Genomic DNA, 72,089 nt, shown 5'->3' with positions numbered 1-72,089 from the left:
GTTTCGTTTTTATCGGCCGCCAATCCTTCAAGCGACACTTTGACAGATTCATGCCAATGTGCTTGAATGCGCTGGGAGCTGCCCACTGCTGTATGGGACACCTCCCCAGTGATATCTTCTTTCAAAAGTTCGGAGCAACTTACTTTAAGAGCCCTGGGTATGAAGGGAAAGAATGCGCAAAGCACGTTTTGAAAATGTTCAGTACCAAGAAGACAAGGGTAAGTCTCGAAATCGAATCTGGAGACCTCGCTTGAAAGTCTCCCTCGGTCGTCTTCCATCACCATCACACAGAGACGTACAAACACAGAGAAATCTAATCGACAAGCTTCACACCATTAAAAATTCAATAAATATCACATTTCCAGTCAGGTAGTCAATGAATCTAGGCAATTCGGGCGAAGCGCAACCGCTTGGCAACCGGAAACCTCCGGTCGGCAGAAGATACAAAACAACCTAAGGCTGCCGGCGGGCGAGACCGGACGGACACCGAAAGAGAGAAATCGACCAGGAAACTACTGCCGCCCCCCCCCCCCCCTCGTGCATTGCTTGCTTTCCATTTCACTGTCCAAGCGTTGGGAAGGAATCGACTGTTACCTGAACCTAGCGGGAGCTTGCAGTTTCCTGGAAGGGACGCGCTGTCCTCGCCACGGGTGTGGCAGAGAAATCGAAAGCATTCAACCCATTCCGGAGACAAATTTACGAAGATGTTTCAACAATAACAAAAAAGACCAATAAACTACCTTGATGGATCGTCCAAAAGTGTAGCCGTCAGGGTGATGGCTGAATTCTCTCTCTCTCTCTCTCTCTCTCTCTCTCTCTCTCTCTCTCTCTTTCTCTCTCTCTCTTTCTCTCTCTCTCTCCTTTTTTTTCTCTCTCTCTTTTCCCTCTTATTCAGAAGCGTTAACATTGACGAGTTTTCAAAGTGCGTGAGCTAATGTTTGTACCAATGTTACCCCCTTCTCCATTCCTTTAATTAAGTCTCAGAAGCACTAGCATATAAATCATAACTCCCTGCACGTCTGACTGGGAAACGATACAGACACTTCTAGGGAAGCGGGGAGTGCCGCGGCTAGTTGAATTATTTCATACGACTTGCTGCGTTTTTCTCTCTACCTCCTGGGCCGAGAATTTCCTTGCCCGAGCCACAGCCATGTAAACGAGCATGATGGCTTAATAACGACAGTGTCATGTGGATGCAGCGAGCATGCGAAATCGCTGGTGCGCAACACAAACAAAACGAGCAACTAAAACCAAAAAAAAAAGGGCTACACTAACACCCGCCAGCAAGCTAATAAAAATGGAACACTAGAAGCAAATGTCAGTGGCCCGACACTGATGTCAATATACGCGCAGATATATGTGTGTGTATGTGTGTGTGTGTGACTCGAGTATCAGCAACCCGAGCGCCCGGAGCTTTGGGTGAAAAGTCGTCCCGGAGTCACACCGGACGCGCCTGCTTCGTACGTGACGTGCAGAGTTAAATCGCATGGTGTGCTGTACGAGTGTTAAAGAGAGACGGAGCGAGTCGGATAGTGTTGGTTGGCAGGAAGCCCGGTAACGGGTGATAATGAACCTCAACTCCAGGTTCGGACCCGAAACTCCCGTTCGTTCGGTTCAGATGACTTCTTAATAACACGGCTCTAGCATAATCGAGCCAAATCATCAGCTCACCTCCACGCCAGGGGCACATCCGGCAGCGGGTTGTGTTGCTGCGTGGTGTTTTGCCATCATTCGAAGCCTACCTGCATACGAGCAAGCACCAGCAATACCTGCAGATGGTCAATTTTACGGCTGGATTGCTGGAGACTCGGGACCGAATGTCTCACGGCATTCGGCATTGATTGCGTAAATCGTAGTTTACGTTACAAATATCCGTACCGTTGCATTCAGGGTGTCTGCCCGTGCACAAGGTGTGAGCTGGTGCTGCAACTCCAAGGGACAGTTCCGTATGTAAGTTTTTCGAATTATCGGTTCCCTTCTGCTCAATAATGAACACAAACTGTGGCAATTTTTTTTTTAAGCGACGCCTTTTGCGACGGACTTTCCCTTCGAAATGATGATACAGTGGTGCACACTTGTACGCTACAACTCGACTAGAGGTACCGATTTTGGCACGCAGCAAAGCCCTCCGTTTTTCGGTGAATAAATGGCAATTAGTTTGCATATGTTAATGTGACCGGGTTCGAACGAAAATGTTGATTGCGAAAAGCTGCACCATCGTAGCGCCAGACCACTCTGGTGGACTCGGTGCAGCGACCGAGTGTGCAGAATTCAATCAGCAAACACTCACACGTACAGTGTTGGCGCTGAGGGGGGTCGAAACAAATTCCAAACAAACACACATGCTCGGACGGCTACACCGTTCTTCAGCCGGATCAGGTGTGACCACGACGCTGCAGTACGATTCCCACTCACTCTCGGTTTGTCTCGCTCTGTCCTGCACACCGTTGCAGTTTTAGCGCTCACGGGTTTGGTTGCGTACCAGCACAGTAGTGGATGAAGATGTATAGAACCACCCGCAGCGCACGATTGAGGGTGGAGGTGTATCTCTCTGTGTGATCTTTTCACAAAACGAACCTCACAGGCGGTTCTACAGCCATGCAGAGCATCCTGTATGATGGGGGTGGGATTTGGGGTTTGCTAGATGGTGTCGGGTTGATTTCGAGCGATTGGAAAATGAGTTGTAATGCTGATTGCACGAATGCATTACCGGGGCCAGAGAAAAATATCCGTAGGGCGAGGCCTTGCCAATGTGGTGAGTGGAAGCTGCTTAGCTTAACGCAGCTCCAAAGTACCTTAAATGCATGGCAAGGCGCATTGCTAGTGTTAAGGATTTACGTTTTGCGCAATAATGCTTCGTACTGAGACAGAATGACAGAGTTAAACCATCACGAATAATTAAAGTTATTCATTAGCGATGTGCGGCCCACACAAAGGGCATTGAACCTTTGTTAAATAATTATTGATAGAGTAAAATTTCGTTGAGTGATTTTACACTTAACACCGATTAGCATCGTTCTGGTAGGACATGCAGTTTTTTTGAAATATACAAACAATAAAATACAAACAGAATTAATCGTTAGTTAACTACATTGTATTGTATTGTTTTGTGTATGCATGAAGTAGTTGGCGAAACGTATTAGCCTTATCATTTAATACCGGGGATTTCAAGCCATTTAGCAATGTGTGCTGCATATTGTTTCGCTCTCGACACCTGTTCGATATTTGAACTGGTTCAATGTTAATTTTCACCCGTTGAAGTGCTTTTTCTACATAATTTTATACATTTTTGCACTTTTCATGCATGAGCTCGTCTGACTAGTTGGGTTCTCAAAAGTCGATAGTTGCTAAAAGTTCTTGATGGTACATTAAATATTATTTCTTCTTCCAACGCAAACATGCTGGCCTATACAGGCTTTCGAGACTTTATTCAGTACCACGCAACCAGATAGTTAGTCCTTGCAACGAGGGACGGATAGACTTGATCCCAGGACGGGCTAGTTGTTATGTCGTACGAGTTGATGACTGTACCACGGGACCACCCCATGCTAATTACTGCTAGTAGTTTGGGCGCATCAATCTCACCTATCGCACCAGTAACTTTACTGTAAAAGTTAAGCTGTGCTACGTCACGTCTCCATCTCAGCGTTGCTATGCCAAACAGTAAACAGCGAGTTTCATACGAGAGACGAGGAGCTACATTATCACACGGTGTAGAGCTTGGGTTACATGTCGAGTGAAAGCGAACGTGAGATGCCTGGTGAAATCTTTGACAGCTTATTATTTACATTAAAATCTGACGAAATCAGTCGATGAGAAGTAAAATCTCAAATAAAACAAACGATACAAGATTTATAACATGACCCGAAACCCGTAGGTCTGGCTAATAGCTCATTTGTAGTAAAGACAGGCATAAATTGTCAGCTTTTGATTTGCCAAATAAGGAGAAAAAAATGAATGTTAGAAGATAATTATCAATTAATAATATGAGAAGTTTTCGAGGAAAAATTATTTAGTTCCTGCTACATGAGCCAAAACTCATGATATCTTCAATGCAGAGAGTGGTCAAGTTGACATTATTAAAAAAAAAAAACAGTATCAAATCGTAAAGTTAAATTTAATCTCATTGTGTTTTAAAAAATCAGTACATCAGTTAGTTACTGAAATATAATTTAAGAAAGCCATTGTTAAACCATATGAAACGGTAATTTTCGAATTATTTGCCCAATCGCAACGTCAGACTTGAACCGTTTCAATAATTTGACAAGCATTATGCTTCATACATAATGTCACTCTTTAATCACGGTATAAAATAATGACCAGCGTGCAACGACGAGTAAATGTATTTAATTGTTTATTTTAAATTTTTTTTATAGTCTTAATAGTTGGAGAATGGAATTATCATTGTTCTGGTATACGATAATCTATATTCTTCTTCTACTGCTTCTTTGGCAGAAAGTGCTATATATATTGCTATATCGTCCAAAGGTATGATATCGGTTAGTATAAGTGGTGGTGAAAACATAATTTACCTCATTTTTATTATGTTTTACCATGCAGCAAGTTTTTACAATTGCCTAATAGTTTTAAAATTCAAGTCAAAGCAACCTTCTATCGTAAATTATTCCATTACGGCTTTAGAAACTAGACAAAATAACGTTAACCAGCTATTGTAAGTACTACATACATGGTAACATTAATTGAAAATGCTCTAAATTCCTTTTTCGCCACCACAAACAAACACCATACACTGACCGATATAATATATTTTAAAGATAAAGCAACAAACTAAAATTAAGGGTACGGGTATAGCAACTAACTGCAGTGCATGTTCAGTTTAATATTTCAATATTTGATGTGAAACATTGCATGACCATTGCGGATGAGACAGTTTCTCAACGCTCATTTTCTGAGGAACTCTCGAGTAACTTTGAGGAAACGACACTCTAAACATTTTTCGAATAAGCTCAAACCCGTTTCAAATCGGTTCAAATCTTTGATAATGTGGACGACGCAGCGAACGGCTATCTGAAAATGTACAATTGTGCTATTCGCTTATCGGTAATTACATTGGGAGATGTTTCTAATGTTATTATTGGGTAGGTTCAGAGGTGGATTTATCCTTAACTTTTTGGACCGTTACTCCTGAAAATAAAAAAAAGAAACATTGCACTTTTTGCATTTTTTATGAATATCTTTTTACAAACTCCAAATACAAAATTCTAAATTCGTTAAAGATAAATTGTCTTCTGCTCTTTTATATCGCTCTTATTACAATATTTGTAAAGTTTCTATAGTCTTCTTATAATTTATCTTACATATTTTGCAAATTTTTCGGTTGTCCATCATCGTTGTTTCCGGTAGAGCAAATTTTTACAAACGTTCTTCAAATACTAGCCAGTGTTTGGTGTAAGAAAATTTTTAATTTTCTACAATAGTCTTTCAAAACAAATGCTCAATTTGGTCGTTAACCTAAGCTGAAATAATCTAAATGAATCTTTTATAAAGAAATGAATCAAATAATGCAACGATAAACTGTCGTTGTTAAAACTACAGACTTTCCAAACTTCGGCTTCCAATAAAGTACGTCTAAAAGGCATATTTGGAAAGCCTTACGAAAAAAAACTGAATTTTACTCATTTGTACTTTTGTATTTGTAAAGAAGATTTTGCAACTCTTTTTTTCTCAGTCATGTACATGAGAAGTGAAAGTTCATGAACAAAGTTTGTGTGATTTGCTGTTTCACAGATACATAAACATTGCCTGAAATCCAAGTGTTCGACAATGATTATCCTTTATTTGCGCATATGTAGACTTGTCGTCTATGCTATCGACACTATCGTTCTTTAAAAAAAAACTTCCTAGGAGCTTTTTCTTACTTTGTTGTCGTGAAATGTTTAACAGGGTTTTCCAAGTCAATGTTTCGAATGTGCACATTATTATTCATCGCGTCCAAGATGTTTTTCAACAGCTCTCAAATGGTGTATTTCGCATGCATTTCAAAACACCACAATGAACTATAAAACTCAATACAGCTTGAGTCGTGTTAAAAATCATGATGATGAAATAAAAATTATTATGATGGAAATGATACATCAGATTGATGTGGAACAACATCTTGCACGTGATGAATAACAACGTTTACATTCGAAACTGACATCGAAAACCCTACTTACATGGAAGAGTGCGACAGTATATCATGTTTGTCCAGGCCTTCAAAAAACATCTCCAAAGTTTGTAAAAAAATTTAATTGCCTTAAACATCATCAACAAATAGTAAGAATGTACAACTCTGATAAATATTTAGTATTACGTTCATTTGTGCAACATAATAAAATAAATCGCTTATAAAAGTGAACTAACATGTCGAGGTTTCGCTTGTGCCCCGTTTAGGCTGGAGAACCCCACGGCCGCTCGGCTTGTTCGGCTTGTAGGAAAATCTGCCTCTGGGTAGGGTGATTAAAATGTTCACTTAAGTACTGGTTTTCTTTTTCAAACCCCAAGCCCGTTTCTCAAAGTAAGAGAACTTGACCAAAGTTCTCGTCTGAGAGCTAGTTTGATTAGTACTAGCTAGCTAGAAACTTTGATGAGTGATTGAGATTGTTTTCTCAAATTGAGAAAGCCTCATGGCTTTACAACTCAAACTCGTTTCTGATAGCAGTGATTATCATAAGGAGCGGTTTGAATTGTGCTCAATTATGCTTTGATATCAACGGGTTTTTGGTTGCTTTCATTTTTTATTGCAAAGTCAACACTTTTCCTATGTGCGCAGTCTTTTGATTTGCAAATATTGCTTACGCTGTCCAGTGCTTCGAACAAATCCACACGCAAACGCACGGAACGGCCAGTTGGCTGGGAGATGGGAATGGGAAGAAAGTATGGTGGTTTACTTGAGTTCTGTTTCGGTTGCCCATGCTTAAACCTCTCCTACCCCACTTTCGATTCAATGCAACCGGGGTTGTGCAGAATGTAATGCATTATGCAGCGAGAGAGCAAACTGCACCTGCATCGTCACCGAAACAGTTGCCTGTGAGGGAATCCAGCCCTGGAATTGACAGGATTAATACATGTGCATGTGTGGGTGCTTCTGAGTGTATTTGTACGACGTTTTGTTTGCCGACGGGGCTGAATACCCCCAGCAGTGGCGGCTCGGCTCGCTTTCCCCAAACGGCGCTGCATCCGTTACACGTATCGGGACCCCCCCTTTGGCGCACACACGTTCCTACTGATTACATACAGCTGTCCTGCTTTTTACGGTCCAAACGTATACGATTGTGTTTAATCATAGCATTTGTGTTGCTCAAATGTGTATGCTTATGTGCATTGGCCCAGCCCAGCCCAGCTAGCACACTGGTACGGGCAACGAGTAGTGTTTGTTTTTGCTAGCGCCACTAAGCTCGGTTCCGTTACTCGGTTCCGCTGGTTTTGTGCGCTACTCGGCTCCGGTTAAGGTTCGACAGCAAAAGAAAGAATTGATTGAAAAAAGCGAATAAAATGAGCTTAAACGTTTGTTGCAAACTAGCTCTCACCGTAACGCACTCGCGGCAGTGAAATGCTGGGAAGATTTAATTCAAACTTCGTACATGGCGTGGGGCCGTAAAACGCTACAGATACTAGGTGAACCTCCGTTTTCCCAGCGCTTCCCAGCCTCCAAATCGCAAATGATCAACGGTGACGAGCGACACAAATTGGCATCCATCAGTTGGGGCCGTTCCTGGAGCGGCCGCAAACGGCGCACCGAAAATGCGTGACGCGTGGAACCGATCCATCTGGCGTAACGGCGTAACGATATTCCCGCTTCCCGGACACATTTCCCGGCTCGCAGCCCGGTGGCTATACCTAACCGGCTGATAATCTCCCTACTCCGCCATTCACCGGTGAACCGGGATGTAAATTGGGTTCGTCCCAATACGTGAGACTTTACACGGAAATTGCGACCGGATGCTACCGATCAGTCTAGCGGTGCGAGCGGTGGCGGAGAGAGAAGAGCAAAACACCCCCCCCACACACACACACACACACACCTCTTTTCATCCCCTTTCCGATGGCTTCCTAATCACTGGAGCTGTTTTCTCCCCCCCCCCTCTCCCCCAGAACCAGCCCATTCATCTACACACATTATCCTTGCCGGCGTTTGGGGTGCGTGAGGCGCATCAGCAAATTGCACACGCTTCGTCACGTCAGCGCCGTGCCGTGCATGTGAATCTGTGTGGCAGTGCTTGTGGCCCCCGGGGCGGGAGTTTTCCACCCGGGTGATGGGTTTCAATTTCTGCCCCGGAGTGCGGGGCGGATACAGCCACGCAGCCAGGAATACTTATTTTTTCCCAGCATAGGCGATAAAGTCATCCGCGAAAGGTGTGTATCATTTCACCTGCGGAGAAATGGAGACTGTTTTCCTTTTATTTCCTCTTTTTTTCAAAAAAAAAAAGGACAAGGGATACCTCACACACTGCTAGCACAGTGATACCTAGGGTTGACGGGTGATGAAGGGAAAAAAGGAACAAAACACGTCACGCAGGGCGAACGAATGTGGTGTAAAGATTTTAAGGGACATAATTTATGGACACACTTTCATATCGGGACAGTATATGCGTTTCTATATGTGAGATGTGTGTGTGTGTGTCAGTGGGTTGTGGACGAAATGGTCGGAAAATATTCTAACTCACCCTTCGGGCTCATTTATTCAAACCGAGAGACGAGAGTCGAAAGCGAAAGAGGAAAAAGGGAATAAATTGAACCAGAGAAAAAAGCACGGCACGCTGCAAGTGATAATAAAAAAGGGGGGAAACAAACCTTTTCATCTCTCTCGCCTACGCTGTTACTCTTTCACTCAATTCGTACCGCATCCAGGTCTAATCTAGCCACCCGTGGCAACGGAGCGGATCTTTTTTCCCCTTCCCTTGATAAAACGCTGCTGCACGTCCGTCACTGGTGCAAACCCAGACCCTGAAGCCCGAAAATCCTACTTACGAATGATAAATCGCTCGAACTAGCGTGGCTAGCTGCCGACTGTTGTTGTAACATTCTTTCCCAACTCTCCCACACTGCTGGTGGTACTGGCGGTACTCGTCACGCTGGGAAATGGACTTTACAGTGATTTTTGTTCCCCTCCTTCTTCCGCTCCCTTTGGCCCGTTCAATTCCCATTTCCGGTGCAGGTGATCAGTCACACACACACACACACACCTTTTCTGGCTGTGTTAGATTTTCTACAACGCACACAAACATACATAAACACATACAACCGGTGCAAAGTGTGTCCTTTATGAAAAACACTCTGCCCACTCGGCCACAGTGTGTGGTTATCAAAATAAAAAGCGCGCCGAGATGGAGGAACATTTCTCCCTAAAAAAAAAGTCGTCAACCTAAACTTTTTTCCGCTTCTGAGAGTGATGGACTCGAGCGTGTATGTGTGTGCGCGCTGAGTGCAGCTATTTATGTACCTTACCTTTCGCTTCCCTCCCAACCAATAGGGAAAAGCTCACCATTGCTGCCGCTGGCACTGGTGCATGGCGCCGAGGGTTTTGCGCGAAACTTCGTCACGAAATGGTTTTGTTTGCCACAAGCCCCCGACCTGGAAGACAAATGATTGTAATACCGCGACCTTTTGTGTTGTGCCCTCTACCGCGGTGTTAAGTGCTTTGATAACGCCGGCTTATTTATTTACCGCTCGCGAATTTTGCGACTATTGGAACGCATTTTCCCACGTGTGTGTGTGTGTTTGAGTGTTTGAGTGAGTGAGTGTCAGTAATAAATGACGAAAGTGAACGCTCACTGAACCGGGAAATGCGGAAGGGAAGAGCACAGAACGATACAGAATCTTTACATAAGTTACTATCCGGTGAAATCTCGCACAAGAAAATAGCAAGAGTGTGTGATTTTCGTGTGAGCAATGGGATTAGATTTTTCTTTCTTTTTTTGTTGTTGCCAGTTTTACACATACAGTAAGCATTCATTTTAAAAACGATAGCCCATCTGGTGCTCTTCTTCGAACACTCACAACGTGACAATAGATTTTCCACCATTCGGCTGGATATGCAAAAAGCAATGTTACTCAAAGCGACATTCCTAATGGTTCGAGTTTTTTCTTGCTTCCCTTCCTTTGCAGTTCTCGTCCAATTTCACACAGACGATCATGTGCGGAAGGGTAACTGCCTCGCGGGAAATCTAATTAATTTAAGTCCTCTTTTGGCGTTTGATTCGTATGGTTTCGTGATCGTGGTCTAGTGTTGCCAAATCCACTCCCACTAACCCTTAGGAATCGACATCGCTATCATGATTACTCTCATTAAAACTGTTCGCTGTATCCTTGTAGCCAGTGTTTGATTTCTGCTGTCTCTCTCTCTCTCTTTCTCTCTCTCTCTCTCTCTTTCTCTCTCTCTCATTCTTCTTCTCTCTTTCCTCACTCAATGTATGCTTGTATGCTAGTGCATTTCAGAAAGATCGGTGGCACTCGGAAGATTGATGTGAGGGTTTTTATTTTACTCCTGTTCCTATTAATTGATCCAACCTCCGTGTGCTGCTCCCTCGCGTAGGCAAACCCCAACCTCGACTCGCTCATTAGAAAGGTGCATTTTGCTTTTCCCGGTGCTTCGCGTTTGTTTGCTTCACAGACGGGCGTACGACCGTGCTTGCTTTCTAACACGGTGTTTCCGGTGCTTTCCCCTTTTCTGTACTACATTACATCAGACCCATACACCCACACACATACAGACGCTTCAAAGGAGGTTAGGTTGTTTTTTGGTCGTGCAAAGATGAAGTGCCAACTGTGGTTTAGGGAAATCGCCGGCAGTTCTTTACTAAACCCAGATCGAAACGATGCTGCCAAAGCATCACCCTTAGCCCCTTCCCATCGTCCCATAACAACAAGGGTGACAACTTGTGCTGAGGTGAGCCCAGCTCGGGGATCATTAAAACCCTTTCACTTCGCTGCGACAAAAATGGCTCGGGCAAATCGATTTAATGGTGTTTTTTCTACCCCTTTTCCGTGGTTCTTTATTTAGATGCTTTAGTCGGACTCGCCAAAAGCTTAAAGCTCACAAATGGCGTATCAATTTACCTTTCTCAGCCCCTCATGCTCCCTACAAAGTCGAAACAGGTACTCGAAAGTGACATAATAAGCTCCTTGTTCACGGCTTAATACACATCAAATCATCCTTCCGCTCGGCTTTGTTGTGTTTTGTTTTTCCTTTTTCCTATTCACGCATTAGAGAAAACTATCTCTATCATTGTTTCTGTCTATCTCTCCTTCTCTCTCTCTCTCTCTTTCTCTTTCTTTCTTTCTTTCTTTTTCTGTCTCTTTATCCATCACAGTCTTTCTAAAACGACCAAGAAGTGTGCTGCCGGGAAATGTGCAGTAATGCACCCTTTTACCAACAATTTGCACTTCCAGTTCAGGGCGTTGAGAAAGGGGGTAAAGAGAACGAAAGTTCGGGACCGTAATTAGCCGCTTCAGAAATGTCTCAAGGTATGGCGCTTCGCAAACACCGTCTCACAATCCCACACATAATAAAGGGCTGTGGAAGAGGGGAGGGTAAGGTCGAAAACGAGGTTAGATAAAAAGCGGCTAGACCGCTTTAATTACTTCCCTTCTTTTTCTCTCCCTGGCCGAGCCCAGCGAACGATACACGGTACCAAGTTGTGTGTTTAATGGGAGGGAATGGTTCATACGGGATCGCTCCATTTCCCTTCCCGAGTGATGCAACTTAGTGGCCTGATTCTTAATGAAGTGTTTGTTCAATGGGAGTACGGTATGCTTTTTTTTGCTTTATTCTTCCTCTATGAAAACAACTCACGTCTGTACAGTGTATTTGCGAGAATTCTGTTGTTATGTGTGTTTTATTGTTCTAGATGAAACAATCTCTTCCCATTAGTAAAGAAAGCAAAAAGCAATGATATAACGTGTTGTACGAGGAAATGAAAATGATCCTGAAATGCAGTAATCTTTTCTTCCTTAACGGTCTCAAAGTTTTAGGTGTCTTATACAGGTGCGATTTGTGAAAAATCCGGAGTAATTAAAAGTCGCCACAAAATATAAATAACTAATTTTTTTATGGATTTTTGTACAATTTTCACAAAATAATTATTAAGCTATATTTTTAGGTTTTAGGAGTTTTATAAGAACAAATGTCAAGATTGTTTTCTAATATCAAAACATTTAAAAAAACTTTTTTATAGCTAATGACTGTTTTTAAAACAAAATATGTAGAAATATTTAAAAATCCATGAGATCCATATCAATTTAATGAATAACGTTTGAAAACTGATTCGATCAAACAAAAGCGACACAAAAACTTTAACAAATATTTTAAGCAGCGCCCAAATGTTTACTATTTTACACCTAGTTAAAGAAAGTCTTCATAACCTGATATTTTGTTTCCTCGCACCTCCCATCTTACCATCGATATTCTCTTTGAATGCTGCTGAAAAACGACTGTCCATATAGTTCTGGTAGACGGTGCCGAACATTTTAATCCTGCAATTATTAACATATTTGTTTTTCTTGTACTTAAACGTTGATGTGGTGGGAATTTCTATAAATTTTACCGCTTAGTTTACATAAAGTAGGTAAAATAAACATCGTATGAATTTGGTACCAAAAGATAGCTGATTTTATTGCACAATAAATAGATGCAGTTTTCGTTGAAAGTAAACCTTCTTCATAATTTTTTATACTTGGTAATTCATAATGTTTGGTACTTAGTTGAAAAGTATGTAAACAATATTTATAAAACAATAGTGAACCTATAAACTGATGTAATGGGGCATGTCAGATTACTTGTCACTAGCAAAACACGGAATTATCATCCTTACTTTGACTCTATTCATTGCAGCTGGCTAGTGTCTAGCCACCCACTACAGTCAACACTGTAAGCTTCATCTCCAATCCGTAAAATCTCAATTAAAAATTATCAACTATGTTTCGAACAAATGAAACCATGAGATCACTGATAGCCTAACCAATGACTCGTACAGACAGGCCTCGATCAACAATGGTTGTGGCGCCAAAGAAAAGATAATGTATCGCAAAAGAATATAAATTATGATTTCATTATTTTTCAGATTTTTTTCCAGGTAAATTATTAAAACCTATTGTGACAGGTTAGGCAATAGCTACGGTCGCCTTGTATTGTGATGAGCGTACAACTGTACCTCAAGTACCGTCGCGGTAGGTGAGGTTTTACTGACATGAGCCAAGGTGGAATAAAACTTCGTTCGAGCGGAATTTTCGACACTTGATCATCCAGGCAATCATAAAAACCTTTAGGAGGTTTCCCTTACTGTAAACGTTGGAGTTTAGAGGACTTACCTTGGGGAGGGGGACATAACTAAACTCTTTAAATTAGAAGACGATAGATGTTGGATGAGCATAGTCGTATCCTGAGAGTCCGAACGATTCTGACTTGCTAGGGTCGAAATTGGTTTTGTTTATACTCAATGGGTTTCGTACATTTGGTTTTAGAATGCGTTTTGTCCTAATTAAAAGTTATTGATATGAGGTGCAATTCATACATTGTATTGGAGTGAGGTGTCTGTCAATTTGTGCCTATGCTTTCAGTGTTTTTACAAAGGTTCTGGAAAGTTTCAACTGTTCTAGCCAAGGAACGGGTGCGTTGGTCGATCTTTGCCTACGCAGCGCTTTTAGCGTTAAGTTGCTATGCGTTCTCAGTTTGTCTATTTTGCTACAGTAACGCTTGAATTGCTTATGTTGCGCGTTTCGGTTGTTTTCGATAAATGTGTCTCAATTGTTTTTTCTATGAACGGTAAGGTCTGAGTGTGTTGCTATGGTGTGCATTGATTTGCTGGTGTGTTATAATGAATGTGTTGCAATGGTGTGATTTGGCTTTCCGAAGTGTGTTACAATGTGTCTATAGCTGATAGTGTGTATCTCTATTATAAAATTCTAGTAAAGGCTGATCAGCGTTACTTTCCATTGGTAGCTTGGATGTTTTATGCTTAGTTTACATCCATACAATAGCAACCACATCGACTATAGAAAACGCAACGCCGACTTAGTTTTTAGTGTTTTGAAAGGTATGGAGAAGAATGATAAAATAACAGACACAATTTAATAATTGAACGTTTTCCGTGATCTTTTGAGATATTGCGTTACATGTGTTTAATTTTTGATCGAAGCATAGCTAAAGAATGTGTTCTACGACGTGTATGTTAATTTTTCCAAAAAGTGGTCCAAAGAACTATCCAGCAAGCCCCAACGTCAGAAGATAGGTGGCATACTTTAGGTGGCCACCACTGTAAATGCGGATGTATGAAAACGTGGCGAAAACATTCATAGGTCCCGAAATATAAAAGGAAGCAGTATCAGGAACCGTAACTAAGATCTGTTCCATGATCCTGTTCAGTGTAAGTTCTGGTGTGGGTTCGGTATCAATTTCAAGACCGGTACGCTTTTTGGAGCCATTTTGCCGGTATATATACAATTTCAGTACCGGTAGGCTAAATGTAGCAATAGTGGTACAATTTGTAGGAGTACAGATGTGCTTTAATAGATTTAAATTATCAGGGAGGTAAAATTATGAATATTTTAGTACATAACAATTGGAATATGTTTTATCTTTGCAATCACAACCATTTTTACCATCAAACACAACAAATTTACGAAAAATGCATATTTCTGTGACGACTTCGTAGTACCTATAATAATAGTATGGTTCCTATAGTCGTCGTATTGTGTTACTATAGTGGTGGTAAAGAAAGATTCCCCATAAACTGTGTATAACATATATGAAACTTAGTTTTGATGCTGTTTTCGTATAAATAGCAAGAATCACATCCATAATATTGATTTCTTACATAATTTGACCGTAAAAAATGTATAAATTTGAGTGATAAAAATATTGACTAAAAAACAGAATTAAGTGTTAAAAACAGTGCTTCATTCGAAGTGAAATTTTCACTGAGTTAGATATGCGAATTTTGGCCTTTTTTGGTAAATTACTTACAGGAAACTCATTTCTGTTGCTTATTAAAAAAAAGATACAAAATGTTAACAATATCCCAAAAAATATCTAAAATGAACTATTTTTACTAATTTCATAACTATGGTCACTATAAGAACATCCCTATTTTGTGTACCTATAATGGCACTATGGCAAAAAAACTCATAAAAATGCGAAAATATGGTCAAATGGTAATGGATTTTAGAAAATCATTAACATTTCATCTAGGAATTGATAAAACAATAAAAATTGCGTTGTTATGTTGTCATTTAAAGCGTTGACAAAAATATGAGTTTCGTTATGATATCCTAAGGATTCAGGAAAATGTTAACACATTTCACACAATATGGGGTTTTTCTGTGATTATAATGGAATGGCCCAATTCTCGGGATTTGTCCCAGGGTTTGGGATTTGTCCCAGAAGGGATATGATTTATAAATCATTTTCTTTTAATCACTTGGAATTAAAACCACATGTAATTTACGTTGTCTGTTAAGAAATCCGTTGCATATATTCTTAGGTTATTATATACCCCAGAAATTATCTTGCATAAACCTGCAACCGGGCCAAATTGACTAGTTATAATAAATTCTGCATAGCAGATATGCTACAAAAGAACCCCATGTGCCTTAAGGCTATCTACTGTAACATCGAATACCAGTGCTCGAGTATGCCAGCGTGATCTGGAAGCCATCAACTCTATCAGCGCATATTAGATCGACTTGAATACGTTTAACGTAAACTCAACCGATAGGCAGTTTCCCTACTACCATAATCCTTAATGATAGATTTTTCACAAAAATATTGTTTTCTTTTTCCGCAAGTAGCTGTCAAATTTATCTTGAACACTATATACCTCAACGGTACCACTACGCTGACATCCAATGCTCGCGTTCCCCCGTTGTTGCACCAATAATAGATCGGGTGACCCTTTAACATCCATGAGCAGGTCGTTTAGTGAGACCCACTTCTAATCAAAACAAAAATTGAACATTCATCCGTTTTAAAGGTTACTTCAAAATGAAACTCACCAACATTATTTGTGAAGCAATACAATTTTTTTGTTATGACCGTCAAACAGAACATCAATCCTGACAAAGTAAAATAGCTTTTTCGTGGTAATTAATTTTGTTGCTTAGAATGACTTTATGATTATTTCATACTCCAAATAATAATTATAAAAAAGAATGAATTATACATAATATTTTGAGCTTTGATGATTGCTCAGTATCAATCGCGTTCATAAACAGGCGAACTTTTGTGCTATCTCACGAAACATTATTTCAACTCGCAATAACCGTGTAGCAAACCATCAATTGCTACGAAACAATAACTCTTATTTACGCGTGTCAAATGCGCCTTACCTGCGCCGCTGTTGATATATGACCAGTCCATCAATCGTACCAGAAAATTAGATAATCTCTCCAGCAGCAAGCAATTGAATGCTGTAGGAATTGCTCGAAGCCAAACCGGAACAAACCGCACCCACAAACCCCTTGCCACCGGCGGCGATACAAAACCCATCAAAACGGCATCTACTGCCAATAAATCGCAGCCATCGAGCGCGAACAAAACCCGCGAAAAGGATGTTTGTAAATAAATAAACGCGCGTAACGTTTGATCCTTGCACCCTCGCAAACTTGTAGTAGAAGATGGCACCGCCAGCTATAACAAGAAGGCGACCGTTTGTCATCGGAATCGTATATTAGCTTCCGTACCGCTCCTCGCTACCTTTCTAAGACCCTGAAAGGCGAACAGGATAAATGTTTGATCAAAATTATGATAAATTTAGTTTCCTTTTCGTCTGGCGGACAATTGAATCAACGGGACAGGCATGCCAACCCCCCCGAAGAGCTGACAGTAGCACCGTGACAGCAGCAGCTGGGTGCGAGTGCCTGGTGCGAAAAGCAAGATGGGAAAGCCCCAGCAAACCGACATTGGCATCGTCAAATTCGTCCACAGCAGATGTCCCAGCACCTGTCCCTGGTACGTTCACAAACATACCACCTCCGCTGTAAATGGAGCGCTTCCTTGCGAGCATGGGCGCCTTAAATGATGGCGCACTCGGCATTATTATGAAGTCGTAAGTCAATTTATACCATTGCAGAATTAATGTGCCTCGGCTCCCGAGCCTTGAGGCGGAAGGTACGTCGTCTGTACGCCTGTGTATGGGAACAGGCGAGGTAAACGGGAGCAGTAAGGAAGTGAAAGTTATTTTCCAGCCAGCACAATCGCTTTCCCTGCTTCTTCTGCCCTTGCAGAGGATTTTTACGGGACCTTTTATCTCTCTCTCTCTCTCTCTCTCTCTCTCTCTCTCTCTCTATCTCTTTCTTTCTCTCTCTCTCTCTCTCTCTCTCGTGCGAACCCCACCTACCTTCCGCTTGATCGGATGGTTGGCAAAATCGTTTCGCAGCGCGGAAGTCCCTGCCGGAAGGTGTTAGTCCTAGCGCTTCGCGTGATTTGATGACCTTACCACGTTCCCGCATCGAGTTTAAGGTGGGCAGATAGGTCCAGGGAGTGGATGGCGGGTTTTCAAAAACATTCCGTAAAGATGGTAGAGTCTAAACAACTGCCACCAATGGGTTTCTTCGATTTTTTTTCCCTTGCCTTTTCTTCTGTAATGCTGTAGGAGCTGTAATGGCATTGTACGGGAGAGAAGCAGGAGGTGAGGGTTTTAAAATTTCCTGCTGAAATTGATAGCACACAATACTGCGTTCACTGTGCTGGAGATGTCTTTGGAGGTGAGGCGTTAAGCAAGCAGTCAGTTCGGCTTTACACCTAGCAAAAAGGGATTGCTGAAACTTGCGTGTGTTTTTTCTGAGTTTTTGTTTGTTTTTGCTACAAATCAGATGTGGTCAAAATACTTTCTCTCGTGAAGCAGAAGAGAAGCATGAGTATTTACAGTAAGTGCCAAAATAATAGTAATTCGAAGCATAATACTGATAGCTTGTTCAACGGCGCTTAGATAATTGTATCAAACAAAATAATTCACACCAATTACTGCATAGCTATGAATAATGGTCCTTCGAACCGGATCAACGTAAATGAAGCTACTGATCGCTATACAGCGGGAAAAGCACGCTTCTCACACTGTAGACTTTTTTCGTACTGGTTGTTACAGGGCAGCGGTAAATGGAGGTGAGAAAATACACGCACTAACAGTAACAAATCTTCTCCCCGCCCTATTTGTGTCTCGTCGATATGTGGCGTGTGCTGTGCTGGGGGTGCTGTCCACGACATTGTCTCGTCCCTGTTCCCGTCCTCGGCTCAGTGGATCTCGTTCCACCTCCATTTATCTTCGGTTTTTTGCTCTTTTACTTGATTCTTTTTTCTCTAACGCCCCCTCCGCATCCTTTCCCCAAGACTGGCAGGCAATCAACATAATGATGATTTAAGACCCGCTCCTTGTGCGCCGTGCTGTGGGGTGCGAAAAGTGAGGGGGGCAGTTTTGTATGTTAGCACCAACGGCGGTGACCACCATGAACAATCTTAAAACAACCCTCCGCATGCCGCTGCATGCCTTCTAAAAACAAAAACAAAACAAAAACCTCCCTTCTGCGAGCCGTACGATGCGCTGCTGGACGCTACAAGCTAAGGTTGGAGGGATGAAATTTTCCTCTCCCAACGGAAGGAACAGCCAGTGGCGGAGGTTATTCGTGCCGTGTGTATAAATAATAGCATGAAAAATGTACCTTTTTTGGCACGGGTACATGTGTGTGTGTGTGTGTGTGTAATATTTCTATCGCGTCTTTTGTACGTTTGACTTGGCTCAGTGTCGGGCACGATTTGGCCGGAATGTGACGCCGGCACTCCTCAAGCTGGCCGAGACCTTAGCGGGTGGGGGTAGGGCTTAGTGATGGGGATAAATTAGAGACAGCCCGGCATTATTAATGTTGATACTCTTGCACGTAAGGGTGTGCATGGAAGTGTTTGGATCAGATGGGTCGCACGCCGAATTTGTGTTTCTTGAAATTTCCTTTTTTTTTTTTTTTTTTTTTTGGAAGACATATTATAATCTCTAAACCCTTCGCGATGTTGACTGCGCCATCCGTTCTTTCAATGGCACATTTTGGAAAAGCAATTCAACAAATCACCACCCAAGATTAGCGCACCGGAAAAGCTTCGTGCAAACGATTGATGCTTCGAACCTTGTATGGATACTTTTTGTTTTATTTCGACATTTTCTTACGTCCATTATTTACTAGCGGTGGCTAAATCCAGGTGGTAAGCTTTAGGGAATTTGATGCTCTCCCATTCTCATCCCTAGAAAGACGTGCCTTGAAGTGTATATACAGCCCAATAGAGTCCAGCGAAAGCGTCTTGGTTGGTGAGTAACCTTTTCTCCATTTTTTTTTATATTTTTTTTTATATCTCTCTATGCTACACACACGACCAGCAAATGGATATCACTCAATTCACCGGTGCCGTACCCTACGCCTGTTGTACACGCTTACAGAACTACACACGTACACATATACGCAATCCCAGTGGCGATTTATGAAGCGATATAGTTGCGATGTAATCTTCCGCTAAGCCCTAACGGCACAACACCCCAAACGGGGGTACGCGACGGAAGCAAACAATGGTTGGAACGCAGTGGCGATTGCACAGCCACAAATGAATGGGCCCCGGCGCTAGCTTAATGACTCATCTCGAACGTTTTGGGGCGCTTGACACAGAGCACGGGGTGGTAAGTTGTGGTTCCAGCACCCAAATGCCACCCAGCAGCGAGGTTATGAGGCGAGTCGACACCTCGCATTACGGCTCTTCGGATTTATAAATAATTATCGTGTCTCACCCACTTTCCGCCATGCTCAAGCCACCACCACTGCTGCTGCTGCTGCTGCAGTAAACGAGCAGAGCCGTAACGGAAATGAGCTGGTTCGCATAGGGGCAGCCCAAGCCAGCTCGTCCATCCACGAGCACACAAGTGAAGTAGCCTTACTAGAGTGAGCGCGTTTCGATTTCATTAATCACTTGGTGGTGAGATCTCCATCTCCAGCGAGTGAATGAAGCGAACGTCTTCTCCAAATGTGTGTGCATGTGTGTGTGTATATATGTATGTTAGTGTGTGAGTGTATGTGTGCACGCGACTACGTTACGTTTAATTGTCCGTAAGGAAATTGATCAATCAACCGTTAAAAGTGGCGGCGCACTGGACCACGTCCTGCAGACGATGGACGGCGTGGAGCGGACGAGCGAGCCTCGGTTGATTGAGTTGCAGATTTGGTAAGTTCACTTTCGCACTCCATCCCCATCTTCCCCATCTGTTATCGCAAGTTTTGGTAAAATGGCCGGATATCGGACGGCAAAAGGCACAAAATGAATATCCGGTTCTTGAAGGATTCTTTGCAACAGTCCCGCGCTATCTGTTACGCCAGTTGCGACTTACTTTCAAACCAAGAGTCTAGGGCAATACTGATCGGCGAAATCAACTTGCTTCGAATCGCGGAGAACCGATAAAATCACGTATGCGTACGTAAGTTTTGTAGTGCTACAATTAAGCGCCACTTTCTTTGCGCTCTATCGTATCAAAACACGTGGCTTAGGTTTTTGTTTCTTTTGTGTGTGTGTACGAATTTTTTTTTTTTTGTGTTGCATAAAACTCCTCCTCGGAACGAAAAGGAGCACTTCATTTTACAAATACACTGTTAATTAGCAGCTAAGCAGAGTGAGAGTTTTAGATACATACACTCCATAGTCTATAGAAGACGCATTTATAGCGCTCAGTACCGTTGTACCAGCTCAATAGTACTCTTCCCGTTCTTTTCGATCGATTTCTTGATGCTTGCTATCAATGCCACACTTGTAAGGCAGGATTTATTTTGCTGTGTTGCACCGATGGAAAGCCAGTGTGCAGGGTTTTAGTACGAACTTAGATTAGATTTAGTATTCTTCAGCAAATTTTGTCGAAATCGTTCCCACAAAGTACTGACTTTTTATTATGTTTATATTGATTATTTGACATCAAGTTTTTGTTTTGAATTATTTGCTCGGTCCAGGTCTATTTTATTTTATATTGCGTTATTATTCTACATCTGTTGTGTTATAATATGTTGATGGAGTGATATTTTTTATGTTATGTTATATGTTTTATGTTTGACATATTCTCATTACCTTTTAATCTTATTTATTTCTTGACTTATTCATTTGTTTACTTTCTTATATTGGAATATTAAATTTAAATATATTCGTTTAAAGTTCTAGCTTCACAGAAGATTTTTCCTAGAGAATTGTCTTCCTCTCTACCACCGCCTAGTTGAGTGAAAAACCCCTGCCGAAAAGCATAATAGGTGGTTGTCTGCAAGAGAGGGAACCTAACCGTGCTGTAAATAGCGCAAATAGGAAGCATAGTGCTTGTCCTGTGCAAAACCAGCAGCGAACTCTAATAAAACGATTAATAAGAAAAGCGGAAACGAAAGAGGAAAGCGGTAACCGAACCAGCTGCAACTGTAACCGGTGGAATCTGTCATACGCAACAAGAGTAGTACTGCTTGCTACTTGCTTTCTCATGACTTCTGCTGCTAATCAGTTTGGATAGGGAAGAAAGGTGAGGTACAGAGGATGGAGGATAAATAAAGGCAGCGGCGTATTCCTGCAGAAATCTACGGATGCTCATCTAAGCGGGATTGAAGCTATTTTCTGTTGCACTTTAGAAAGAACTGAATGCCATTCTCAATCGCTGCTGTGGAATAAAACGCATCTTCATTGGGCGAGGGTGGATGGGTACAGAGGCAGTGAATCTCCTTCATTGAGCGCTTTTCTTGCCATAAAAGGCTTTAGGTACTGCTGGCTGCGTCGGAACGTTATTAATTCCAAGAGTTTGATTTCCAGCTCTTGGCAGACGTTGGACTTCTGTGGATGATGTGCGAATGTGTTCTTTGCCAGCAGCAACGTGCGTGCAATACTGTTCAGCTTTACACAGATGATGAGAGGATCGTGGGTTTGAAGCTACGAGCAAACTCTGCGAGGTATTCATATGTACAAACACTAATTCTAATAACTTTACACCCAGCCTGCATTGCTCGTCATTACTTCGTAACGACTACAGTTTCCTACACATTCAAACCTATCCTCGCACAGTCGTTCTCTGATGTTTCAGAACAATCGTAAGCACAGGGCTGGCTGTTAATTACGGCACAATTACCTTAAGCAGCTTGCACTGATCGAGTAGTAGCAAACCGACCATATTCTGCTATCACACAAAAACTTCGCTTAATACATGGAAAATTTTACTGATTACTGAGAAAAAGTCACCAACGAACCCGCGATAGTATGATGAATATTATTTAGTGGCGAAAAACTTTTCACTTTCAACTTCCATTTGCTTCGTTACACAAGCAAGGAATCAAGCCAGTAAAAAATATTAAAGCTGCATCAATTGTAACCCGTGACCCATGATCAATTGCAACACCAAATTGCGAAAAACCGCAAAGGAGTGAGAAACCAATGCGCACCCAAACGGATTGCAACGCTTGGAAAGGTGAATATGAGATAATGAGTAAATGGTCGCCTTCTGAACGGTGTGGATACAGCTTTGCAAATAATGCCAACAATGGGTACCGCCAAGCATCAACCGTAGCTCTGCCAAAAAAAAAAAAAGTCAGCCTGCAACGTGTCAAATACCGAACAGTTTGTCCCTTTTCTAAAAACTTGATTGCTGTGGTTTTGTACCGCCTTTTCCATCATTCCCTCCTTTCACTCGTTTCCGTGTATCAGTTGCGTTTTCTTAAGCATTATTGTAAGATTATTTTTCACTCCCCTCCCCCCTTCCCTCCTATCCGTTGCTTTAAAGAAAAGATAGAAACGGTGTGCGAGTGTCGCAAGTGCCGGCAGTAACCAACAGTCAAGCGCTTAAAATCACTTTCCTTTGGTTTTGACTTCCGCATCCGGTCGTCCGGTCGTTTTTCACTTCCTTCCTAAACCACCACCCGCTGCAACCCCCACTCCTGCACTCACACCGCTGCATCGTGCTGCACGGGGTTTTGTCATTCGTACGCCAGCGACTTGCCCTCTTCCCGAAAAGATTTACTTCCCGTTGGCGTGTGTTGTTTTTTTTATTCTTCTTCCTATTCTTCTTTCTGCTCACTCCCTCCCGCCCAACCGCCAATTCGCACCGAACCAAAAACGAGCTAGCAAAGATTCGATGGGCGTGAAGCGGAGCAAAAGTTTTTTAATAATCTTGAAAGTAATTAAAAAGAATCTTTGTTCTTCGGGGCCCCTCCGGGGGAAGTTTGCCGTTTTCTTTATGTGCTGTGCGCAAGATATCGGCATCACATTCATCGCTGCGCCCTGCCTTCCTTCCTCTCGCCTCCAGTATCCCGAAATCTACGAATCAACGGGAATGTGGATGCTCCGGTTGGGGTTGTTTTGTATGCTTTTTTGTTGTTGCTGTTGTGTATTGTTTTTTTTTGTGTACATCCGCGCTGGAATGTGTCTTACGCCGCGGGACATGAGCTCCAAAACCGGCACATATGTATGATTTACAGCAAAGAGTTAAGGAGTGTTGGAGCCCTCATATACGCGCACACACATACACACACACACATACTCACACAATAGAACGCATACGCTGCACTGCCTTTTGGAGGACTTGGTTTCCCGTGGCGACCAGGCGTCTCCATGGAAGTGGAATGAGGCACCGGGCGTCTCCATCGGGATGAGCGAACAACCGGGCGTCCTCATCCACCGTGTCGAAAGCGGTTCAGCAACCGGTTCGAACTCAATAGAAAGTGGGTGGTGATGAGGTTTTTAAACTTTCAACACTCACACACACGAAAGGGGTGATAGATACCACCGTAGCAAATGTCCCTTCGGTGGCAAGAAACTCTAAAAACCATGGAATAAAAACTTTCGCTCTCACTCGCTCGCTGTTCCAGCAAAAAGGGAAGTCAGTTCGTCATGGCAACACCCAGCCCCACAGTGGTTTGCCGCGAGCAAGGTGTCCGGTTGCCAAGGCGTTTCATTGTCCAGTTCGGGGTTTTTGCCCGGCCTATGTTCATCTCCTTATCGTTTCGTACAGGCTATGTTTCTTATTATCTTATCCGCCTGGCTAGAGACCGCAAGGGTAGGCTTCCTGCCCAAGCCTGCCTGCTCAATGCTTGGTTTATGGGAAGCTGAGCAGTGGTGTGATGAGGTCACTGCTTTGTATGTGTGCTAGCGCGATGTTTGCTTCTCCTGTCTAATATTGCTTGGCTCATCGCTCCTCTCTTATCCTTTTTTATTATTATTATTACCAACCGCTTGGTAAACCTTTCTATATACGTAAGACCCTTTTTATTTTTCCATCGTGCTCACCCCCCCCCCCCGCTCTAGGCCCACTTAATATCTCACTTGGAAATAAGAATCAGCCCTGCCGAACAGCAGCACGGGCAGCACCACTTTGATGGGTGCACACTGCGGTATGGTATTACATTTATATTCCTTTCGTTCATCCAAAATTCAGTTGGATTATTTTTTATTATTCCTCTCGCCGTGGCACCATTGCCCTCGTCCGTTCTCGTTGTAACGGCAGCGCAAAAGTGAGCTTTTTTAAACGGTTTTTGGTGTATATGTGGAGGCGGCTTGCAGAATGGTGGCCGAGAGTAAGCAGCTATTGGTAACTGGGCGATGCTTTTTTTTTTGCAACACCTTTAACACTCGGTTTTGCGCCTGCCACCGTTCGAGGGCCGCATCGGGACGCGTACGCTGATCGTTATCAAGAGCAGTACCTGGCAGTACCACGGTGAACTTGGGGCATAAAATTGTACACCTCACCTTCCTTGCACTCATTCCACACTTTAGCTCACCTGCAGTACAGTTCACCATTCCCACCGGACACCGGAGCGCGCGCGCGCGCGAAGAATGACCAGGCGTCTCCATTGGGTGAGCAAGGAAAGTTCAAATGGGATCACGATTTTACACACAGGCTTGCCGAGGACATCGTACTGCACACCATTTCCGATAGCAGGGCACGTTCCGCGATCAAAGAGGCAGGGAACCACGAAAGAGAGAATGTAAGGGATGAGCCATTCTCCCGTTTCCATTCCAGGTAATGGTGGCCGGTGGTGGTGGTGCGCGAGTGCCTCCACCCGTGCAGCCAAGTGCAAAACTTTTTCTATTAACAATTAATTTAGAATGCTCACACAATTTAGTGCTAAAGCTGCTGCTAGGTCCAATTTAATCCCTTCCAATTACAGGTTCGCCCTTCGCTTCGGTGTTATACTTTTAACAGTTCGGTTCGCTCGTTTTGCTGCTTCATTGTGGTACTGGCACTGCGAAACACACTCACTTAAGGAGGGGAGGAAAAAAATACCCATAGCCCGGCGGCGCTCGTGGGAACCCGAAACCGGTTTTTTGTACACCAGCCTCACACCTTGCGGGAGATACAAAAAAATTAAGGAAAAGACGAAGAAACAGCATCGTCCTTAGAACCGGATATCGAAGCGCTCGAGCTGCAGTTCAAAGTTTTTGATCGTCTTTTCACAGTCTTAATTTCACTTCGCGTGAATCTCGTTGCCGTAGAAAAAAAAACGGGAATTTCCGTGAACAGTGTGAGCGGGTGAATATGTATAAACATACTTTTTTTTTGCAAGATCGAGATGGTGAAAATAATCTGTACCGCTCGTGCCGTGGTTGTGCTACTGCGTGGGCAGCATGGATTTGGTTGGAAGTATTTTTAACAAAACAAATGCAATATGTAAGAGGGCTGCGAATGCTAACGCTTTAAAAGTGGCATTAACTTTTTTTTCCAATAAATACCACCCAACCGTGACCTGTCCCAGGCAACGGTTATTAGGAGAAAAATAGCGCAAAAAGCTGCCATCAGTAAATAACATCCCATCTGCAGCCCTTCAACGTGTAGCTTTGTGCTGCTCTTATCACCCCGCACTGGAACAGCACTTGCATCAGCGTGCATACCTATCAGTTGATGAGGAGGATTAACGGAGGGAGGGGGGGGAGTATACGGGCAAACAGTTTGATTGGTGAAAGAAAGGTGTAGCATCAGGGGAAACCTGTTTTTTTCATCTTTTCACTTTACTGTTAATGATTTCCTGGACGCGTTGCAGTATGCCACGTTAATGTGCTTCCTACCTCACTATCTCTATCTCTTTTTTCTCCATCTTTCTTTCTCTCTCTCTCTCTCTCTCTCTCTCTCTTTCTCTTTGTCTACCTTTTTTCCCCTTTATTTATCCTGCCCTTCTACCCACAACGACGACGCACATAAAAACAGTACCGACCCAAGAAAAGGCGATGTACAAGGGCACAACACTACGGGGGCAACAAAGCGATGAGGGCAACGGACGAAGAACTTTCAACATCTTTACGTTCGCCGTAATCATTTCGTCAATGTAAGGGAGGGTTCCAAGTTTTAGCTACTCCTGCCGCTCCACCCTCGCATTGGTAAGTGTAGCGTCGAGCCACCAGTGTTAAATATTCCAACCTTTTGCTTCAACTCCGCCAAAGCCGAGCATACATTTCACAGTGAACGTGGCGTAACTCTGTTGCCCTTGCACTGGTGGCGCTTTACTTGCGAGCTTTCCCCCTCTCCCTCATATTCAAAATTACTTCCCTAGCTCATTCTTGTTGTTACGTGAAAAAAAACCTGTTCAGGAGATGAGAGTAAATGTGTGCGCGCAATAAATTTTTATCAAACTTTTATTAGCGCTCGTTGCTTGATGGATAATCATGGTTTTTAGAGTCACCGACAGGGAAGTTAATTTTATTCCCGGTATATAAAGGACCAGGGCAAGGCGTAAGAAGATGTGGAGAAGTAGAGCTTCCTCGCATAGAGGGGGTGCATTTGGGATGGCGAATGATAAAAGTGAATAAAACGAAAGCTGCACCGTGCACATACGCTCTTTCGATTCTTGAATCGGGTACAGTGGGCGCCTGAATGTATGCAATCATGTACATTTTTCACTAGCCAGGGAGGCTATACTTTCAATTTTCTCACTGCCCGTGTTGCCGTTGTTGCTAGCGTGGCAGGAAATGAGCCAAGCCCACGAAGCAGCAAAAACTGCGGCAAGGAAAACTTTCGTTGTGACTCCAAACAAGACGGTGTACGGCTCAAACACACACACATACACATCCGGTTTTAAGCATGCATTACATGTTCGCACCGATACCAGCGCTGTGAAACTACCGCCGGGTGGGGTTTTGTAATCTGCGACTGCACCTGAGTCACGATTCGGAGAGCTGTTTGAAGCACAGGACGCCTTTTTAGCCTTTTTGGCCTTTTCTGCGGGGAAGAAAAGCAAGCGGAAAACTTACCAACCTGCAGTAACAGTATGCGAAGGAAATTAGCAGGCAAGAAAATGGTGCAAGCACTGTGCAGCGCACAAAAGCCAGGTCCAGGTGGAATCTGTCAACGTGATGGCTTGAGTTTTTGCTTCGCTTATTCTGACCTCTCTTTTTTTGGCTCCAGCCACTCTGCCTGTAACGAACGAAAGCGTCGTTCGTAATATTACCTGCAGACAAGACGACAGTATGCGCGCTGCTCACTTGGGATGTCACAACTACAGGAGGCTAGACATTTTACCACCTTGTAACGATATTTTTAGCTCGCCGCCAAATGAACTGCACTGCCAGTGGAACACCCTTTTTTCGTGGACAGCAAGCAAGTAAGGTATGTGAGGGAGCTATATTTGGCTGTTGCCAGAAATATATTGCATTGCTGTTAGATACAATGTTTTTGAAAAGCATTTTCTAAAATACGATGAAGAGCGAGTCACAGGAAAAATTTAAAATTCTTCCCGTACATCCTTGTCACAGCTTGAATATTCTAAGCTTGTCTAACAAAGACAATTTTACGTAAGAGTAGGCATTCACAACGGAACCTTTCTTAAAGCTTAAAGCCCTTACAATCATTTAAAATAAAACATGATCCCATCTCACACCGCACCCACAATCGGTGTGCCTTTATCTGCTGCCGGGAAGCAAACCGTACCGAAATGAAAATGGTTCACGCTGGTCGAATAGGACGCATTTCATCACCACATGCATCAAACGCGTCAAGTCGAAAGCCAGTCATCTCTGTGCTCTACATTCCTTTATACCAGAGATGTCAAACTGGTGGTCTGATGGCCGAATGTGGTCTTTCGGGGTGTCCGCGACCGCCTGAGACAAAATGTATTTGTAGAACCATTTCTGCTTCTACAGTACACGGCAGTCTATTCCAAACACCTGAAATATGAAACGATTTTCAACTTCGAAGGTTTCTCTAATAATTGTTAGACAATATTACATCATTAAGCCTTGTCAGTTTTTTTTTTCATTGCACCTTCTCTTTATGCATGTTTTCACAAAAAAGATAATAATTCCAAAAAACTGTTGGAAAATAGTTCATGTGCATTTTGATGAAATGAGTATTCAAACTCGGACAAGTTTAGAGAAATGGTTGAAACATGAATAAAAATTCTGTCATGCACTTTCCGGTTGATAAATTTGTTACCAACAAATACTTTATGAACATTTTTTTTAAAGATACAATTTGGATTTCAGTTTCACATTTTAGATTTCTGTATGTGGCTTTGGAACATTAATTTTTTTTAACTTTTGGGCAATCAATTTTTGGGTATCCTATAAGAAAAAGAATTGGAAAAAATAACAAAATCACTCCAACAGTAGGAATTAAAAACGCAAGGTGTCACATGTTTTGGGCATTCTGTTTTAGGCATGGTCGAGCCTCAAATTCGTCGCTTCACTGAATATCAGTAAAACAAATTACTGAAAATGCAGCAATTCAAATCGACCGGTCAGTCAGAACACCCAAACAAAGCAACGCAGTATCCTCTTGCTCGTGATATGCAAAAAAAAGCGCTGATTTGGTAGACGCTTACAGGCACTCCGATAAAAATTCAGACGAGATTTCGGCTTGCGAGGTTAATTAAAAAAAAAAAAACAAGGTAGCCGTGTTGGTGTGTACAACATCGACTACAATTCACTGTGCTTGCTGAATTAAACAAACAATATACAACATGGATGAACGTGAGCTGAGGGACTTTCAATCTCTGCACATCAATAAAAATAACTCAATTAAAGAAATATTTAGTTTCTTTTTAATCGCAGCCAACTACTGAAAAATCAGCAATGGGGCCCTTTCCGTTTTAAGTTCGTAGGCTGAAATTTCAGCCTGTCAGCTGTTTGCATTGTATAGCAGTTTTCCGGCAGTTGTCTAAGTGAGTATAATATACAGGTGGGCTTATCCCAAGGTGTATGAATTTAGAAGGCTGATTTTTATTGCTTCTGTTTCTAGATAAAGATTTTAAAAGGGTTTTGTGTATTCGTCAAGCCTCCAGAAAGCTTGTTTGAACAAAAAAAAAATTTCACCCATCCTGTCAAAAAGTGATATTCAAAATTGGTTATAAAAACAACATGCCATGGAAACACCTGGACTACACACACTTTGATTCTGGATTCCATCACCAGATCTCTTTAATGCACCTTGGGGTAAATGTAAACACCACCTTGTTTTTTTTTTCCATTTTTCGAGCAGGTACTCGAGTATAATTCTAGCTTTGTGTCTAGAATAATCTAGAATGAAAATTGCAGGCTAGTTTTGTGTGTGGTTTTGTATGGAGTGTTTACATGATTTCAGCCTCCAACTGTCAAACTTCATACAAAAAACTGACTAGAATCGCGAAGGGCCCCAATATTAGAAAAGGCTTTACTGTGATTTAAACGTGAGTAAACGAGCTGCCATTTCGGTAAGCACCGAACATTACTAAATGATACAGTAAACATTCTTTTTACCGAAAGGATTACTGAATCTTTAGTTCAAAAAAACTTTAGAGAAAAGAGTTATCTGTTTGTAGACATTTTTGAAAGAACAGAAGATAATGGTCATTTGAAAATAATTTGCTATAGTTAATTTTATTCTCGTAATTTAACATCAATATTTTAACTATTGCAACATAACCGCTGCCCCACACTCATATAATTTTATATAAAAACTCGGCTCAACTCGTGCTACAAATTTCAGCAGCGCCCGCGGGGTTAAATGAGTTTGACATCCCTGATGTACACCTTTTAGCCCACATCGGCGTAAGATTGACAAAAATGAATAAACGCTCCTGCTGCTCAGGAGGGTTATTTATCATCTAGAGAGTATTTTGCCCGGGTAATTTCCACGCCTCAAAGGGCGCCTGTAAACCTTCGCCGACTCGGTTGGCCTCTTTAGTTAGCCGATTGTCGTTTTTTTTTTTGCTCGGCTTTGTTATGCTGTGTAAAAACAGCAGCCTGACTCAAATTTTTGACCTTCATGCGCAACGATGTAACGAGATCGCGGCTCGGCATCCTCGACTCGGTGACACACGCACGACACGCACCGCCACCGATTTGAGGCCTCGTTACCGTGTTTGACAAATTATGCTCACCCCGCTGACTAATGTTTCATTTCATGATTTTCAATTTTTTATCCCATCCTTCCGAGTGCAAAATGGGAAAGAGCGACCCGGCGAGTGGTTTCGTCGCGCGTTTGCCAACGTTAACAGATTTTGTTTTCCCACTAAGAGGAGAGAAGAAAACGCCCTGTACAGGGCGTAGATACAAAGCATCCGCTTTAAGGTGTGCCGTGTTTTCCTTCTCTTGGCCTGCGTGTGCCCTAGAACGGGTCTTTAAATCGTTCCGAAAACTCATTGAAAAAGGCGCCTCAACACAGAGTGCACTCAAGAAGACGGGACGTCGCACTAGACAGCCCACTAAGTGGTTGGTCATTGTTCACACGCCCCTCGTAATTCTTCAAACCTCATCCGTATGCACCCCTACTGCGGTATGTCGAGGACAAATACACACGCACACACACATACACAACCGACACAGCCGACACTACCTGACAAACCTCTTCAGGGGTGTGTGAGATGTGATTTATATTGGGATAAATCTAATTTCTGTCCAAGCCATGTACGGGAAACTCCTCCCATGCCGTGTCCTTTTCCCTGAAACTCACCTGCGATTATGTGCGCTTTTTCTTCTGTCTTGAATCTCTCTCTCTCTCTCTCTTTCTCTCTCTCTCTCTCTCTCTCTCTCTCTCTCTAAATCGCCAGCATCCAGCGTTGAGGATCATTAGATGTTTTGAAGCAAATTGGCTTAAATTTATATCGTACCCAATTTCCGTTTTAACAAAGCGGCCGTTCACACGCAACGGCGCTGGCAGTGGGTTGAGCCTGTGAAAAGTTGGGCCGGGGTGGAATACAAGTTGACGCACTGTCTGTACGATTGTGTGTGAAAGAAGGAAGAAGAAAGGCACTGCAATAAGAAGAAGAAGAAAAAAACACCCGGCATTGCTACTCGCTCGTGGAACGATGCATGTGTGTGGCGGGTATTATCTGATTATTAAATTTCACACATCACAGCAAACGACACCCCAAACCCCGAAGCTGATAAGTTGTGCGGACATACATACAAAAAAACGCGCGCGCGCCAGCAGTGAAAGAAAACCAACACACAGCACGAACAGTCAAAAAACACACACAAACGCCACCAATGAAATGGATTCACACGCAAGCGGAATATCCGGTACGCTAGGGCAGGGAAGGATAGTGAGAACGAAGCCAGCCTGCACGGTAGGAGTAGGGGTTTGCTCACCGGGACCAACACTGACTCCAGGACGTGCTTTCATTCCGAAGGGTGAGAATGTTGGAAACTCTCGCGTGGCGCTGAACATGCTTTTCCCGCGTTATCTTCCCGCTTCTTGTGCGTATAGAGGAGAGGCGCGAGAGAGAGAGAGAGAAAGAGTAGGTATAGACTGGGTGAATGTGAGTTCGTTTCTTTTAAAATTTTGCGTTTCTGTATGTGTATGAGTGTATGTGTGTGTGTCTGTGTGTGTGTGTGTGTGGTGCTCGAACTCATGTGCTTCCGACAAAACATTAGCAAAACGATGAAAGACAAAGCGTTTAAGCTTACAGCACAGATGTTCCCTCGCTAGTTAAACGAGCAGCAACCGGTAGAGGGGAGGGGAGGGGGGGTTAGAGACTGAGATCCCGTATGTGGCCGGCAATCGGAAGCAACGAACAATATATCTTACTGGTCCAATAAAACGTATGACAAAAAAAAACGAAGTGAGGGAAGGAAAGAAATGCTGGGTTGTGACTTTTGGTTTTCTCTTTTGCCCACTCTCACTCTCTCTCTATCCTTGCATGTAGTGTAGTGCGGGTTTTCCACGCTGTGTTCACAGACCCAGTCTGTGCAGGCTCAGCTGCAACGAGTCATATATCATACCCACGTTTGGAAACCCAGGGCCCAATCATCTGTTTATTATGATACCTGGTGCTTTTGTGTGTTGTTCTTGTCTCTCTTTCTCTCTCTCTCTTTTGCTCCACTCAACCCAGTCATGGGAGTGTGTCTCAAAGGAAACCAGCCGGTGTTAGTTAATTAACATAAAATATTGTAACCCTCGATTCGCCAATGATGCTTAGCTAAGCGTGTGCGTATTCTGCCAGCTGCCAAGTGCTGAGCTGGCTTGGTCTTACGCGTGGCATAAGTAATGCGGATTTGAGATGAATTGGTGGCTGTGTTTTGAATGGTTCTTTGTAAAAAAAAAAACAACCGATAATATGTTTTAATGTTCTTTTGTTTGTCGCTATTTGCTTCGAAATAGAGAGGAATAAAACATGATGACTCTGCATCTTTGAATTCGTATGGAGCCATAACCGTGGTGGACGAAATAGAAAGGTTAATATAGCTTAATTGGTTAAATCAATCGAACTCTATGGTTCAATTATAAGCGAGAAGCTTAAAATGCAGCTCATCCTCGGAGCAAAACATGTTCAAAGCTAAGATGGTTTTTCACGACTCTTCATACCATAACTTAATATAGAGCTGGGAAGATTCACGACTAAGACACAATGAAATCCCTAGAGCTCATAAGATATTATCCATAAATGACGTAACGCAAACATTGCAACGTTTTGACCCTCTCCCCCTCTAAGCCATGGGTTGGGGTTTTGAGAAAGCTACGTTCTCAGCGTTTGTTGAATCGGCACAAAATCGGTTTGAAAATCTATTGAGAATCTTTACGAAAGTTGACGTTGCGATGCAGCGATTAGCTTTTTGGAATATGAACAATTGTGCTATTCGTGTCTGGGTAATTACGTTGGAAATGGTTTTCAATGTTCATAATTGGAAAAGGTTTAAAACATATGCGATCAATAACCTATTTTTTATTTCAAGCTCCAATTAAACTGCTTCAGATATTTGTGACATACATATTTGCGTGTAGATTCGAGGAGGCATACACAATCTCAACTACTGATGACAATATTATCAACAACGCTACAATTAATACTCCTAATGATGTCATCGACTTAAATTTAACTAATATATCGCAAGAATCTGTACAAAATGTGCTCAAAGCAGTCAAGCCCAAAGCTAGTGCTGGCCCAGATGGTATTCATGCCATCATTTTCAGCCGATGCTGTGAGTCCATTGCGCCGATCTTCACCACAATTTTTAGTTTTCCTCTGCAACAAGGAGAATTCTCCTCTATTTGGAAGAGTTCATGGATTGTTCCCATATTTAAAAAAGGTTACAAGGAAGATGCAGCCAACTATAGAGGCATAATATCACTCAGTGCTGTAGCCAAAGTTTTTGAGAAAGTGAAACAAACAAGTTTAATCACGGCTTCTTATCACTATATTAGCCCCCAACAACACGGTTTCGTTCCAAAGCGGTCGACGATTACTAACCTTGTTGACTTTACATCACAATGTCTCCGTAACGTGGATAGCAGGATGCAAACAGATGCATTTTATATAGATTTAAAGGCTGCTTTTGATAGCATCGATCACAACATCCTTTTAGCCAAGATGAATAAGTTGGGACTTGGGCGAAATTTAATATGCTGGTTAGAATCGTACCTTGTCAATCGATCGTATGCTGTATCTTTCCAACGGTGCCATTCAAGGTCTTTCATTGCATCATCTGGTGTGCCACAAGGTAGCAACCTGGGTCCTCTACTGTTCATCAACGACCTATCGTATGTAGTACCTGCAGCGGATCATTTAATGTATGCAGATAACTGAATGATGACTGATGATGACTGATGACTGCACTGAAAAATGCCGAGTCATTTCATTCACACGAGCACGAGAAATTAAGAACACCAGCTACACAGTTAACGGTTTACCAATAGAACGCACTAATGCTATGAAGGATCTCGGAGTCATACTTGATTTAAAGCTGTCATTTGACCAGCAAACAGAGGAGGTGATTACCCGAGGTAATCAATTGCTTGGCATGTTGTTTCGGATAACAAGAGATTTCAAAGACCCAGTCTGCATCAAAGCGTTATACTGTCATACAGAAAAGCGTTAGCGTCGAACTGGATATGGATCTAGAAACCCCCTCAACTCCATATATCAGCAATATCAGTTTCTCATAGTGAAAAAAACTGACTACAGCTATCGGCCTGCGTCTGAGAACAAGTTTTGAGAGCTTCATAAATTTAAATGAGTGCTTGAGAATGCTTTCTCGGTTTAAGAAAGCCTTATGACCCCGCTGCCTAACAAATTTTAAAGTTGAAAGAACCCCTTCCTTCTTCCCTTCTCCCTCCTCCTTCGAATATCTTATTTTATTGTGATTCATTAAACATTTTTTAAATGAAACGTGTCCAAATCATATCACATTAAACTTAAAGCAAAGTTGTCCCTTAGAGCAATCAAATTCAAAAAGATTTTAATAATCGGTTTCTCAAAGATATGCCCATCTTTCTAGAAATGTTTCTTTGGCTTTTAATATATTCAGTGCTGCAGAATGTCACTGTCAATGTCATAACAAAATCTGACTGAAACAAAATTCATGTCAGCATCACGTAATCAATTGTGATAATTAGAGGTGATACTCAAAACGATTGGTGTGACCAATACATGCTTCATGACATTTTTGCTACCATCGCTTGGTCAATCACTAAGTCATAACTTTTTATACTGTAATCAGTTCTGCAAAAAGTTACTGAAATAGTCATGACAAATTCCGACTGAAACAAAATCATATCACCGTTACGAGCTCTACTGTGATGATCAAAGGTGAGACTCAAACAGTTGTTGCGACCATCACATGCTTGGTGACGCAACCAACTCTTGCGATTTTTTTTTTTCAGTGATCATCGCGATGGTTATGGATGATATACGGTGCATGCGAGTGATTCCAAAAAAAACATAATAAGCATGTTTACTCGCTCTGTTTGACCCGACAGATAATCAAAACAGACATAGGGAGAAAGCATGCTCATTTTGTTGCTTGAGCCCACACGCCAAGTATATTCCAAGAATGTCGTAAACATCACCGACAAAAAGTCCGTGACAAAGTGAGTGATCAAGAGTTGGGCGCTAATCAAAATGTCACCAAGCATGTGATTACTCCACCAACTGTTTGAGTCTCGTCACTGATCATCTCAGTTGTGTACGTGATCTGATTTGAGCTTCGTTTCAGTCATGAGTGTTGGTGACTAAAGCAGTTTGATTTGGTAGCACTGTTCACAGTCAGAAAAAGTCATAATTATGCTTGTGTCGGCTTTAAGCTCAGCTTGTCAAACAGAGTATCGCGGTTGACTCAAGCGTTACGTAACAGAAGGGGGCGGTCTCGTGGTACAGTCGTCAACTAGAACGACTCAATAACATGCCCGTCATAGGGCCATGGGTTCAAACCCAAAATGGACAGCCCCCCCGTAGCAAGGATTGACTATCCGGTAGGACGTTACGCCAAATAGAAGAAGAAGAACAAAAGGCTAACTTCTCCTCTTCCCTATGCAACATAACGTAACGTTTGACGACACCCCCTCGCATCCCTTTCAGCGATACGTAATTGATGGATGACGCCTTTGACGCCGTCACTTCAAATACTTTGTCAAAAAATAAGAAGTAGTCGAGTAATACGGCAACAAATAATAAAACAGCCCATATTTGCTAATTTTTCAGTACGATTCATTTGTCTATTTGACCGCTTTAAGTAAGTGCGCGCTTTTCGTTAGCTCCCCGTTTCAGTTTATTGTGCTGCTTGTCTATGGAAGGCAAATCTTTTCATCGCACACGCCTATAGAGATCAGAATAGTGCACAAGCGCACCATTGTGCACACACACAATCCTTTGCATTTATTCCCATTTGCCGGTACGCTCAAACCACACACAAATAGGGGGATGACGCATCAAAGATTTACAAACTATCAAACGCATTAGATTATTGTAGAAGCACAAGCGGCAGATGAAGCGAGGTTAGAGTGAACGGAGGAGATCGTCTAGCACCGCCGCCTGCTTTCTCTCACTCGCTTAAATCACCCGGGAGAACGCTCCGGGCCCTCCTGAGTCACACGCTGCTGCCTGCTTCATTTGAATTCAGCGCACATCCATCGGATATACCTGTGAGCCATTTGCTAGCATAATAATCGTAATAATAATCACCCAGCGCGCCAAGGCGACCATCTTCCCGTGCCTTCACTTTGGCGGTGGTGCTTTCTCTGCGGAAAACGGGATAGGGGATGATAGAAGATGCCGGAGAAGAAAGCCATCTTCTCTTCTTGCTTCGGCGTGCCTTCTCTCCTTCTCACTTCTTTCTTCGAGCCGAGCCTTTTCCTTGCCCTCACACTCTCCTCTGTGCCCCCAGGAGAGATACTCCGGTCCGAAACGGAGCGGGCCATCGGTTTCCCCCTATTTAGCCGCAACGTGCCCCGGTGCCGCAACTATTTACAAAGAATAAATTATTCAAGCACAGCAGCACCTTCGAGCAATATCGTGCAGATTAAAATCCATAAATCACTATCACTATCCGGAGCGGACGTCTTGTGCGTTTGGGCGCTGGCGTTTGGGGTGCGCTCTCCCTCATTTCCTTTCCTGCCTGTTCTCTCGCTTCTCCCAGTCCCCCTGGAACATTTCCGGCATCTCGGGCTGCTGCTGGGCGTAGTTGGCACGATCGATGAGCGCTCCTGCAGCACACACCGACCCAAACACCGTGGCGCTTGGAAGGGATTCGTGAGTGATGGAAGACCCCCATCCGAGAACCACTCGCATCACACTTTGCTCTCGCGTCATCCGTGTTTCGAATCTGACCCAACTTCCCAGCACCAAAAAAAAAAAAAGGACAGATTTTTACCGTCACCTCCGCGACGAATGTTTGCTACTGCCGTCGTGATGGGTGCAGAGCAGCCGTTTGTGAAAGAAAAAGTTTGCGAATGCGGTTTGTGTTTCGGAGCTTCATCCACAATCCCCCCTCATCAATCCCTCCTTTCCTACTTTAAACCTCTTTCTACGCTTCCCTATGACGTCGTAGCAGCAACCGAAACGAACACCGCAAATCGTTCCTCATACACACACACACACACACACATACACACACACACACACACACACACACACACACCCGCCTGCTTTTCCCACATTCGTGCCTGGAGTAATCGTCGGAAGTCGAGTATTTGCATAAAATTTAAATTTTTCTAACTGCATCAAGTCACGTACCGAGGTTAGAGCGTTCGCCTCTTTCACCCCGTGTATGTGCGCGGTTCCGTAGGCTGCACGCAGAAACGGCGCAAACGTTTGCTCAAGATGCTAAGTAGCTTCAGCATGGTACGGGGCGCTCAGGCTAGTGCCCCCAAGGTTGCTAAATCTTCCCGATGTGCTGGCGTGAATTTGTCTCTATTTTTTTTTTTCTACTCTTTTTTTGTGATCACACCTTTTGGCGTTGCACATGTACGACAGGACCTTTTGGTGTCCCTGCGAGCGCATGATAACACCACGCGTTGACACTGCACAGTGGTTGTGGGGATGCCGAGCGAATTTCGGAACAACTCCGACAAATAGACCGGCGGCACTGTCACAACACGAGTTGACGAGTTCATTACTTCGCTTGTGGGTATATATGTGAGTTTGTTTTCTTTTCGTTGTAATTGGGTCATTTGCGCTGTGACAGCTCATCCCACAACGGGCTGTGCCTTACCTTACAGCACAATTTTGCCGGAAACGGTTCGCTTCTACGACAACTAAAACGAAAGCTTTAACACATTTCCTTATCCGAGAAAGCGAGAGAGCAATGGATAGACAGCGAACTGGTGCTAGTTTGTAATACAACAGCAAAATAAACAAACACAAAAAAAAACGTCCCAAGCCTTCATGAGAAAAAAAATACCAACAAAGTCTCGTACGACAGTCACAGCCCGGATTGAATTCGAGCAGGTGACATAAGGCCAACTTCCAGTGCCTTCGGGGCGATTTTGTTGCAGCTAGCGCTACCCTAATATAATGCCTGGTGGTGTGTGGGCACGGGTATGTGTATGTGTGTGTTGAATCTAGCAGACCATCGAAATCCAACTGCAGTTTGACTTACTTTAAGCCAGAAACGCGTATCCGTGTCCAGGTCGATCGGAAAGGTACACACCGAGTCGGCTCAACAGTCACCTGCGCTCAGCGGCAAACGAAAGGAAATCCAAATCAAAAATACTACAAACTACACCATCTCCCCAGTACTGGCAATGACAACACCAAAAAAGCAACGATCCTAACCAGGGGGCGCTTTTCACTGGAAAAGACTTACTGCGTGGGCTGGCTTTAGCCACACACTCACACACACACACACACACACACACACACACACGCATACTACATGCTTCGCTTCCCTGGGGCGTTGATGGTGTCGGTGCTCGGTGCTGCCGTTATAACACCATTTGTGACACTCGCCCGCCCGGACACGGATGTTACGGAGATCCCTTTTTGCCGAGCATGGTCCCGGATATTAAACCCAGAGTGAAACTTTGCAGCGAAAATCCCTCCTGTAAATCTGTGGCCCTGACACCCCGACGCACGACCAACTTTATTGGACTGGCCAAGAGGATCAGTGGAGAGATTACACTGCCAACCTTCCCATCTCACGCCCAGTGGCCCATTTCACAGCAAGGGCGGGAGGTAAGGTATGCATGCATTTTTACCTTCGCCGCCAGCATCCGCTGCCAATATTAAGCGAGGCTCAAATAGAAACTGCACACAACGCAAAACCGCGCTGCAGCTTGGGTTGCAAACGACGAACCTTAAATGCGCAAAATGACGAAACACACACAGGAAGCCAAAGTCAAGGCGCTTTGAAAAATTCACAACACATTAAAAAAACAGCCTCGAACGAGGTACAAGCCGTGCGGCGCCCACAGCGTGCGGCTCTTTGTCCCGGGAAAACTTGTTTTAATTTGCTCCACGAAACAGTGGCCGTACACAACGGTCAGCTCGCTTGCAGTTTCCCTACGAGGCCGCAGCATGCCTCTCTTTGCTATGGTTCAACTGGATCTGAATGCAATAATGCCACCGTTCAGCACGAATGTCGAATGTTGACCGGGAGGCACCTCTGTGTGCTTTTTGATTTTGTTCTTTCTCCTGAACGCCGCATGAGAACGAGGAGAGTCACTCAGTGCAGCGGTATAATACTTCCTGGGTCTGGCTGTGTACCCGTGGACTCAGTACACTCCCGGGATGCTACAGGACCTCACACGCGAACCCACCTCAAGCTTCTCGTTGAGGCGCACTCGCCCCAAAAAAAAAGCGGCACTCGCCACTTCTGCTAGCCGTCGGCTACCATTTTCATTTCAAGTATATAGGAACAGCAACAAACAAACAATCAGAAACGCTCCCAGTTCCCGGGACATTATTTTTAACTGCACCAAACCTACTTGCCAAACCAAGATTTTTCAACTTCCCTCTCGACATTTTAGGGCGGGTTTTGTTGGTAAGCCGCTGTAATCTTACTCTTTAATTTGCTACCTGATAGGATCTGTTAGTCCTCTCTTTAGACACTCATGGTGAAAATTTGTACCACTTCTCACAGACCCACTCGCACATACGCAATTACAAAAAAAATCCCAAACTGGACGCTCTGGACAGCAGTGGATGAAAATTTTATCAAATTTAAACAACCTCACCAGTCCTACGGGACCATCGTCGGAAACTGACTTGATCCGTCTGATATTGCGGACGGTTGCTTCGTCGCTGTTTGTTGAATCGTGCTTGCCATTTGCATCGTCCCCAGGATTTGCGTGGGCCCGGGGTGCAAACAGCAAACTTTCAGTTTAGAGCTAGCTAGAGCTCGGTGAAACTTAATTTATCATGGATTCATTAGTCGAGTGACAAGTCGTGCGATGTAGGAAAGTCAAATGAATCCGTGTCAAGAAGTTGCTGCGTAACGAGCACGTACTGAAGCGTTATGAGCAGTGAATTGAAGCAGCAGTTGCTACAAACTAGCAACCGGAGGTAGACATTTCAAGCAAACAACAATTACTTTCGCTCTGTCCATAAACATTAACCCGTTCAAGCAATGTATTGATGCAACATTTGATAGCATTAATCCAGGCGCATAAATCCATAGCTCTTTCTCTCTCACACACACACACACAGCCACAAAACAGATACGGGTATGAAAAATAAATGACCTACTGCTCGTGTTTTCCGCAAGAAAACTACCAAACTGCACACGAAAACTACAAAAACAAACACGACAACGTTAACCCATTATCCTGCCGGCACCATTCACCATCAATCAAGCTGGCCGGATAAACGCAGAAATTAACATGATTACTCTTTAAACGAGCGCGAACCACGGGAAACCAACATCGAGCTTGCCATCGTTGCGTGTGAGTTCAGTGCTCCGTTCGCATAATGATTTTAAATTAATCGTTTTATTTCACCGGCACATATTCATGGCCCATCAGTGCGGCCAAAAACCTGGCAGGATAATCCTTTTTTGCTCCTGCTCTTTCTTTGCAAACGTTTTGTTTTTCCTTTTCATGTTTCAATGCAAAAATTGCACGGTGTGAAAATCAGACACACAAAATCTCAGCATCGAAGTGGAACTTACTGCAAAAACACAACACAATTTAAATGATAGCTTCCAGGAACAAATATGAAGGGAAAAAACCACTCATTAAGAATAAACGTTACACAAGGCAGAGTGTTCACTGTAAAATATATCTGTTTTATTACAATTATTTTTAATTATCATGATTTATTATTTAGCAACGCTCCCGCATTCGACCTTTCTGGTTTTTCTTTGTAATTTCAATTTTTGGTTTTTTTCATCGTAGCTTGTAGATGTTTGGGTGAAGTTTTGTGCGTGTTTTATTTGTGCTTTTAGCAACTGTTTTTTTGCTTTATTCTTTTTCTGTTTTCTGTTTTTGGAGATGCATGTGAAATGCATGCGTTTGCATGATTTGTTTTGGGTTATGTTTAGCGTCTTTCTTTGACTTGCTTCGTGCGTCTTGTTACTGATGTTTGTTTTTCGCTTTCTTTCTCATTCCCATTTAATTTCTCATAAAACCGTTAAATTTGCTGTTTCGTCTTTATCGTTTTATTTTTTGGTGTCCTCCTTTACCATCAGTGGTTTAGTGGCCTGCTGTTTATTTTTATTTCTCCCAAGCACACATCATGCCACTTTTCAGCTTTTTTGTGTAATACCTTTACTGTTTTATTCTAAATTAGTTTGTCTTATTAACTGTAAACATTTGCAGGTGTGCAACGAGTTATAACCGAAAAATTTAGTAAATCAAAAGAAGTTGTAAAAGGAGACACACTGGAGAAGGAAGTATAAAATACTTTTAAAAAAAACAACAGGAAGAATGGTGGCGTAAGTAAAACAGGTTTAATAATTAAGCTCATTCCCTTCAATTTCAAACATTATATGAACTCAGTTTTATTGGATGTTTTGTTCAGCTTAAAAAAAATGTGGGATTCAGTTGAGCAAAAACTTTTTTTTTAAACACAGGAAACCCCGTTCAACATGTATCTGAAAACCATACACCATCACACTGACAATTATTTTGAATATCGAATAATTAAAATAAAACTCTCTCACTAAACATCTGATTAGAACTACGCTAAAAGTATGATAAAAAAAAAGATAAATGAGCATAAAAAGGCAAAAGATAAAATAAAAACAAATACAAAGCCTCTCTTAGACTAAAAAGCCATCCAACCCATGTGGGGATCTGGAATGCGTATCGGAAAAACAGATCGGGAAAATTTGCGTGCCCATAATTGAAAGTTACTCAGATAGAGAGAGGTATAAAGAAATCCAGAGAGATGTACAGAGAGATAAAGCAATAGAAAGAGAGAAAGAAAGAGAGAGAAAGAGAGAAAGAGAGAGATCGCTACGATCTTTCACTTCAAGTCATGCCAAACTGTCGCGCTTTTAAATCGATCCCAATTCCCATTGGACGGTATTGTGAAGAGATTGAAGCCGAGTTTGAGTTTAACCCAGTGGAAAAAATAGTGCATGATGTGGAGCAGCACAAACTATGGGGAATAAAAACGCACGTGAAGGCGGTTTCAGAAAATGAGTGCGTTTTGGGGACAGGGCATGTGACGGTAAGGATTTTCAAATTTACCTCACTTTTTCCCATGCTTTCATTTTTATCTGCCTTCAAAACTGAACCAGAGTGCTAGTAGTGAACTATGGCCTGGTAAATCCATCAAGCATACAAACAAAGTGGACGTTCAATATGCTCGCGGAACAGCTTGTTGAATGGTTGGGAACCAGTGGAAACATGAAATGGGAAAAGCCTGCCAAACAAAACAAAATAAACTAAAACGGAAAATGATCGCAAACACAACATTTCCAAACCAATTGACAGCGTGGTGTGGATGAGTATTTGATGGAGCGTGTATGTTCTCTTTTTCCACCTATTTCTCCTTCTCCTTCCTTCCCACTCTTTTCCTAGTTTGTTAAACGACGCCGATCTTCGATCTTTTTCTCTAGGACGAGGCGACCAGTGATATGTTTAATTACATTTACAGATAATATAGCTTTTGTTTCACTTCTCCTGACCATTCCGTACCATAAGGTTGTGTGTGATACATTTACACACACTCCTGCACACGTAGCCATTTTGCCGATTATACGCACTCCACCATCTTCGCCATCAACCACTAAAAGAAAAAAAACCCCTGTCGCTGATCCTACGATACAGCACAGCAACTGAACTTACTCATCACATTAAGCGCAATTTCGGGCGAATAATGTCGGTGTGGTTTTCTGCTGCGTCTACTTATTTTTTGTTTTTTTTTGTGTTATGCACGGTTGAACGTATTATACCTGTTTTCACTTTTCTTCCCTGCTTTATGCGATTGCTATAAATCGCAATCCATGAGAATGGATCGTTGTCAACAACGTCTGAATCGCTATCAACTACGTTGCGATTTAGCAGTATCTACTCATTTTTCATTGCAGCGAACCGTTGAATCAACGACTGATCGGCGCTCCCCACGATATTCATTACATAACAGACAATTTGTTACAATTTCATGTTGTTCTATGTGTTAATCTAAATGAGAACAAGTTTAGCAAGTGAAACCTCATATTTGAACGATGAACAGCATTTAATGGATGCATTGAGCCATGGACGATTGTGAAGGTGCACCGGTGGTGAATTCGATAGATGCGTCGACTTCCACACACTGGAATTAATTTCCAACCAGACCGTCCTCCCTTATCAAGGACGGATCATCTAATTGCGCCGAACAATAAATCTAGTAAGAATTAATAACAATTAACAGAGTTTAATAACCAGCTAACGACCGAGGCCAAAAAGAAAAAGAGTGTGGAGATTTGTTCGGCACATGTGGTCAACAACATAAGAATTAATAAAAGGTAAAGAAAGCTTCCTATGATTTTTATAAAAAATACTGTTCCTATACATCATGAACATTTAAAAGTTGCAGCTTCAGATCATACACAATAGAATTAACGACACGAAAACCTTCTTCCTTGCATACATTTTTAGTTGTGTATGACATTATAACATGTTCCGCAATCAAAACAGCAAGAAAATATTCTCCTATCAGAAAATAAATGCATAAGGCCAAATGTGTGACACGTTCATTCAGTAAACGGTGGGCTGCAATGGAAAATGTCGAGCAACTGTTAAATCCAAACGTAACTGAACGCAATTCATACGCAGAACTATCCAAATGTAGTTAACCACGACTCGGATGCAGTTGACACCGATTCATTCTCATGGATTGCGATCCACAGCAACCAGATTCGAAGTAAAGTGGGAACAGGCGTAATTCTACAAACTCGCAGTGTCACTCAGTCGCACAGTGGGTGTGGCACACAAATAAATCCTCCCATAACATACAAATAATAAATCATCAGTTAACTCACTCGTTTGCTTCCACCCGCTTCTGCATTCTGTCTTCGGTACTCATGTATAATGTTTCACCTTGATCATTTAAGATACGTTAAGATTTACATTCAGCTGCTTACTTACTCAGTAGATGATAACACGTTGACTGTTTTTCACTGTTTATGTTTACATTTTTCTTTTCGTTTCGAGAATTTCTGTGTTTTAGTGTATATTTCTCATTTTTGTATGTTCTTGTATGTGTGAATTTATAATACTGTTGTGTTTGTGTTTGTGGGTGTGTGAGGGATGTATGTTTGTGTTGTGGCGTCATATTATTTATAACACTATATTACAAAAAAAATCCATTATATATTGTGCAATTATGTTTTCCCTTTTTCTTATAATGCTTGCTGCTGCTCGCCGTTTCTGTTTTGCTCATTTTTATTCGCTCTTTTTTTCTTTTACTGGTTTGGCAATATCTCTTATTTCGTTTAGATGTGTTCTCGGTTATGCAAACTTTTCTTCATTGCTTTCTGTCTTGATTTTTTTTTTTGTAAGGATTTTGTATGCCTATTCTTTTATGTAGTAACGTTTTCTTTTTGTGCCAGTAGCGCGCTTAGCATTCTTTTCCGCTCTCTTTCTCTTGTTTTGTTAATAAATATCTGATAAGGTAGCATTGCTTATTTTAGGTATAAGAAAACATCCTCCAAATCAACCCTTCCACCGGTCCGGTATTGATCACACTCGCTCCCGTCTCCACATACACACGCATACACACACATACACATAAATTGTAGCATTTCAATTACAAACAGCGGTAGATACTTAGCAATGAAAGTTTGTTAATTTGACTTACTTTTGTTTTTTTCTGCTTTTTTTTCTGCACGAACGAGTGTAGTATGTTTTCTGGTTTGGTTGTTTGTATGTTTGTTTTTTTTTCTTCTCAAATTTCTCCCCTTTTTATCCTTTGGTGTTGTCCCGCTCTAATACTTCCATCTTTTTACGTATTTTCAAAGTGGAAGTTTTTTTTTTATTACACCTTTTATCGGTGTTACAGACCTTTACACCTATCGATTTATACATGCTGACGTATGCCACACATCAATCTGTGTGTAAAAACTTGTTCAAAAGACAAAAAGGTGTTAAAACAAACAACTAAACCAACGCAAGCGGCCTTCAACTGCAAAGCAATTCTTGCAAGCGTTTTGCTAGTTCTGAAGGCTCGCCTTAGCACGTTGTGTAACCTATTCCACATAGAGTGTGTATGTTAGAAGTGTGTTGGAGTGTGTGTTATTTTTTGTTTTGTTTTGTTGCTTCCATATGCCACATGTACTAAATATACAAATTATAAGGCCTCGTATTCCCACTGCCTGAACCACCACCAGGTAGTTCCCGCCGGTTGGTTCAACCCGCTGCCAGTTTCGGTTTCCTAAATGGAGCATTCGCGAACGTGCTAACCAGTCCACGCGAGTCATGTAATGTCGCTTGGTAATGTGGAACTTTTGATTTGTTTTCTCTGTTTAGTGGGGTTTCCCAAAAACACTTGGAGTGTGCTTTTTAAGACCTCTGTATAACATGGCTATCAAATCGGATAGGCTCAAATACGATAGCCAGTTATGTTGCTGAGGGACGCCGGCAGTCATTCTCACAGCGCTTGCACCAGCAGGCCGGCCATCTTGAAGACGATTAGTCTCTTGGTGTCTCTGTGTGCGTGGTTGTGCGTGTTACGGTTAGCAATAGAGTCCGCATGGAAGGGTGAAACTGTGGTTGCGTCCATATAGCTCACTACCTTCATACAACCCCCGCACTACTTCATTACTACTCAAAAATGGCGCCTAGGAGGCGACGACCAGTTTCAGGGTTTCCACTTGTCAAAGCGATTGGGACGGTACAACGGTTTTCCCCAGCAACGGGCGCACCATTAGAGACGGCACAATGTGTCCCTTCCCCCCACTCAACAATCAGACCTGGCCAGCGGACCAGCGGACCTCAAAACTCATTTTAAGCTGACACTGCTGCTGCTGCAGCTACCGCTGCTGCTGCTGTTGCCTTTCGCCTATCCGTCCTTTAAACTGAACGGACGAAAACGCTTTGACACGTTGACAGCTGCCGACAAGCTCTGGAAACCGTTTGGGGGATTCTCTGCCAGTGACATTTCGTGCTGTTTCGTGCTCGAAAATGTTCAGCAACCCACCGAACAGGCCCTTCGGCCGCTTGCGTAACTGCTGCCACTGCTGTTGATCGATCTTTTTTACAAACAGACACACACACACATAAATACACACTCCGACGTACAGATACGCAGCTGGAAAAGGTCGCTAAAGGTAGTAGGTACTCGCAACAACGCGCTTCCGCACTTGCCTCAAAAAGAGCGATGGCGGGTTGAAATCATTGAAGTACGGTTAAGTTTCTCTCAGCTGTCTCTATCCTTCTCACACACCCCTACACGAAACGTTATTTCTCTCGCTTTCGCTCTCACTCTTTCTCTGCCTCTCTGCATTTGGAACCATTTGCAAGGAAGTGCGGAATGCAACTCGCCCTAACACGGCTGTCCGCCCGATCCGAAAAAAGTTAACTGCAAAGCAATAGATCATTTAGCGTCAGTATGAAGCAGCGACGCTCTATATAGAAATGGGCAAGAGTGATTCCATCATCCCGACTAGCTAAGCCACACTCACACAGAAAAAGGAGGAGTGCGTAATAGTGCGTTTTTCCGTTTTCTTCTTCTCTCTCTCTCTCTCTCTTTCTCTCTCTCTCTCTTTCCCTCTCTCTTTCACACGTACTTTCTTCCCTGCCATATTTTGCGCTGATGTTGAGCTGCATCACAAAATAAAACCAGTCCACACGTGGCGAGGGTGGGCACGATCCTGGACATTATTCATCCATCATGGCCGAAAGGGGCCCATATTTCACGCGTCGTACACTCGCCGAGTAATCTACAATCCCTGTTCCAACTCCCAACGGAAGGCAGGGGGCACTGACAAGGGGCACTGGCAGGCCAGGAAGTGAGAGATTGAGCGAGAGAAATCAACATGCTTTGTGTTAGCATTTTTTTGTGTTAGAAACTTCTAAACTTGAAAGCGCGTTTTTTGTTGTTGTTGCTTTTCACCATTCCTGGATCAACACATCAACTGCACCAGATCTACTAACTGCACCATATCGGGCCATGATGGTAACACACGCACACACAAACACGCACACCCGCATGCATATAGCTCCAAGTATTCTGATTTTGGCTTGTGCTGCATTCAACTCAGCAGCACTTTCTGTTTTTTTTTTTTTATTCTGAGTAGTTTGTTTTTGTTTCACCAAGCGTACATACTCTCTCTCTCTCTTTCTCAAACACACAGACATACGCGCGAGCCACAAATCAACACGTTCGCCGTAACAAAACCCATCAACATTTGTCATTAACTAAACTGTAGAAAAATATCCTATGAAACTATCTAACTCCGGCTTCGTATATTTGATCTGTTTTGTTCTAGAATTTAGTTTTTAGACTGCCACCATTGCTGCAGGATTTCCCCATACGCTCGTTAGGGCTCTCTAAAACGCTGCTTGGAAATCGCTTGTTTTCCTTTTCTTTGTGTTTGCTATTTTTACACTCAGGCGACAGGCGATAGGATGCGGTTGCCTCTTTTTCATATTTTTCGCCCCACACTGAGTGCCATTTTCAAACAGCAACATGTTATTGTTTCCAAGTCGCGTCAACCAAACCGATTTCAATTTGGTTGTCCTTATTTTGAGACTTCGAGCGCACCAGGATACCAATTTTCCCTTTTTGCATTATTTCCACTGTCTCTCCCCGTTCTCTAAGCATGCCGGTCCTAGCTCTGGTGTGGGCCGAAGCCAAGTGATTAATTATTTACATTTTACTGCGTTTTCCCTTCAATTTGACAATGTTGTGTTCACTTTCTCAACTCTGTCGCCTACTTTCCCCTGCTACTGGTCATCATTTTGATGCGTTTATCGATCCGTGTTGGTTACCTTTTTTTCTTATTTTATTTGTTTACTTAATTTTTCTCTTATTGTTTGCCATCTTCCAAGCTTCTTTTACGTTGTTTTCCAATCCTTACTCTTAATAGTATGCGTAAACGTTCGCGTTAAATGCAACAGGGTAAATTGGTAAAAGTGTTGGCGCAACTTAGTCCGAAACTCAACGAGATCACTCAACAACCGAGCATAAACTGGTACGGTACTAACAAGGATAAGAAATCTCAATTTTGATTTACCTTCTTTTTACTTCATCTCATGCGTGCTTGCGTGAATCATGTTTATATCCACACAATTCTCCTTATTTCTTCGACTGCTTGCTTGCATTGCTATTTTGCCCGTGATACGCACCCTGATGAACTTTTCTGGGTTTTTTCTACTAATAGTTCTTCAACTACCACTGGCATGCGCTAGTTTGTATACTGGATGTACTTACTTTGCTGCTGCTGCTGCTGCTGCTGCTGCTACTGCAGCTGCTGATGCTTCCGCTGATTCTTCTGCTTCTCTCCAGCAACGAACGGAATGTGATGTGTGTGCGATGTGATTTACTTCATACACGCATGTCTGCAATTACACGAACCACCTGAAACCACCAAGCGTGACGGTGAAGAGTACAGACAACCGGGCGAGCGTAGCGTGCTGTAACGAGCAAGCTGTGAAGACAAAATTTCATTCATTAAATCTGCAATTGTGAGGATGTTTGTTTCCCAAGAAAATATTTCACAAAAAAAATCAATACAAATCAATCAACAAACAAATGACCTAACAGGCGATTTGATTTAAAAGCTTGTGAATTTCAAATGACACGAATGAGTATTTATTTCCGGTTTTGCTGACTTCGACTATTGAGATAAATGCACTGAAATAGCTATTTTAATTTTCACAAATGCCATTAAACAGCAACTTTTCTCAAGGACTGTTGCTATCGTCCCAAGGGGATGCTATTTTTCATTGCAAAATTGTCATCGTCCCGCTCCTTTCATCATCAAACCCTCAGCCAGCACTGCCAGTCACCACAACAATCCCGTCCCGCTCGCGTAGACATGCTTCCGTCACGGGAGCAGAGCATCCTCGTCCACGGACCATTCGCCATCGAGCGTTGCATTGATGGACGGTGGGTTGATTGTGTGGTAAGCGGCTGAAAGTACAGAAACGATCAAAAAGGCTCGTCAAAGCGTCTTGCAGCTGGTTCTCGCTATCTTCAACGCCCAGTAACTCCCAATAAGTCTGCCACTCTTACATCGTTTGTTCCCCCAAACGCAATAAAAAACCTCCCCTTCGCCACCCCCTACTCACACACCCTCCATTTCCACTTACCGTCCGAGCCACGCCAGTTGATCAGCTTCTGGTTGCGCAGCTCGTCCGTCGTCGGGATGTAAATGATCTGCGTCGATTCGCGCGTCGCCTGCGGGATGGCGTCGATTCGGGCGAGACACTTGAGCACCAGCTTGCCCTTCAGCTTGCCGAGCCGCTTCTCGTCGATGTAGAACCGGATCTCGAGCGTCCGTTGCCGCAGCTGAAATCCATCGTTCTCGACCGTCGACTCGTGCTGCGGCTGCAGGTAATCTGACGGAACCTTTTGGGATAAAAACGAAATAAAAGAAAAAAAAAATTGTCGAAGGGGGGGGGTCAACATTTCGCTACGAGTGAAGAATTCGCGTACCAGCCCATACTCACATTGCGATCGTTGATGTACCAGTAGAGCCGGGCCGGTGGGCTTGACATATCCGACGAGCAGTTCGCGACGACAAAGTCGCCGAGCGCGTAGTTGTGCTGCACCCCGTTGTGCTGTAACCCGTTGATGATGGGATCAAACTGCGGATAGACTGTGCGGTGGAAGGGCGAGATGAAGAATGAGCCATCGTTAGTCGAGGCGGTACTTTGGCAGCGTGAAGGAATTCTTCCATCAGCCCTCACCACCCCCTCCCTAGGCCCTGTTCGAGCGCAAATTCATTACGATTATTAATTAATGGCCGCGAAGCTGCGCTTCTGCCGAGCGTGCAGGCTAATGGGGCTCCCGAGTTTGCGGATCAATCAACACGGAAACCAGGCATGGAATGCTCAAAAATTTGGCCACCAAGAGCTTTGAGTTTTGCGCCCAGGAACGAGCAAGCCATCCCGAGCGGGACGTGGTTTCGCCTTCCAAACACTAAACCACGCAATCCGCGGTAGGTCCTCAGCTGCTCGCCCAATTAATCTTACCCCCATTTCCCGCGCAGCTGCTGGACAAACAAGCACACACGCACACACTCACTCACAGAGATACGCCAAGATATCGGGCTGCAGGTGGTGGTCCGCACCTTGGCGTTGGTAATGGATCGAATTAAGCTCGCCCCGTTAGCCCCGAACCACTTGATCAGGCGTGGCGCGTACGTGACCGGGCTCTCGCCCCAATGCCCCGCGTTCGCCGCTTAAGTTCCACAATTAGTCGTATCTAAAGCGATTCAGCTACAACTATAAGCGTGCTCTCGAGGGCTCTCATACACACACACACACACACACACACACACACACACACACACACACACACACACACACACACACAGGCGCTCCTCGAACTAGTAGCGCACCACTATCACAGCCAAGCAGAGCGCCAGCGCTTACACGATAAAAGTGCAAATTGATGGCTAATTAATGTTGCTTTTGGCGTAATTAAGAATACCGCCGGAAACTTTCTAATTTTTCATAATTATCTCATGCCCGTGCCGACACGCCAAGCTTCCCAATTTAGCACTTACACACACCCACAGTCACGAGCAGCGCGCCGAAAGAGATGCACTGGCGATGGCTTGTAACGAGAAAGCGAACGGGTGCACGGGATTTGAATCTTGCCTCGCGTGCCGGTGGAGGCGACCCAGGGGCAGAAACAGGGAAAGTCAAACAGGATTTGCAAATGGTGGATAGCGGCGCTGGTGGGGCTAGTTCATCAGGTTGCGTTTTCTTCCGTTTGCCAACCCCAGTCAAGGACAGTAAAATGCCGAACAAACTTTTGCTCCTTTTTTTCCAGCGACTTTCGCCTACTTCCTCTCGTTCTCGTTCCATTTATTTCATCTACATGATACACAAAGTTTCACGGTGTGCGTTTGTGTGTTCATGCAATCAATAGGTATTGGAAGGGAGGGATGCTACCATGCAAACTGATACAGCTACATTCCCGGCAACACGTTTGGCCACGTGCGTTTTCCCCGCTCTCGCATAAAGGATAATGAGTCACTCGGAACGATGACTAATTTTTCTCCCTGCTACTGCCAGCATGCCATCTGTGGCTGTGTAAAACAAAACACAAAACAAAGCAAAAATCTGCCCGGTCACGGAAACCAGGCACGTGACTTTACCGGTCCACGGCCCCGTGTGCGTGCGTGCGGGCGTGCGTGAGATTCGATTACTCGTCCGCCGCTTATGTTCTCGACAACGGGAACATGATGTTTCAGGCTGTATTTGAGGGGAAGGGGAGCAAGGAAATGAAGGGAAGGGGCAGGGGTTCTGAAGGTGACATCCATCCAACGTCCGATTAATCCTATGATGTTGTTTTCTACCCAAGCGACAAAATCGACATGCTTTCTCGCTCTCTCAGGTTTACTGATCTATTGGGTAGAATGAGAAAGCATGTCGATTTTGTTACTTGGGTAGTGCAAAGGCAAGGAAAAACATTAACAAGCCGTAATTCTTCATTCGATGGTAGAATTGTGTATATTTCTATTTAAAAAAAAACTGTCAGCCTTTTTTTGAGTTATGCCCTGTCAACGATTGCTTCCAATCGATAAATTTTGTGAGAATCATCATAAAATAAGATCCAATGATCAGCACAGTTCTGCGCAATCCCGGTGCATGCATTGCCTCGCTGACAGATTGTCAAGGTGCGTCGTTCGCCACTTAATTACCATTAATTTATATTTCCCTGACTACGTGACAAACATCAAAACTAGCACGATTCGCTACATAGTTTGGTGAGTTTGCACAAAATAATTGATTTAAAAAAAGCACACTCACTCATATACACACGAACACACACAGTATAAATTACTAAAGCGTTTCCCTTATTGTTTGCGACTTGCTAGTTTGAAAATGTGTTTATCTCCCATAAATTACACACCCTGTTTGCTTCCTTTTCCTCTTGCTCGTCGACCAATTTATTTTGTTGCTAGAAAAGTGTGTTTGTGTGAGGTTACCGCATACTAATTAATTCAAATTCGATTCCATGCATAGGGGTAGATAATAATCAATAAATAGAAACACATGCAAACTGTACATAAAAAAGCAGGGCAGTTAATTTCATTTCAGTCAGGAGTAGATCGTTTCGTGTTAATTTATTAACGACTGGTTTTTCGGTTTTTTTTCTTTCTTCGCTGTTCAATATGTGTATGTGTGTGTGTATTTTAGTAGCGCGATGCTCGCATTTGTCATGTTTATCAACCACCACCCGGGCGGGAATGATTGGTGTTTGTTTGCCATGCTGTTTTTACATTCGCAAGTGAATTATCAAAACCGTACCCATATGTGATCAATTGTTCAAATTTCCTTTCAAATCAATCCCTACCATAACAACCATTTTGTTCATTTCGGGAGTTCGAGAGAGTGAGAGAGAAAAATAGAGAGAGAGAGAGAGAGAGAGAAATAATACTGTCATTGTCAAATTGGCAAACGTGGTTTAAAGCTGCTCACGATCATCCGACAACCATGCTTCAGCAGCATACATATGTCCACACACTCGCTCACTCACGACCCTCCACCCCACGCGAGTGATGTATGGGCTGTGTCGGAAATCGGCCGGCCTTATTCCCGCGAGCACGATCAGGCTGGCAAATCAATCCGAAGCCCGAGCGGATGTGGTTCACCCCGAACGACGCGAAGGAGAAGGTGAAGTGAACGTGTCTCCCCCTCCCCAAACGCCTCTTGGAATCGGTTTCACACGTCGATAAATCACCGCCAGTGTGTGTGTGGCACCCCGGCACCCCAGCTGAAGGCACCGTGCAAGCGAGAGTGAAAGTGACACGACGACCGCCCAACAACCCCAGCCCCACACTTTGGTGGTTTTGCAAAATCGATTGGGATTTTTCCCTAACAACCAATCCCTTTTTTTTTTGTTTTCTTTGCTTTGAGAGCGGCAAAAACAGACCCCTGCCTGGTGGAATCTTCAACCCTCTCCAATGCGATTGTGGCGCACGGAGATGAGGCTCAAATCCTTCGAGCGATTTGACAGCCCCATCGAGCACGAACCCCACTCGATCTGTGTCGAAAGAGTGCTGGATTTCAAGCGAAGGGAAGCAGGTACGCGCCAGTTACAGCTGGTTTTACATTTTTTCGGGTTGACGGCCGCAAAGGGTAAGGCCTGATAGTGATTGGAAAGTGGTTTGCAAATGGCATTCCAAAAATGGGGTGGACTGTTTCCAAGCCGTCGACGAAATAGGAGTGCTTGTTTTACTTTTCGAAAGCTCAAATGTATGCGAACGGACGTGTAACTGACGGAATAAAGTTAGTGACCAAGGCGTACTATGCGCAAACAGTACGCATATGGTTGACGCAAACAGTACCCGGCGCGGTGAGGCACATTTTCCGGGCACATTTGACGGCCGGTTTTGGAATGTTACATCACTTTCATAGGCATACACAAATGATATCTGCAAACGACGTCACGTGATAGTAGTAAAAAGTAAGATGGTATTTTTGTTTTCCTCCCATTGTGTTGGCTAGACAAATAGAACAGATATTGTGAAGAAACAATAAACGACTCTAATCAAGCTTGCAAAGACGCGCGATCATGTTGAAGCAAATGAGTTTCTGCTATTCATCTGTAATTTGTGCTGAATAATCCCATCATCAATCGACCTTTGCTGCCTTGTTCGTTATTAAAATTGCATGCTTCCATGATGCCATTTATGGTTAATTAATTCCACGCATCCAACTCTCGATACCTTTCTTCCCGCTTTCCCGCCAACAGGGAGCATCACCCTTTGCGTAAATCACATCACGTGCTACTCTGCGTACGTTCAAGCCGAATTGCAACAAAAAAACAAAACAACGAAAATTCTGCAAAACAACTGTCTTCAGCATGGTCAGGTGAATAACAAACGAGAAAAAGAAGATAAAAAAAAAGAAATAAAACATCACTACAGCGTTCAGTGATGGATTGATGTCGATTGAAAGATGAGAAGCGGTTATCAGCTGCTGCGAACAGCGAATCATAAAAGAAAGAGAGAGAAAAATAGCCCCGCGCAAAAACAGAAAACAAACCGACGAATTCGTGCATGGCCCCGCGCGCGTAGAGCACGCGAGATGGTATTTTGCCAGCATTGATACGCACGAATATTCCGCTCCTCTTGGCAGGTGTTTTTCGAAGGACGGCATGGGAAAAGGCTGGGCAGTCGCGCAACAAAATCCCAAAAATTCATGATATCGGTGCTGCACACACACACACAAAGAGCAAGGGAAGGCGCAAGCAACGGCGGCAAGCGGCTTAAATGAAACGATTGGCGTAGCGAAAATGAAATTAACCGAGGAAAAAGTGATTCTGCCTGCCAAATCCAAAATCTGCCTTGTCACCGTAAAGAAACAATAAATTTTCCACTACATTAAGCTTTCGAATGATAAAAGAATTCAACCGAGGATAAAGGGAGAGTAACGGGATGGGGGGAAGGAGAAGGAGGAAGGGAGGGGAACTGAACAAGAGAATCGTGAACAGAGGCTCCATCATCGGGGGAACCCCACCCCCTTTCGTACGCTGAGCCGGGTGCATGGCACACGAGTGAATCGTTTCGGAAAAGCGCCCAAAGGAAATGGGTGCCCGGGAAGCCCCCTATTGTGTGGCCTTAATGTTTCCAACCATGCCAATGCAAACCCGCCTCTCCCCCTCTTGGCAGACATATTTTTCCTCCATACCTTTCACTCTCTCCCTCTCTGCCACCATTTGTGAAGAAAAGTACGCCGCCTTGAGACACACACACACATCCAATTTGACAGTCGTGAGAATGCAGGAAATCTGGTTCCAATCTGGTTCTCGGTGGGTCACGAGAATGTGATAATAATAATCAAATCTCATCCTTTCCCCCTCCCCATCCCCACCCACCATCACTGTCCAGGGGCGGGCGAGAGCGAGCGCGCGCGCGCAGGGGATCATCAAATGCTAAAAAGCCTTGCTCTTTTATTCAACGACCATCCAAACGACATGCCACACAGGCATGCCCCGAAACGCACGCACGCCGCCTCCCTGCTCCTTCCCCTTTCCCAACCGATTGTTAGCTGTCATCGTTCCAGCAGCCCGAAACTGGAGCAAAAGCTCCGCGCACAAACGGTGTGCGGGTGTGTGAGGGAGAAGTGAGAGGGTGCCGGCGGGCATCGCTCGCCAGCATTTGCTGTCGATTCTTCGCAAGGACATCGTTTGTGTGCGTCCTCCTTGTGCACTTCTTTTTTTCTTTCGCTTCCCAGCACCCTCAACCCACAAGAGCGACCGGCGCGCGATGCTGTGCGCTGGCGAGTGTTATGGAATAATTCGAAGATTTAAAATTATCCTCCACCCATCCTTATAAATGGAGACGAACAAAAAAAAAACCACCCCTCCCATTTCCAAGCGGAGTAAAGCAAAGAGAAAGAAACACACACACAACCCAAGATCCATTTGCAGCGGCATCCTGGACTGCGGGGTTTTCAAAAGATTCCCATTGAAAAACCACCCAGAGTTTCTCGCTTTCACCCCCATCGGTCTTATCCGCATCGCACACACCGACACAGCATTAAGCGGGGCCCGGGGTCTACGGGCGAGGGAACCAAAATGAGGTTTGTCTGCCATTTTCTCTCTCTCTCTCCTTTCCTGCTTACTCTAAATGGTTTTGCATCGCTTGCTAGTTGCGCCCTTCCCCTTTTTCTCCTTTCCTTCTGCTCGCGCACGGGACCGCGTGCTGGTGGCGCTCTTTATCTGTTACTTTGTTTGCTACCTCGAACGATTTCGAACAATTCGCCGCAATTTTTGCAATCGCCCAATTTAGTGTATGTGTGCGTGTGTGTGTGTGTGTGTGTGTGTGTGTGTGTGTGTGTGTTCTCTATTTCTTTCTGCCACTTTTCCGCAGCCTGCCTTGTTTGCACACAGCGCGTGCTGAAAGAAATGGACCTGGAATCCTAAAGCATATTTTACGACGTTTTCTGCATATTGTAGTTTTTTCAGCTCGGTCGTTTAGCCCTCCGGGCTTCCCGCCCAAACTACGGATTGAGAGAGTGAGGAGTGGGTTTTTTTTTATTGCTCGTCCAGTTTCAAACCGCGATGTTACATACCTTCTTCTTGCATCCGACCTAAACAGGCGGGAGATTCGTAAAGAGGCAGAGAGGGCGGGGAGGAGTGAGAGGAGCGAAAACACTTGTACAGAGATCATAAACTGTTCACACTAGTGATGTGCTCTCTGGAACCGATCCTATTCCGGCTATTGTTAGTCCGATTCCAACTCCAGCAAAATCGAAACCACTAGCTTTGCCCGGAGTCGTCTGGAGTCTTCTGGAATCGTTCGGAGTCGTCTGGAGTTGTCTGGAGTCGTCGGGAGTCTTCCGGAATCGCCCGGAGTCCTCCCGACGCCCGAAGTCATTAGAAGTTGGGGTCTGCCGGAGTCGGCCGGAGTCGACAGAAATTGGAAACATTCGGAGTCGTCCAGAGCCGATCGGCGTTTACTGGAGCCGTCCGGTACAATTATTTTTCGATCAGACATTTCATTTAGATTTGTGTTCTTTTTTTTTTTTTGTCTTTTACTTTGCGTGTACATTTCGTATACAGGCCTTTGTTTCGAAGGCCGACTTTGGGCGACTTCAAACGACACCGGATGACTCTGGGTGACTCCGAACGACTCCGGACGACTCCGATTCCAGACTGAAGAAGTGCTTCCGATTTTACCGGAGTCGAAATCGGACAAACTACCATTCAGAACTGCGCGAACTTCCTTTTGGACACGGTTCCGAAATTATCGGAGTCGGATCGAAGTCGACTCCGGATTTTTGCCAACTTTACCCATCACTAGTTCACACACATGCAGCACAAATGATTTCTTAACAGTTGCAGAGTTTTGTTGTATTCTTTTTTTTTCTATACTGATTTGCTTTTGTTGCTGGTAAATAGCCCGAAAGGATTATAGTGTTTCCAATATGCCATGCTAAAGTTATCGTGGATTGTGAGGTCCACTCGTGACACCGTTTACCAGCCAGTTTCGAATTGGTTACACTACCTTCTTCTCTCTATTTCTCTCTCTCTCTCTCTCTCTCTCTCTCTCTCTCTCTCTCTCTCTCTCTCTCTCCTTCTCTTTTATCTATACATGACTTTGACGATGTTGTTGTCTGTGTCAAGTATAATGCTTGGTTCTTCGAAGGAATTTCTTTCCCAATGTTTCCACCTTTCCTGCACTCTTCGCAGCCAACCAGAAACACAGTCGTATGTTTTACTTCCTTTGCATTCTATTGATGGGTTTCCTGTGCCAACTCAAGTTGTATTGAGGTTTCGACACGATCAATTGATTCGAGAATGCACTCAACAATGTTTTGCATTTCAAAATGCTACCAATTTGGAATGCAACACACTCGCAGGGAAGGGTAAACTGTCTCATTTTCAGTAGTTTTCGAGCAGTTCGAATGTGTTCATTTTATTCGTTTGATGCAAATCAGGGATAAATCAGTTGAACATTCACAACGTACATCAAGAAGCACTTCTTTTCTGGCACACTCACAACAACAAAAATAATTATGGTAAGTTGCCCAAACAAAACCAGGTTTGTCAGCATTCAAAACATTATATTAATCCGAAGCTGCTGGTTTAGCATAATGTTTTAAAAGCTGGTAAGGGACAGAGTTGGTAACGCCTTGTTCAGCTCTTAAGTTTGTAAATATTCTCCATAGGTTTACATTTACTATACGAATTTTAAAGTAAATGGTTGAATTTGGAGGTTTTCCGTCCAACGTTGCTACCACAAAATAAAATTAAACCCCGAGAGTAGGCTGCACGTTGCTGCTATGGGTAGATAAATGATATTTTCCGTGAGTTTTTTTTTGTTCTTTACTTATTTCTAGGATATCACCAAGAGCCAGCCAATGCCCCATGCTGAGTGGCGCGTGTACTAGTCTTCCTGTTCTTCGTATTATTTCTTTACTTTTCTGTCAGCTTGAATTGCTGCTTTTTTTACAACAACAAACACTTTCTGTTCGGAACGATGGTTTGTTCGCCCGGGCGTATCCCGGCAGTATCATTCAGCAACTGCCGTACCCGTAAACCGCACAGCGCTTTCCTGGAAGCCAGGTTGGGTGTATTATTTGCTACCACCGAAAACCGAAACGGATCGCGAAGAATTTGTACCAGATGCGTGCGTATTTCTTCTTCTCTTTTTGTTTGCACCAAAATGGTTTCACCGTATCATTTTTAATAATTAATGCTTACTCTATTCATCTTCTTTTCCCTGGGTGTGTTTTCCAAGCCTGGAAATTTTCAACTCGACACACACATCTAAACAGCTTAATCATAGCATGAAAGGATCGCTTATTGTTTTAACGCTTCCATACTTAGGCAAATTAATCCTTTCCTATGCAGGGTTTCCCATAATTTATTGGTTGATTCCCGTATTTTTTCCCGTTCATCTCACGATTCTGTCCCGTAGCCCGTAGATTTTTGGATTTTCTTACGTTTTATTGGTATCATATCATAGCAAATCAATAAAAAGGATCCAAAAATACTGTGAAATGCTCAATAAATCGTGGAAATGATAAAAAATGAGGAAAGCATTACAAAAATTCGAGAAACATCCGAAAAATCTTAAGTAGCGGTTTTGTATCTGAGGTTCAGCGATTCTCTTTCGAACGAATGAGGTAGGAAAGCAAGAACGAGAACGTTCCCATCGCTCTCTTGCTCACCCCGAAACACTGCGATGCCAGGCCGACGGCACAAAGTGTTAAACCACTGATCAGTCTCATCACTTCATGTAAACTTGGGCGCTTCAACAGAGTATGCATTCCGTTGTACAGCATTTGCTTGCGTATAATTTGCTTACACTCATACGCCCAAACAACTAATGCACAGGCACTTCGTGCATTCTTTTCCCAAAAAGTTTTCCATCGGCTTCCAAAACCGGATACTGCATCTCCGCTGCTGGGGATTTGCTTCCAATCCCAACGCGTCCCTGAACATCCGTAAATAGCATGTGTGTGTATGTGTGAGCGTGTACATATCGAGCACAACGCAATGCCGTACGCTCTTTCCCGCGAGACACATGAAAAACGGAGGCTCAACACATGTCATTGAGGCGATAATCTATTGCTTTACTGGGATTTGCGAGAGATTGAGCAGTGGTCCCTCGAGGGCCTTACCATCGCGTATGCCCCTTTTGTATCCCAAATAAAAATCTTCCCATAACGATCACAAACTGTTTAGCCTGTAATCCACACTGCTTGGTAATATCGGCAATAACACCAGAGTTTAGTGAGTATATATGTGTGTATTTGTGTGTATTTGAGAGAGAGAGAGAAAGAGAAGAGAGAGAGAGAATGGGGGAGAGAGAAACTAACGCGATACTCGAAGCATGACGCTCTCGAGCTCCCTGATTTTGTGTATGTTTTTTTTTTAAATACTGAAATAAAATGTTACTTAGATTAACGGGTCACTACAAAAATCACTTACCGGCCACCGTCATGTTGCCGACACCGTGCGCCAGCTTGAACTCTGGCGCGTCGCCAGATATTTCGCACCGGTACGATCCGCTCGACCGTATGTTGAGCCGGTGCAGCTGAATGCTACACATGAACTGGTTGCAGATCTGGCCAGTCGAGTTCTGCAGCACCGTCACGCCCTCCACATCGAACAGCATCAAACTCTTTGGCATTAGCGGTGAGTACCTGGAATAACAACGGAAAGAGTATTGAAAACATCCACATTCTCCTCTAGCGTTAAGGCCTTCGTATCGCTCCAGTAGACACTCCAGAAGAAGGAAACATAGCTCACCTGAAGAACTCTCGTTCGTCTTTGTACCATTTGACGGAGTTCAGCTTATGCGTGCCCATGTCGTAGCTGCAGGAGAGTGTAACTGTCTCCCGGACATCCACCACATCCGGCACAGTAATTTCCGTCAGCTGCAGACATCTGGCAAGCGTTAACGCTAGCGTGAAGTATGGGGATTGAGTAATGAAAATGAGGTTATATCTTACACATAAACACACACACACACACACACACACACACACACACACACACACACACACACACACACACACACACACACACACACACACACAGAAGTTAGAATATAATGATGGTGGAAATTTGGTGAATACAAAGCATAAACAGGGCTTTACTAAAACATCGCGAGGAAAGGAGATTTTTTATTTATCGACTTCCAGATTTGATACACCTCACAGTCTTGGTGTTCATCAACCCACACGCTATCAGTTGCACTACGCAGCTCGTCCGGTTTGCATGCAACAACACTTTCTATTTTAACACTCTCAAATTGCTCCACCGCATGAAAGCATCACGCAAACAAACTCATCTTTGCAGGCAAACAGCCGATAAAGCTCCAACACCTGTGCAACTTGCGTAGAAAGCTCTAAATTTAACACCGTCGCGGAATTTTCCCTCGGCGGTAGATAGCATGAATCCCCAAAACCCCCAAACCCGTAACACTAAACAAGACCTCCGAGGCTAAAGCATGAAGCACGTGCATGCAGCGTGGCCCAACGTTACCTAAAAAACAAACAAAAAAACACACGCTTCGCGCTTGGGTGTATGTTTGTGCAGCGCTTTCCCTCGGCATTGCAGCCATACACCAAAACGTTCGTGATACAACATAATCCTCGACAGAAATCGAAATCGAACAACAACCTCTCGCTTGCGCGTGCAACAGACTGGAAAACATATTAATCCAATTTGCCCCGCATCGGTATGAGTCCGCTGAACTTGTACATACTACCCTTCATACGTGTGTGTATGTGTATTTATGGAGCTGAGATTGTTGCTGGACAGTGTGAGTGATGTTTTCTGTCTGCGTTTGCTAGCATCTCTAGGAACCAGTACATGTGTGGGTGTTTTGTCGTTTGTTTTGATACTTAATCGTTTATATTTATACATTTTATTCGATGCTTGTTACGTAAAAGCTATGTTTCCCATTGACCATATGGTAGCATTGACTTTTTTTGTATTCAATAATACATTTTTTCTGCTACGTTTCTTCTTTTTCTAATTCTTCTTCTGGTATAGTTCCCAAAATAATTTAAGTTCTCTTAGTTTCTTTTTTTTATATCTCTTGCCACCACATCGGCCATCAACATTCGATTTTGCGAGCAACAGAATTTGCAATTTGAATTGCAATCGTGACACCGAGCTAAAATGGGTAAACGAAACGGTCGCATACTTTCTCCACCCGCCCTACTCGTAATCGGCTGCTCGGGGAAATACAAGCGGCCCGCCCGGGCGGGTGTGCTATCGGGTGATAGTTTTGTTTAACAGCCACCAGGCGTCTCCATGCCGGGTTTGCCATTTTCAAACTTGACCCGAAAATTGAGTGTACCAAAAACAAAGCAAAAACACACCCATTCACTACACACAAACCGGAGCAGCTAAAAGGATTTGAAGCATAAAAGTTCTCACCAGGCGCGGGCTGATAGCTTTTTCACCCTATTTTCCCCTTTCCGTTCCTCTTCGCGTCCCGATCGCTCCTCGCATCCCGTTTCCGCCTTTTTGCCCACCACACCGCGACTTTGCTAACACTCACCACTGCACGTCAAAACCAACCATCAATCATCGACACATTCCCGCGTGATGGTGATCATTTTGTCTAGTTCGTGCTCCCGGGAGTGCTTTCTAGCCTTTTTTGTGTTGTGTTTTTTTTATTTAGCATAAAATAGTGTTAGATAGAATTGGAGAAGACACCAAAAACGAAAAAAGGCAAAAGCTGAAATAGCACACTCCCTATGCTCATAGAAAGCAATTTGAAGCAGACGAAGTTGGCAATGGAAAACGATTGGTTGGTGCAAAAATGTGACGCCTCTCTCGGGTTTGACTCGTTTCCATGGCGTGGTTCGCATTTTCAGAGCCGCGCGGGAAAGGCAGCGAAACGAGGAACGGGTACGAGGGTGGGGCAAGACAAGAAAAATTTAATTAATTCTCACGACCTACGGTGTTTTGTTTTCGTTGCTTTAAAATGTGCTTAAAAATTTAAAAGCAATATATAAAACAAGGTTGCGCCATGATTTTAAGCAACGATAAAGTGATTTATAATTAGGAACCACGTTGTTGCGTCGCAATCAGTTTATAGGCGTGCTAAGATCACGCAATTTTATTTTATTCATAGCTTACACCACAAAGTGTCATTAATTTTTATCTTCTTCCATTATTCAAATAAAAAAGTTTCGAACCTGTCTTTCCTGAACAGATTAATACTACAACGTTTTCAAGCCCAATTAAACAATGTGATGCTGCTTTTGAACATTGTGTCACTCCAGGCAAACATTTGACGTCCAACCTAAATACTAAAGTGTATCAGAATTTTGTTCAATCGTAAATTTCACGAACAATAGTAATCAGAGTTTTTTTGGTAAATTATTTTTTATACAAGCAAAAAAATAAAAAATGATTCCTAAAAAAACACTGTATCCATTACAGAATATCAAAACATAGAAGAAAAATTTCAATCACTTAGAAGAATGTTCCTAATCGGTTGGAGAATCTTGCAAGCATACTGTGGAAGTTTGCAATCATATAAGGGAATGTTGTAATCGACTAATTGAATTTTGCAAGCATACTGTGGAGCTTTCATCAGACTGTGAGTGGCTCTGCGACAATCCCAAAACATTTTCATTTACTTTACTCATTAATCATGTTTAATTATGACTCCGCGACAGGATATATTTAGTTTATCATGTGTACAACTGAATGCCACACGAAAGCAACACAAAATGATGGTTTGACGTTTTGGGAGGGAGTTTTTAATCACAATATCGCAAAATGCATTGGGTCATAACTATTTTATTCCTATCTTAAAAATAAATGAACCACCGAAGCTGAACAGTACCAAATACCACTGGTACCTTAATCCATTACTGAACCTGAACTTTGTAGAAGGTTGTTGAAGCTAAAAACTGCAGTGTGAAAATTCCCTATTACATCTACAATAAGCTCATCAACCTGCAAAATGATTTTCAGCAAATCCAGTCCTTAAGAAAAACATGCTTAGAGTTGTGCGTTCCGATTAGCAATACCTTGCATAATCTTGTGAAAATGGTTTAACCAATTTAAGACACCACTTAAAAGCAACATATGAAAATGCATGATAATAATGTTTTAGAGTTAGCTGGTCTCGTAGTACAGTCGTCAACTCGTACGACTTAACAACATGCCCGTCATGGGTTCAATCCCCAAATAGACCGCGCCGCCATACGTAGGACTGACTATCCTGCTATGGGGGGGAACCATTTAGTCACTGAAAGCCTATAAGCCCACAAGTGGGTACAGGCAGGCCTTGACCGACATCGGTTGTTGAGCCAAAGAAGAAGAAGAAGAATGTTTTAGAGTTATTACAGGCGTGTTGTTAATTAAAGGGTTAAATGTTATCGGCCGTGATTAGACAGACAGTTAAGACTTAATAAGAAGCTGAAACAATGCTGCATGTAAAAAACCAAATATTTAATCGTAGAAATTGTAAAACTGAATAAACAAAAGCCATGGACTACTCCTAGGCTAGGCTGTTTAGTGAAAATTTCTACAGTCTTCAGTCCTACATATATACATCTCAACATGGTTGGTAAAGCGACCGAAAGGTTGTAAGGCACTAATATCTTCTTCTTCTTCTTTGGCACAAACAACCGCTGTCGGTCAAGGCCTGCCTGTACCCACTAGTGAAGTGAGCTTGGCTTTCAGTGACTTATTGTTACCATAGCAGGATAGTGCAGTCCTACGTATGGGGCACGGTCTATTCGGGACTTGAACCCATGCCGGGCATGTTGCTATGTTACGTCGTACGAGTTGACGACTGTACCATCAGACTGACCAAAGGCACTAATATCTACGCACGTTAATTTTGGTTAAGGCAAATAGTATATCTGTAAATAAACGAAGTTCAGTTGGGCACCCACATTTTAGTTGGACGTCAAATGTGCACTTACAGTTGAAATATGTATGTTCAAAAGGCGTTTAACATTCTTTCCTTGGGCTCGAAAACGGTTGAAAAACAAAATGTGCTATAGATTTCATCGCACAGCTCCGCTTGCGATCATTATCATTTCAAACGACAATAGGTTATGGTGAAAAAGAATGCACCGAAAAAGAAAAAAAAAGCAGACCAACGAATCGCCAAACCGACTCCACATGTGCCACCAAGATAAATCACTTACTCCCGCGGGGGCACGCGCTACCCGGGAAGGCTCGCAAAATTACAACCCACCTCCCCATACAGCGGGAAGCTACTGCAGCCTGGCTACCCGCACCATTCCAGCTCCTCCTAACTTTTTTCCCAATCCCTCTCGCAAGATATTTTTACTAATTGCGACAAGAAAATAAAACTGTCACTCAGTAATTTGTCAGCATGATTTATGGCATGTCGGAAGCGTCGCTTCACGGCACGCGGAACACACAAGCGAGGACTTAAATACAGCTCGACCTTGCCTTGAGGCAAGGGTAACAACACAATCACGAGTGTGCTTGTGTGTGTATGCCTAAATATATGTACAACTGTGTGTGCATTCTCGTGTGTATGAGAAAAAAATAGAATGGTGTGAAACTAAAATTGTACAACTAAGCGCGCGCACACACACAGCAATACAGCAGAAAAAAATGGCACACAGGAAACAAGGGAGTCTGCTTACTCGTGAAAAAATCATACCACCAATGAGAAAAGCAAACTCGAGCAGACAGGCAAAGCAATGCGGTACACTACCCTGCTTTTCCCGTCAGTCCTTATAAATTAAACACACAAACACACATAAAGATACAAACAAAAAACGACCGCTAATGGTCGCGAAGGCGCAAGAGGATGACTCTCGGGAGACGTTGGGCCTGGAAATTATTCCTTCTAGCTAAGTGGTCTTCTCATCTCATATTTGGATAACAAAATAACGATGAGAAAGAGAGAGAGAGAGAGGGAAGAATGAGATAGAAAAAAAGAGGAATAAACAGAACGTTGGAAGGCAGGGAAGGAAGACGGCAATGAGCCGCAGGCCGTTGTAAATTGCGCGAGCAGAGCCCTGAGGTACGAGACTGTGACTGAAAGATCTGTTATCTTTTCACTTTACTCTCAGGCTGGCGCTTCAGTAGCGGAGTCCAACTGTGGTGCAAGTTTTCGAAACGGGCGTGTAAAAGTGTAATTTGCCTCCCACCTTTCTAACACGCAAGCTTCAGTCCGACAAGTGGAGAGAGGGAACTAAAAACTTTCGCACCACGTTGTTGGAAGTGGGCTAAGAACATTAGGCGCGATCAAGCGGCGAGTATCATCACTGAGCTGGCCGTAGATTTTAAATGTCCCGTTGTCGTTTCGATAACCAGCAGAGGTGAAATTTTTCTTCGGTATGTTTTTGTATGCGCAATGTTGGTACAAGGATAATTTTGCCATATCGCAGCTGGAAAGCACTACCTACAACGGACTTGGGCAGATCGTACAGCTCGCGGGAGTTAAACGGTAGACGCGAACCGCTAGAAAATTTGCGAAACAGTGTATGACAGTAACAGGTAAAATGGATTAGCTTATGACATACGACCCAATCGGGAGTCGAACAAAACCGAATCAGGCTCCCAACACGCTTGAACTTGAGCGTACGCCTAATGGAACAGAAAATCATCCCGATTTATAACACCTGTTCACCATCTGCACCCTAAATGCCATGGCTACAGTAAGCTTAAGCTAAAAACCGGCCTAATTCACTCTCTCTCCTCCCCCCCCCCCTCTCCCAAGCTCGGTGGGAAGCACCAAAATGCAATTATTGCCAATGGGATGGGCCGTTTGTTTGCCGAGCTTAAATTGAATGCTTGCACAATCAGCATCTCTCACAACGCGCGTTCGCGCCAGCCTGCTCAAGTGGAACGTCAATATCAATCAAATCGCTTATTTCCAATCAATCACCTTGCGAAGTGATAGTACGAACATGAGGAAGAGGGACGCATCAGTTTTGGGATTGCAGGTTGCAGGGAAGAAAGGTATACGGTGGATATGGTGGTGCGCTTACCCTGCAGTAATAGGACGGCTGCGGTTAGCCTACCATTCAGGCGCATCGTGCGGCCTACCGCGGCAAAGCTGCTCATGTGTACTTCAGCGTGTGTGTATGTGTTTCTGTAACGCCACTTGAGCGCCCGACGGGTAATGGTAGGGTTTGTCGTTTCAACAGGGCGCAAAAGGTTAAGCAGCGAGCACTAAGCACACACACACACACGCACATTCAATTTCTCGGTAATACTATCCTACACGCACACTAGCACTAGTGCGTACCACTAGATGCTACTACAATCCTGCTCCGGTTGCTCATTTTTGTACACAAAAAAAGACACACATTCACATAGACACAGACACACGTCTTATAGGTTTTCGTATTCGCCGAGAAGTCTCTGCTAAGTATCACTCGAGCCGTATCACTACATTAAACCATAATCAGCACATCAGCACACTCCTAGTACTTCGGCGTCCACGACCTAGTGGAGTTCTGGTGGTGATGTTCGATGGGTAACTTCAACTTCACTTTTCCGGCACTTGACCTTACACCCGAGTGCTGTCTTTCTAGAGATTCACCGCTTGTGTTAGGAAATGGGACGGCAAATGGAACTAGCTAGCACTAGGAACACTGCAAAAAAAGAAAAACCAAGACGGTGTATGAGAAGGTGTAAGATTAGCCACAATTTTTGTCAGCTTAAGATGGTCGAGAGAATAACTTTAACTGCATGGAATATGTATTCATCGGTCTTGTGCTGTGTGGTCTGTGAGAATAACTAGCAGGTGCAAAAGGAATAGAGCTTGGACAAGAATGTGCATACTTCACATCTATACATAATCGACAATTATAAATAATAAAGCCTGGAGCTCTGGTTTAAGAGCAGGAAGTTCTTTTTACTACCGGAAACATTCATCATTTGGGCCACTTAATGCTGGTCGCAAGTAGTGTTATAGAAAAAATTTCTTCCCCAAAATACACTTCGTACAATGTACTCAGCAAACAAACCGAAACCATCATTCGGAGTTATGAAATTATGAAAACTTGATTCCATTGTTCTGCTAATTAGCCTTGCCAGCAATTTAGAATCGCCCAAAACTGGTGTTGTTCCGAACTCTAGCTGTCGTTAAAGATCCACATTCTTGCAAAGCACCCTTGTCCAGGCTAAAAAGAAGCACATGAGGTTGATGGACGATAGCGTTGCCGTAAGAAGCACGGATACGGCCGGAGCAGCTTCCCGTATCATATTTGCTACTGCTGTTGACTCAAGTTGTTCCTGTGCCAGGTAGCACCGGAAGGCTCTGCTACCCATTCAGATTTGGACAGCCCACCCCGGAATCTCGACCTTTCGAGCCCTCGGCTTTTCCGGAAAGGCTTGTACGTGCAGCGCAGGAAGCTCCCAAACGGAGCAAGTTCAACTCCGCAGTTGATTGTTGTGTACCCCGTACTTGCGTTCACTGTCCCCTTTCAACTATCTGCACTTAAACGACCCATGGGCTGCTTTGCATGCTATCACCACCGCTCACCGTTTTGTTGTGCCACCAGCGACTGCTGTAACCGGGACAGATATCGCACTGCAGAGGCTTCACCTACGTCCAACATGCTTCCGATAACTTCGGTCCACTTTTCCGCAACAAGGGCGATTTCCGACGCCCCACACACGGATAAACGGGGTAAATGAGAAACAGTGCTCTTTGGGCTTTGTTTTTGTGTGTTTGTGCCTTATACTGTGCCGCTCGCAAGGTGAAAGCTGCACAAACCGATGTGTTTTCTGATGTTTCGTTTTGCCACACCTCAGGCCCAGGACACTTTTGGCACGCGTTTTTGAAACGCTCAGCACCACCGTACACACGCAGACACAAACAGAGACAGAGCGCTTGCAGAGACCAAACAATTCCGGCTTAATGTTTCCTTTTCAACTTGTGTGTACTTTTGGTTGTATGTGTTTTGTTTTGTTTGTTTTTTTTTTTTTTGCTCACAAAATGTCATCCTGCCACTGACAACGACATTCATTGCGTTGTTGGTTTTATGTGCGGCGGATTGTTTTTTTCTTCTTCATTATTCTCTTCTCTTTCTCTCTCCACCCAGCAGCATGGACACTGTGCTCATTTGTTTTATAGCCGGTCTGCCCTTTTCCTGCTGTTTTCAGCTTTGTATTTTTCTTTTTAAATTTTTTACCGCTTTGTTATTTAATGTCTCATCATCTGCATCCCGTGGACGCAGCTGGCGGTGTCTGCTAACCGCCACAATTGCAGCTCACACATAATGGTTGGTGCTTTTGTTTGCGTTCCTGTTGTGCTTTCTCGCCATCCAGCCACCAGCACACAAAAAAGCCGCACAAATTGAAGCATTAATGCTTGAAACCGCTCGGTAGCTATTTGCGGAATGGTTCCGGGTTCCGGCGTCGGTTTTTGATATTCATTTTCCTTTTTTTATACTTTTTTTAAACAGGAACGATGAGGTCGTTAAGGCGAGACCAGCTAGTGGGCTTCCGCACAGATTAATGTGTTCCGCTATTGGGAGCGGTTTGAGATGGGTAAACAATTGCCACCAGATGAAATTATTTTATGCACAACAGCGAATAGTGACATTTGCGACACTCCTCAATGGTGTTCAAACGAATCTGTCGTAAAATTCGAGGGCCTTTTGGTTAAGCGATGTGCCTTCCTTAAACTTCGTAACAAGATCCATCAGCTTGTTTTGGGTTGAGTCTTTTTAATTGATTTGATCTAGCGCTGTAATGAACAGAACGATTTCCCATGCTCTTTTGCACCATGGATGGGCGCCCAAGGATGGGCTGTGATCCTTTTCCTGGCTACCATTTTCACCTCCGCCACTCTCTCAACAATAATCACCTTAACACTTCTCCACTACACTATCTTTCTGAACTTCCCAAGCCCCCCTTTATAACTGCCTCCACCCAGTTTTTATTTCTTACTCGCTGGACACACTCCCAACTAACCACGTAACCGTTGTCGTCGTCTTGTGGCTACGGTCACCACGAAAAACGTTGTGGATGAAACGCAAAGCGCGCAACGCGTGCAGCGTGTGTCCGTACGCGGTCGGGCTTCGGTGCAAACTGAAGCCGGACCACACCGAGTCATCGTCAGCGGTACACACGGGCTCGGGATTTCACGCAGGCCGCAGCTTCCAACACCCAAACGGGTTGGGACCCGAACGGTTTGTCCGAGCGCGCACGCAACCCGAAGCACAGCATCCGAACGGTTTGCCGAACCCGACGCCCGAAAAGCGGGAGAGCGCATCTATGCTGATGCCCTTGCCGGAAAAATACTCGGTCGGCCAATTTCGCTCACGGAGCAACCGTCATCGAACGAAAACCGTCATCGAACAAAAGGGAGTGACTTCGATGACGAGCGTACGCTTCCTTCCCTCGATGCAGGTTAGCGCTATCGGTACAGGCTAGCGATTCTGCGACACTACCAACAACAACAGACCAGCCGTAGCCGTAACGACGTACGGGGTAAAAAAGCACACGAAACTGCGGCATGGAGCGGTCTGTCCAGAAGTCGCGTACAACCGTTCAAACCCCGCCACCGGTACATCCCCGACTGGCACGGAGCAGTAAGTTACTGCAGTGTCACTCTTTCTTCGGAATCAATCTGCACACTGCTTTCCGGCCGGCAGATGGGGTAACCACATATACAGCGTCTAATGATTTTACAAGCGAACGAGACGAGCAGCCGAGTACAGGTTGGGATAAATAATGCAAAAGCAGGGCTAATAGTAAACATCCCAGACAGCTCTGTAAAACGCAAACCCTCCATGTCACCTTCCCAGTTAGCAGTGTGCTGAGGAATTGGAATCAAACCAAACGGTACCGGAACCGTTTCTTTGGAAATGGCGGAACTTCTCTACTCCGGCGTACACTTTCCGCTCGTTGCGCCGACATTTGCACTACCACGTAAGACTAATCCCGACAAGAAAGAGCGGTTGAGCAGCTTCCCATCGTGTGTCCTTTAGGTTTTCAATTATAAATTTATTATGTTGAGCTGATAAATATTATAGCTTCATTAAACACTCGCTGGCACGGGATAGGTTGAAGTAAACGTACCGGTAAAACAAACTCCTGCAGTTGTACCACACCGTAGCAGACAAATTGTCTGAATGGCGTTAGAAGTCCAAGTCAAGCGACCGTGGATGAAACCCTTCACAGCCGGACAAAGGCAAGGCTTTTCTATTCCAATACGTACGATTTTAGTTTTTGTACGGGAAAGAATTAATTTCCAGAGGAACCTAAAGACTTCTAGAACAGGTATCACTCCTGTTAAATATCAGACTGTCAAAACTTGGCACTAGAAAAAGCTCTGAGTAAGAGATGGCCATTGTGTCACCTTCATGTCCTAAAGAAATGTAATTGTAATCCGATTACAAAGTACCACGGAGCTCCTACAATGCATTGAATTAAAAACAAAAATTTTGGCACCCTGTGCCATCTTTCGGCAATGCATAATTCGTACTCATGCCCATCCCCGTTGATAGGCAGCAAGTCGCAAAAGGGTATAAATTTATTGCCCATCACCGTTTCTCCAAGAACGCCACATTTCTTGGGCATTATCTCCACGGATGGGGAATCCACTGGCATGTAAAAGAGCGCAGCATGAGGGATTGCTTGATCTCCTCCACCCGCACTTCTTCTCCTGCCTTCCTCCTTTGTCAATTCATGAAACCAGTCTTCCCCCCGCCCGGAGCCCTCCATCAGCACTATCTAAAAGTTTTACTGCATTTTAATTCAGTCGAGAAATAAACAGAAGTACGCTGGCAGCGTCGTAAATTGAAAGTGTCGTCGAAGGTTTGGAGAGCGCTTGACTGGAGAAAGCCAACTGGCTCGTAAGCTTCTGCCTGAAGAACTGGCCCCGGAACAAACAAACAAACCGGGACATCAACTTTTCGCCACGTTTTCTTTGCCCAGACTCGGGACAGTAGTTTAAATATAATAGTCCGCGTTTGTTTTTTTTTGCCCTCTCATCGCAGCCGAGATTGACGGTTGCACACTCGTGCACGGGACGACCTGCTAGCTCCGCCTTCCCTCCACACATTGAAGACGATTGACGGGTTGCAATTAAATGCTCGGCCCTGGTTTTGTCTGCACCTTTCGCTCGGAATGGATCGTAAATAAGCGAGGGCAAGAGCGCGTCGCCATCGGGAGAGCCGTGAAGATTACGACTTTTGCTTCAAGTTGCCTGTTTTTCTTACTTTAGCAGGCTGAAGTGGTTGAGCGGTTGAAGGGAAAGGGCTGCTGTTTATTGAAGGCGATCCTGGGCGCTCCTCCATTCGCGGCGCGACCTAAACCCTCACCGTCCGTAACATCCGTTGCTTACCGTGCTTCGGCCCAACCCGAATGCGATTTATTTGCATCGTAAATTTCTCCATTCGTCACGGTTGACCGGTTCGGCGCATTTTTGGCTGGCAGGCTAGGCTTCCCTTCCCCCCCCCCCCCCCTAGCAACACCCGATGGTGATGTTGTGTGCCCGGGAAAGGTGGGGCGCAGAACGGATCCACACATTTGGAACGCTTCCAGGGCTACCGGGCCAAGCAGCAGCCAAGCAGAGATTGAAAAAAACGGCCCCTGCCAGCCCTAGCCTGATAGTACTGCCGACACGGTTGGCCATCGGCGCGGAAACGCGGAAATCTCGGACTAAATCTTCTGCCACCGCTTTTGCCTTTCGACCAGGGCAGGCCGGTATAATGCACACGGCCGAGGCTCGAACCTTGGCGTCAGCAACAGACGCCCGCTGCACACACACACATTCACACATACATACACACACACAAGGGCCAAGCTCCGAGTCTAAGATATGTGGCAGCGACAAACAGAAGTTCACCATTGCCCAGCAAATCCCTTGCCAAGTGCAGCGAGGTGTGAAAGTTGATAATCGTAATAATGATCCTTTCACTACACACACACAGACACACTCATAGTCA

The 72,089-nt window shown here is 43.8% G+C and overlaps 1 protein-coding gene across 4 annotated transcripts; it reads right to left on the bottom strand.

Moving 5' to 3' along the window:
• Window positions 1-44,506: 44,506 nt before the first annotated feature.
• LOC120906087 lies at window positions 44,507-69,237 on the bottom strand. 4 transcript variants are annotated; one of them, XM_040317534.1, is made up of 7 exons: window positions 69,085-69,236; window positions 66,171-66,779; window positions 59,965-60,118; window positions 59,644-59,858; window positions 49,692-49,840; window positions 49,332-49,590; window positions 44,507-48,667 (listed from the first exon to the last, which is right to left on the bottom strand). In XM_040317534.1, exons 2-7 carry the CDS (start codon window positions 66,244-66,246, stop codon window positions 48,585-48,587), a joined length of 936 nt encoding a protein of 311 aa, XP_040173468.1. In that variant the 5' UTR covers window positions 66,247-66,779; window positions 69,085-69,236; the 3' UTR covers window positions 44,507-48,584. The 4 variants fall into 4 exon arrangements, with proteins under 4 accessions (XP_040173468.1, XP_040173466.1, XP_040173465.1 ...); XM_040317532.1 differs by lacking the exon at window positions 44,507-48,667 and adding an exon at window positions 48,809-49,152 and having other exon boundaries at window positions 69,109-69,237; XM_040317531.1 differs by lacking the exon at window positions 44,507-48,667 and adding an exon at window positions 48,809-49,152.
• Between the last annotated feature and the right edge of the window lie 2,852 nt (window positions 69,238-72,089).

Source organism: Anopheles arabiensis, chromosome X, assembly GCF_016920715.1.
Source record: "Anopheles arabiensis isolate DONGOLA chromosome X, AaraD3, whole genome shotgun sequence".
NCBI classification, from domain to species: Eukaryota; Metazoa; Arthropoda; class Insecta; order Diptera; family Culicidae; genus Anopheles; species Anopheles arabiensis.
The sequence above is the reverse complement of the archived record's forward strand: the minus strand, read 5'-3'. Positions and strand labels throughout refer to the sequence as shown.

Coding starts and splice junctions, on each gene's coding strand:
- LOC120906087 (XM_040317532.1), bottom strand. CDS start 66,246: ATGAGCAGCTTTGCCGCGGTAGGCCGCACGATGCGCCTGAATGGTAGG. Junction 60,119..66,170: donor AGCCGTCCTATTACTGCAGG/GTAAGCGCACCA, acceptor ACTTCACGCTAG/CGTTAACGCTTGCCAGATGT. Junction 49,841..59,643: donor CGGCAACATGACGGTGGCCG/GTAAGTGATTTT, acceptor TCCACCGCACAG/TCTATCCGCAGTTTGATCCC.